Source organism: Acomys minous (genome assembly GCF_964271855.1).
Source record: "Acomys minous genome assembly, chromosome: 8".
Lineage (NCBI taxonomy): Eukaryota > Metazoa > Chordata > Mammalia > Rodentia > Muridae > Acomys > Acomys minous.
In genome coordinates this window covers 59,238,098-59,310,186 of record NC_140489.1, presented here as the reverse complement: position 1 = coordinate 59,310,186, position 72,089 = coordinate 59,238,098, and the positions used below count along the sequence as shown (strand labels likewise).

Below are 72,089 nucleotides of genomic sequence, written 5' to 3'. Positions count from 1 at the left end.
GGGATCTGACACCCTCACACAGACACACATGCAGTCGATTCCAAAGGCTTAGACTGACAACACCAGTTCTTATGACTGCTGGTGAACACACACACACACACACACACACACACACACACACACACACACACAGAGCACTTAAAATTTGGAATTGGAATTAAAACTTAAGTGATTTGTTTTTCTTTTTTCTTTTTACCAAGTTGTGGCATTGGCTTGTCATTTGGGATTTTCCCTAGCTTTACCCAAGGTTAGTCAGGTGATGAAACTACCTTTCTCAGGTGAAACCCAGATGGACGTTGGGCCATTAGCTATCTCCTGCCTCCATGGAGGTGACAGATTTCTGTGGAACTGGACTCCCTGTTGATTCCTTGGCCCTGCAGTGTCCTGTAAGCGCTTGTGGAGCCCTGTGAAGCAGACCTTGCACTTTGGCCATAGCTTCTTGGTGAGCAGGGCAGACGTTATCTTCCTGTGAACATGCAATGAGGCTCCGGGGTCACATTTAAAGTTTTAGTATAAAGTCGTATGTAAAGGAACTTTTATTCTCCTGACTCAGTTGCTGTCTGAGAGGCTGACTGCCTCCTTCTGCTAACCTAGGCCTAGTCCTGGAAGCCTCTGGCCTCTGTAAAAACCTAACTGAGGCTTAGAATGTTTTCAGCCTCTGAGACTGCTTAATGAGCTCACCCTTACTTGTTCTTTCTAAGCTCAGGGCTGGCTGGTTCAACTCAGCTGTTCTGGCTCAAACTCTTCTCCCAGCTGACTTATTTAATCTGGCTTCTCTCTCAACCCGGAATTGCTCTGCTTGACCTCAAACTAACTCAGCAATCTGCTCTAATCTTCTGGCTTCTTCTCATTTTCTAGCTCATTCTGTCTTCACCTGTGTTCTCTCTCTCTGCAACCCGTCTCTCTATTACTGTTCTGGTAAAACTGCCTCCTCTTTCTGTAAAACTGAGAGCTGGGCATATCCTATTCTGTCAAATCTTTTCTTCCACTTAATTAGACGTCACTTTCAAACATGGGTGCTTCCTTCTACAAACCAACTTTACCTTTGTTTGGGATTAAAGGCGTGTATTACCACCCCTGAATCTAAGCTATTCTTTAACCTGATACTTGCTCTAAACCATGTTGGCTTTGAACTCAGATCTTCTTGCCTCTGTCTCCTGGATTAAAAGGCGTGTTTGTATTCTAGCCAGATCATACAGACCAGGACTACAACAAATTGCCCCAGGCAGTTAACTTATAAAACAAAAGGGTTACTGAACCTATTAGTTCTTGAGGTTCCAGTTTTAGAGAGGGTGACCTTGCGGCTTTGGGATTCTAGAGGTGGCAGAAGCAAACCACCTACATCAGACCCAGGAGAGAGAGAGAGAGAGAGAGAGAGAGAGAGAGAGAGAGAGAGAGAGAGGGAGAGGGAGAGGGAGAGGGAGAGGGAGAGGTGTTGAACTCCCACAGTTCCTCTTCTGGGTACCTTCTTGATAACCCAAGGTCCTCTTCCCCCACATCTCATTGACCTGCCACCTTTGAAGGGATGTGCATACTGTGGGTTCTTCTCTCTGGATCCCAGACTAGGCACAGACCACACCCAAACACCACTTTCCAAGCACAAGGAGATCCTTTATAACACAGGGCAAAGAGACAAGGTGGCTGAATCTGAATCGGACAAAAACAGCAGCAGTAGCAAATGGCTCGGCAAGTGTTCATTTTAACAGGGAAAAAGGGGAGGTCTGTGTTAGAATGAGCTAGAAACTGTTGGTAAGTTCTGATTGGGTATTTTAATTAGGTTAGTATAAAACATGAATTTTGATGGCTGGGCTTGGTGCTCAGTCTCAGGAGTGAGTTAGTGAGTAGCCAGATGAGTGAGCAGACCTTGGTGGCCAGCTTTAAGGATGTCATCTAAAGGCTTGGCAAGGGGCAGGGAAGGAGAAAGACCTGCCTGGGTTTGCCGTGCTCCCGGCCTGCTAGAGCCCTTCAACCCTTGCGCGGAGTAAGCCTTCAGCACACTGGCCTTTGAGGGCCATGCTTCCCTGTTGAAGCATAGCACTCACTAGTTGAAAAGACACATTTTAAATATACATGTGGTTAAAAGTGCAGAATATAAAAAGATTTCCCATGCTAATAAGTAAAAGCTGGGGTGGTGACGACAGCCAAGTAGATTTCAGAACAATAATGATTTTTTTTTCAGGGATGAAGAATGACATTTCACAGTGATATAGGAATCAGTTTAATTAGGGGGTGGTCGGGTGACCATCTAAAGCATGCCCTTCATGGTTCAAAACACATGAAACATAAGCTTGCACAACAGCCAGACTAGACAAACCCACAGGTATAACCAGAGATTCGAACACCCTTCTGTAAATGATTGAGAAAACAAGGAAGTGATAGTCCTGTGGCTAAGAGTCTAGCCCCGCCCTTCCAGAGGACTCAGGCGTGAGTTCCAGCACTCACGTGGGGGCTCACAGCCGTCTGTAACTTCTCCAGGGGATCCGATGCTCCCTTTTGGTCTCTGGGTACCACAGACATGCATGGGGGCAAAACACCCATACACAGGAAAAAGAAAAGAGGGATTTATAAGACAATACTATTAACCAACTTGATCTAGTTGACATTTTTATTTTTATTTATTTATTTATTTATTTATTTATTTATTTATTTTCTCCTTTATTAATTTATTCTTGTTACATCTCAATGGTTATCCCATCCCTTGTATCCTCCCATTCTTCCCTCCTTCCCATTTTCCCCTTATTCCCCTCCCCTATGACTGTTCCTGAGGGGGATTACCTCCCCCTGTATATGTTGACATTTTTAGAAAATTTTATCAATTAACAGCAAAATGCACATTTTCCACATTAACATGAAGCATCTGTGAAGATCATCTACATTTGAGAGCATAGAATAAGAATATTATTTCAAAAAGTTTAGTACTCAGGGTTGAGAGGGGTCACTGGATAAGAGCACTGGCTGCTCTTAACTGATTTTCAGAGCTCACCTCATCCCTAAGTCAAGTTCCAGGTGATTCAATGCCTTCTTCCGACCTCCTTGGGCACCACACGCACATTAAAGAGCCATCAGAAAGCACTTTTGAGGGGTCTGCAAGCATATACCTCCGTGATAGACCGCTTACCCAGCAAGAGGAGGGCCTGGATTCACAGGATACAATAAAATAATACAATTGAATCGAAGTGAAAACACAATGCATTAAAGCCCATAGAAGCCTGTTAAGGCAGTCCCTAGTGGGACATTACTAGTGAGAGGTACTCTTATGGTTGGTTTTAATGGCAACTTGCCACAAATTATAACCACCTGAGTAAGAAGCCTCACCTGAGGAAGTGTCCAGAACACCTGTACTGACCTGAGACGATACCCTCGGGTAGCAGTCCAGTTAGAAAGCGGACTTCAGACGGACATTTAGTCTCATCTTTTGCAGTGCTTGGCCCTTCCTCTTGCCTTGGGGCTGATTCGCTCTGTTGCTGCTGTAGCCAATTGACCTCTTCACTGATCTCAGAGCTGCGATTTCCAAGCCTTGATCCTGGAAGAGGGATCTGAGGCTCTCCAGGAATGCTCTGGGCTTCCAGTGCCGGATTGGTACCACTGAGACACCTTGGCTTGTGGACTGGGAAGTGACTTACCAGTTGTCCCCTTTACCTCTCCAGTGAGAGACAGCCATAGTGGGGTTACTCTGACTACAAAGCACTCAGATTCCAGGTCTGAGCAACCACTGTGTCTTCAGCTTTTCAGGTATGATCTGACTTTTGTTACTGTTTTAAAGTTCACTTAGCAAATCCTGATGCACCCACATTCTGATGCGCGCGCGCGCGCGCACACACACACACACACACACACACACACACACGTATAAATATCAGGTACCTGTATTAGGAAAGAAGAGCTGATGTGAGGGCTTTTACTTGTACTTTCAGCTACTCAGGAGGCTGAGGTGGGAAGATCACTGTGGGAGACCCTTTCTCAACAAAACTCCCAAACTAACCAGCCAACCAACTGACAAAAGGAAAAATCTCACATGAATGACCTTTGCTTCCACCTTAGCAAACTAGTAAATGGACAAATGATGCAGGAGAGAGGCCAGTGCTTAGGAGCATTTGCTGCTCTCCAAGAGGACCTGAATTCAGTTGTGTGTCAGGTCGTTACCTGCCCCCCTTACACCCTCCCTACTCCACCCCTCCTTTGCCCCCCAAGTCCCAGCCCCCACTCCCCACCCCAAGCAGGTGGCTCACAGCCTTGTACCTCTGGAGGTCTGATGCCCTCTTCTGGCCTCCACAGGAACTGTAGCCATATCTTGTGCACATACAAAAATCAGGCAGGCAGGCACACACACATGCCCGCATGCGCACACACACATGCCCGCATGCACACACACACATGCCCGCATGCACGCACACATAAATAGCTGGGTGGTGGCAGCGAGCACCTTTAATCCCAGCAGTTGGGAGGCAGAGGCAGTTAGAGCTTTGTGAGTTTAAGGCCAGCCTGGTCTACAAAGGGAGTCCAGGACTGCCAAGGCTACACATAGAAACCCTGTCTCAACAAAACAAAACAAAACACCAAAAAAGAGAGCAAAAACAAACAAACAAACAAACAAAAAACAAACCAAAACCCGAACAACAACCAAACAAACAACGAAACCACCACCACCGCCACCACCACCACCACCACCAAACCCACTCTGGCTTGAGCAATAAAGAAAAAAAAAAAGGAAGCAGTGTATACATTTAATTCCTGCATTCAGAAGGGAAGGAAGGCAGACCAGATCAGGCAGAGATAGATTTACGTTTTATTTTAAACTGTATTTGTGTGTGTGTGTGTGTGTGTGTGTGTGTGTGTGTGTATGTGTGTGTATGTTATATGTATGTGTGAGTGTAGGTGTCAGTGGAGGCAGCTCCTGGAGCTGCCGTCACCAGCAGCTCTGTGCTGCCTCGTGTGGGTGCTGGGAATTGAACTCAGGTCCTCTTAACCATACTCTCTTAACCACAGAGCCATCTCTCTAGCCCCATGGAACCCTGTCTTTAAAAAAAAAAAAAAGAAAAAAAGAAAAGGAAAGAAAGAAAGAGAGAAAGAAAAGGAAAGTTAAAAATTGCTATAATCAGAAATTAGAAAATTGCAATAATCTTTTAGCTATAGGAAGAATTATTTCAAATAATTATATGCCAATAACTTCATAACTTAGGTGATATGGACAAGTTCCTTGAGAGATATGAATTACTAAAGCTAACTCAAGGCAAATAGATTGTCAGGCTTATCTTAGATCTACTAAAGAAATAGAATATGTATTCATTGTGTTCTAAAATCTGCAAAAAGAAAACTCTAGACTCAGGTGGCTTCTTGGAGAAATCTACTAAACACTTAAGGGAAGCTAATATCAATACCACATCTCTCGTCTGTGGTGTTAAGAGGCAGGGATATCTCTCATTTCATACCATGAGACCAGCAGTACCAGAAAGCAAAGTCGCTCTAAGAGAGGACAGCGGCCTGTTCCCTCACAGATGCATTTTCCTTGTGAACGTGATTCACAGTCCTCACAAATGCAAGCAGGATCTCCCCACCTCCCTACCACATACCTTTATATTTTCTCTCTTTGTCTCTCAAAGACCCATAAAGCAAAGAAAAACAAAACAAAACAAAACAAAAAAGGTCAAAACAAACAAAAACCCAATAAGAGAAAAAATAACAAGACAAAACTAAAAGCACACAAACCCCACAAAAATCTGTTTTGAGCTCAACTACTCCTGAGCATGGGGCTTGTCCTGGAGTGCAGCTGACAAACCAGTGTCACTACATTGGAGAAAACGGATTCCCCTTTCCAGGTGAGTATCAGCTGCAAATGACTTACTTCTTTGTTGGGCTGCAACTTTGTGTCCCCTTCCTTTTTTCTATGATGGAATATTGTTGGTTTGACCTTGTGAAGGTCTTGTCTTTGCTGTCATGTCTCCAGGAGTTCGTATCTGCACGGTAGGGTATGGAGTTCTGTTGGTAAATGCCCAGGGGTGAAGTATCAGGGTCATTTTTAGGATGAACGTTGTGGTGTTCTGGATGAGAACAGCCCTCATATGTTTGAATACTTAGTCAGCAGCTGGTGGAACTGTTTGGGATTCGGAAGTGTGGCCTTATTGGAGGAAGTGTGTCCCTGGAGGGGGAGGTTTTGAGGTTTCCAAAGATGTGGGGGCATTCCTAGTCCTCTCTACCTCGTAATTGTGTCTCAGTTACTTCTTTATCATCATATCTGCCTGCCTACAACCATGGTGGTTATAGACTTGACAAACATCTATGAAAAAGTATTTACTATGAGGTATTTCATTGGTATATGTGAGACTCTGGGTTCAAATCCCAGCCCTGGAAAAACATCTACATCTAAACATCACATTTAATGGGAAAAAAATTCAATTTATTCTCACTATAATCTGGGACAAAACAAGCATGTCTTTTCTCAAACTTTCTTTTTTGATGGTGAAGCTATTTATTTATTTATTTCAAGACAAGGTCTAGAGTAGACAGCCCCACTTCTAACTCACTATGTAACTGATGATGGCCTTGAACTCCTAACTTCCTGTGTCCAACTCCCAAGTGTCGGGATTACAGATGTATAACAGCACAGTTGGCTTAGTTTCAGCATTTCTTCATGTGTTCTTCCAACTTACTCCTTGTGGCACTGGAAATACTAGTCAGCAAAATCAGACAAGGGAAAGAAACAAAAGCCCTCCTGATAGGAAGGAAGAACTAATAACATTAGTTCTTGGAACACTGGAGCAGAGGGGGTAGGGACAATGTAAGAGGCAGAGGATGGCGGGGAATGCTGTAGGCGTGGCATGGCTGTTACACACACAGAAACTCACACGAGCAGGGGTCACCTACACAAGGCCTTTGGAAGAGCAAGCCGATTAAAAATTCTAGTGTGGTGGGAATTTCCTGAGACCCCATCCCTAGCTGAGGAGCAGCTGCTGGCTGCTGGAGGCCGAGAAGTCCTTTTTCTTTAGGAGTGTGGCCACTGGAAGGTTGTGTGCCCCCAGAGGATGACACTTGCCCATGTGCATATGGGCAGTTCTAACTGGACACAAATAAAAGAAACAGAAATAAAAGAAAAGTTATAAAACGAGGACATGAAGTTGGTACAGAGGCATGATGGGGAAAGGTAGAGGCAGGAGTAAGGATGAATACGATCAAGACACACTGTGTACATGTATGATATTAAGAAGATAAAGAAAAAAGATGGCATCATTAGCTGATAGTGTAGTTGTTCAATGCAGAAAAGCTGATGGATTCTTTAAAATGATGGTAAATCAGAATTTTACAAAGTTAAAGAGTGGAGGTCTCCAGTTCACATGGTATACTTCATACCATATATTCTATTGTATAATGAATTACAGCTTTACATAGATTAGAAACTGAACTTGGAGACTCTTCTGCCAATCCATCACTTGCTGGGTTCCTCTGGGTAAGCTGAGCAGCGGTGAGGCCTGCCCAGTCCCCTCCGAACGCCATTTCCAAGGCTCCAGCTCTACCTAAGTCTGAGAGACTGGCAGCTATTAATCTGGAGTTTTCTCAATAATTGGGAATAGTTTTACTTCAAGACCCAGCTATACCACTCCTGGGCATATACCCCAAAGATACTCCACCGTACCACAAGGACACCTACTCACTTATGTTCATAGAAGCTCTATTTATAATAGTCAGAAACTGGAAACAACCTAGATGTCCCCCATCCAAAGAATGGATAAAGGAACCATGGCACATTTACACAATGGAATACTACTCAGCTATTAAAAGCAAGGAAACCATGAAATTTGCAGGCAAATGGATGGAACTAGAGAATATTATCCTGAATGAGGTAACTCAGACCCACAAAGACACACATGCTGTGTACTCACTTATAAGTGGATGTTAACCATGTAGTACAGTATAACTATTCTACACGCCACAGACCCAAAGAAGCTAAGTAACAAGGAAGGCCCAAGGGAGGATGCTTGAGTCTCCTTCAGAAGGGGAAATACAATAGACATTGGAAGTGGATGGAGAGTGAACTGGGTGGAAAAGTAGGTGGGAAAGGGAACGAGGGTGAGGATCAGGTGGGGGGCCTGGTGGACGTGGGAGATGACAGGGCCAGGAGAGAGAAGATAAACTATTGGCAGGGGAGGGAGGGGGGCATCTCTGAGACAAGCTGGAGACCTGGGATGGGATAGGCTCCTGGGAGGATGTGAGGGTGACTCTAGCTGAGACTCCTAGTGGTGGGGTTATGTAGATGGAAGTGGCCACTTCCTATACTCAGGCAGGACTTCCCGTGGAGGGAGAGGCATGAGAACCCACCCACAAAACCTTCAACCCCAAACTTACCCTGCCTACAAGATGTGCAGGGATAAAGATGCAGCAGAGATTAAGGGAATGGCCAACCAATGCCTGGCCCAACTTGAGATCTACCCCATGGGAGAGAGCCAACCCCTAACACTATTAAGAACACTCTGCTTGCAGATAGGAGATTAACTGTCCTCTGAGAGGCTCCACCCAGCGGTGTGTAGAAACAGATATGAGACTCAGCCAAACTTTAGGCAGAGTTTGGGAGTCTGGTGAAGAATTAGGGGAAGGATAGAGGGATACGGAGGGGAGAAGAACTTCACAGGAAGATCAACAGAATCAGTTAACTGAGGATCATGAGGGCTCACAGATGCTGTACCACCAACCAAAGAGCATGAAGTGGTCCTGGGCCCTCTACACATATGTAACTGATGGGCAGCTTGATCATCATGTGGGTCCCCTAGCAAGTGGAGAGGATGCTGTCTCTGACCTGGACTCTGTTGTCTGCCTTTGGGTCACTTCTCCCTGGTGGTGCTGCCTTGCTTGCGCTCTGAGGATGAAGATGCATTCAGTCCTGATGGGACTTGATATGCTGGGCTGGCTGGTGGTGGGGTATCTCATTTTCTGAGGAGAAGGAGAGGTAGGAAAGAGGAAGAGGGTGGAGCTGGGAGGAGAAGAGAGAGGGAACTGTGATAAAGATGTAAAGTGAATAAATAAATAAAATTTAAAAAGTAAAACTGAAAAAAAAAGAAACTGAATTCAATAAGATCATTTACACACCAAACTATGAAACTTTTAGAAATAAATTTGGCAAGAGATATGCAAACATTGCTAATAAAAATTAAAGCCCTAAGTGAAAAGGTGCATCAATATTGTTAATGCAGATTCAACATTGTTATAGTATAAAATCTGCCCAAGTGGTGCCTATGTAACTGAAAAAGCATAGCACAATCTTGATAGTGTCACATACCTGTGATCCCAGTACTGGGGAGACAGAGGAAAGCAGGTCATGAGTTTGAAGTTAACCTAATTTATATAGTGAGAGTCTATCTTTAAAATACCCCCAGAACAAAGGTTTATACAAATAGGACAGCTGATTTTTAGGTTCTTATAGAAATGCAAAGGAGATAGAATAGCCCAAACAATTTTGAAGAAACCCCAAAGTTCATAGGTTAATATGACCCTTGATCAAAGATTATTATAAAATTGCAGCCACCAAGACACGTGGACCTTGGGGTAAAGAGAGACAAATAGACCAATAGAGGATGGAGGATATAGTCCCAAAGGAGTCTAAATCAGACATTAGATACACCTTCATGTCCATGATTTTCAAAGCATGTTTCTCTTACCAATGACCCCTCTTCTTGGGACCAGTTTTCTGTGTTAGTTACTTTCTTCACAGCTGTGACAAAACACTTGATAGAACCAAGTACTGAGAAAGAGGTTCATTTTTGCTTCACTGTTTAAGAATACAGGGGGCTAGAGAATAGAGGGCTCAGAGATTAAGAGCACTGCCCTTCTAGAGGTCATGAGTTCAATTCCCAGCACCCATGTGGCAGCTCACAGCCATCTATAACTGTAGCTCCATGGGATCTAAGTTACTTTTCTGGTGTGCATAGATGCAGACAAAACACCCTTATACATAAAATACATAAAGAAGTGATACAGTCATCATGGGTGAAAGGCATGCCCTCAGAAATGTTAGGAGGCTGGTTACAGTCTATCCCAGTCAGGAAGCAATGAGCAAAGAATCTCAATTGAGTTTTATTCAGTCTTAAGGAAGAACAAAATTATGTTATTTTCAAGAAAATGGATAGAACTAAAGATCTATTTTAAGGAAATTTTATCAAAGTATCTTTGTTAGAAAGATAAATGTTACACATTTTCTCTCATGTACAATTTAGATTTCAAAAGGAGATACAAAAGCAGATAAAGGGTGTCTTAGTTTGGTTTCTGTTTTTGTGATAAAACATCAACAGCAAACCAGGTGATGGTGGCACACACCTTTAATCCTTGTACACAGGAGGCGGAGGCAGGCAAATCTCTGAGTTTGAGGCTAGCCTGGTCTACAGAGTAAGTTTCAAGACAGCCAGGGCTACACAGAGAAACCCTGTCTTGAAAAACAAAACAAGCCAATACCCTAACCTGTGTCCTGCCATGAGAGAGAGAGAGAGAGAGAGAGAGAGAGAGAGAGAGAGAGAGAGAGAGAGAGAGAGAGAGAGAGAGAGAGAGAGAGAGAGAGAGAGAGAGAGAGAGAGAAAGACACACAGAGAGAGACAGAGACAGAGAGACAGAGAGAGACAGAGACAGAGAGACAGAGACAGGGAGAGAGAGAGACAGAGAGATCTCAAAAGTCCAATCGCTGTAAAAGAAGTCTCTAACTCTCCCCTACACCTTTGGCCAGCTGAACTGTGTCATTGTGGTGGTGGGCTTAGACAAGTCAGCAAGGGCCAGAACATGTCACGTGCAGCGTGGGGTCACTTAAATGGTGGAGCTGGGTGCAGCTGACTTTTTTATTTTTTGAGACAGGGTTTCTCTGTGTAGCCTTGGCTGACCTGGGCTCACATTGTAGGCCAGGCTGGCCTTGAACTCACAGGGATCCACCTGCCTCTGCCTCCTGAGTGCTGGGATTAAAGGCGTGCACCACCACTGCCCGCCTATCATCCAGCTGACTTTGCCTCGGGTCATAGAGCAAAGACCACAAGGCCTCTCCCAAGCAACTTGCCTTGAAAGGGGCGGAGACTTCCCATTCTCCAGCATTCTTAGCTACAAACTGCATCTCTATAGGACACACCAAATTGCATTGGACATCCATTCACACTTTCTTATTTTGCTAACGGATAGGTTTTCTATGTGCTATAATCATATATCCTGCAATGCTCCATCCCTCTCAGACACCCTTTCAAAGACACCATGATACTTTCCATATCATGATGAGAGACTAGTGGGATTCCATGTCTGTATTCACATGCCCAAACTACAGAACCATGTACCTAGATATTGTTTCAGTTCCTGTGCTATTGCTTTGAAGAGACATCACGACCAAGGCAACTCTTATAAAAGAAAGAATTTAATTGGGGGCGTGTGTACCGTTTCAGAAGGTTAGTCCGTTATCTTTATGGTGGGGAGCATGGTGGTCCAAGGGCAGACCTGCTCCTGGAGACGGAGCTGAAAGTTATCCTGATTGGCAGGAAGCAGGCAGAAAGCGACCCTGGGCCTGGCATGGTCATTTGAAACCTCGCTCCCAGTGACACACCTCCTTTAACAAGAATATACCTATTCCTCTCCAGACAGCTCATCAGCTGGGGACTAAGTATAAAAATATACATACCTCTGGGGACCATTTTTCTTCAAACTATACATATCATCAGTTCATTCTTCAACTAGTAATGGGTAGTGACTGAGATGAGGATCTTAAGACTATTTTTTTAAGTGTAAAATACGAATTTCAGAGTCACAAAAGGTCAAGCCATGTCACTAAGCCATGTTTCTCTCAGCGATTCCCTTCCAATGATATGAGACAGTGTTGCTATGCAATTGTCTTTGGTTATTCTGCAAGAAGTGGCAGTCAAGTGTTCTAGACCAAAAACAGATTTCAAAATCTTTTTTCCTTCCAGTGTTATAAAATAATAGCGACAAACACTTTGCGGTGCTCACTTTGACGGAATGTGTAGACACCCAAAATTGGCTCATTATTCTCTGGCTGGTGTCTTTTCAGATACACAGCAGGCAGCGTGCATGCTGCAGTTCTGACAAGCAAGCGCCTCACGGTGATACCTAAACTCTTTGAGTTTTTGGCAACCCCATGAACTCTGGGGGTGCATGCAAGGGAGAGAGGAGCTCTTGCTGTTGTCGTTTTTGCCTTGTTGCAAGTGACATCACCCACAGCTCCAGTAGGTGTCTGAAGGAGTCACCGGAGCTCTGCGAATTCTGGATTGCAGGGATTGTCAATGAAATCTGTCTTTAAGAGGCATTGAAAATCGGGAATGCTATTTTCCTCCAAGTTTCTACTCCAGAGATTCTGTTCCTACTCCAAAATTGCTCCACAACTTTTTAAATGAAATGTATTTCAATCCTAAAGGAGGGAGATCACCTCTTTGGCAGTGTGCTCAGCATCCACTTTCCTCTGGCTGCACTCCATTGTCAGGAGCCTCTAATTTCAGCTAAACCACATAGTGGCTGACAGAGAATCTAAAATAATTGTATTGGCAGCTTTTGTGACATTTTGAGAATTAAAGGATGCTTCTAAAGGTGCAACAGGGTAGCAGACACAAAGAGGCCAGTGGGCGTTACCCTTTCTTCTTCCTCATCTTATTATGTACATTTATGGCGGGTAATGAGGCAAGTGGCTGACATGTCTACTTAGAGCCAATCCAGGCAGAACGTCGTTCAGAATGGCCGTTGAGTTGCTTCTGCATTTCAACACCACCTGCAGCGCCCCTGGGCTCAGCTGACACCCTTGTATCTGTGTGGTTTTCATTTTTGCAGAATTAGCATAAAAACTATGTAGTTGAAGATCTTGCAAAATGCCTGCTAAACGTCTGTAACCTTGAACACAATTATGCTTAACAAGCTAGCCTGCATGAATGTATGTTATATATTTAAACACTTACTTGGAAAGGAAACTATACAATACAGCATAAACTTCATAAGTAAAGTTATTCTTTATTTTTGAGTAACAAAATGTGTGCATGCGTATCCTATTGATTTTAATATTAAGTAATTCATTTAGCTACAGGACTTACTACATGATAATTTGATATTCACTTTTTAAAAAAAATTTTAGTTTGACTTTGGTTATAATGAGTCTGGGATTTGGTATATTTGTGACCGTTTTCATTTTAAAGTCAAAATATTTCAAGCTAGCTGTGTGTGTTGGCTCATGTCTGTAACCACAGTGTTCAGGAAGCTTGAGTCTGGGCTACATAGTGAGTTCTGGGACAGCCTATTTTATAGCAGGATACTGTGTCTCAAAGAAGTAAATCTACACCAAGCCAGGCCAAAACAAACCATCTAAAATATTTACTTTGGGTATAGAGTTTAATTCTAAAGATACAGAAATGAAGGACCACCATGGTAATTTTCTGGCCACTTTGTAATTAAAATGTTTGTGTGCATTTGTGTGTGCATGCATGAAAACATGTCCGATTCTTTCTAATCTGGGTCCTTTATGGCTCATGTAGAGGGGACCGCTGGGTGGCTTGGTTCCATACCCTCTGGTGACCTTTGTCACCGCGTTGCCTTGAATGTGGGTGGGGCCTATGACTGCACTGTTTAGATGTAGCTAATACCCCCAACCCAACTGGGTTTAAGTCAATCAAAAGAATATCAGGGTGGGCTTGGTTTTATAGGTGAAAGCCTTTAAAAGAGGATCTGCGTTCTCCATGAGGTGAGAGACTGTCCTCTGTTTTGCTGGTTTTGAATAAATAAACCATCATGAAGTGAATGACCGTATTGAAGCAACCCAGATTGCAAAGTATGGTGACTTTTTAGGAGCTAAGGACAGCCTTCGACAAGACGGTTTTCAGCTTGTAGACAGCTGTAGACAAATCCTCTTTTTCTTTCTTCCTTATTTTCTTTCTTTCTTTCTTTCTTTGGTTTGGTTTTTCGAGACAGGGTTTCTCTCTGTGTGATAGCCCTGGATGTCCTGGACTTAACTTTTAGACAAGGCTGGCCTCGAACTCAGAGTGATCAGCCCTGCTTCTGCCTTCCAAGTTCTGGGATTAAAGTCGGGCGCCACCACACCCGGCTCCTCTTTCTTACCTTAGTTTTGTCCCCACCACAGGGAAGCGCTAAAAGTCCAGATCTTAGAGAGCAGGTGTGGAGCAGTCTCCTGAGCCAGCCTACCTAGGGTTTTGAGTAAAACCCTAATTTTACCTCCGTGGTCACAAGGGATCGGAACTGAGCCGCACATAGCGTGTTACGTCCTCTGCTGCATGTGCAGTTAGGTAATCTAGCGACTCGGCTCAAACTCAGAACCTTGTTGGGCGAAGTAAACTCTTGAGCAGCTGTTCTCAACTTGTAGGACGCGGCCCTCGGTGTCGTGGAATGGCGCTTTGACAAGGGGCGCCTAAGGCCGTCGGAAAACACAGACATTTACATTACAATTCGTAACAGTAGCAACATTACAGTTTTGAGGTAGCAAGGAAAATACTTTTATGGTCGAGGGTCACTACAGCATGAAGAACTTTATTAAAAGGTCGCAGCCTTAGGAAGGTTGGGAAGCACTGCTTTAGAGTATCTTGTAGAAGGCGGGGAAGGTCACTGGTAGATACTCAAAGTGCTTGTTGGTGATGGTTACATGCCATCTATGTCCTTAGAAGAGAACTAGCAGCATCGCTATTCGGTAGCCATTTTCTTCCTGGGCTCTTCAGTGTTTGTCTTCTTTAAGTGGTGATCACTGGAGGGAGGAGTGTTCAATATTCCTGACCCAGTGTCTAGAGCATAGGAGAGATTTAATAAACACCTGTGAGTAAATATTTAGCATATACTGGAAACCCCTACATTTTCCTAGTCAGAGTGTAAGAGAAACTCATACTTTTTATTTCCTTACAGCTTTAGATGCCTTCTGTTTGTGACATTGCGTGCATTGTGTGTGTTCTCATCTCTGCGTTATAAAGAATTACTCAAATAATTTTTTGTAGAAAAGGACAGTGCTTTCCACACGGAAACTGCTTATGTAAAATAAGTAAATTATTATTTTTAAATATTGCCATTTCTTAGCTTGGTTGGCCCACATTTTTATTTCCATTTATAAAACTGGGAGCCTAATACTTTCTCCTCATTTCACAGAAATAATGTGCTGATAATTTTTACCACATGCCTTGATTTTTCACACTCCAATTATAGGTTGCACAGAATACTATTGCACATAGTTAACCATTTGAATTCAAAATAAAACCAGATGTTTCTATTGTCATCACATGAAAAATTCACTAATGTCTTTAGCATTCTCAGTATAATAAAACACCACAAAGAAAACTGTGCTTATCCAAAGAGTGGAAAGTACATCTTATTCATCTGTCTTGCCACTATCACAATTACATCATTTCTGCCTCAAAGAACCAAACATTATTTGTATTAAGTCTAGGTATGCCGTCTTTAAAGATTCTTGCATGTTTAAAGGTATCTGCCAAAATACTCTCAGTGCGCAATCTCACTGATTCTGGAAAGCCTGTGCAATTCCTTTCGAATGAAATTGCAACCTAGTTAGCACTAAGTATCCCTTTAGAAACAGAATGGAAGACGGAATAAGATTAAAAACGAAAATGTCCCCAAACGTGACCCATTCTTCTGGTTTAGGTTTTAAAGAGACAGGCAAAGACGAACAGAATAGGAATTTTCATCTCACCTGAGTAAAGTGGGCACTGCTTGCGGGAAATGCTGCAATTTCTTCAGAGATTAATCCAAAAACGTATTTGGATCATTGTTAGCAAAGTTCACACCAAGTTTCTTCAAAACATAGCTCTGGATCTTCTTAAAAAATGACTTCAGGGTAACTAACTGTAATGGCAGAACGAGGACAGTGTTTTGATATCAGAAAGGATTTCTCTGGCACTGTCCTGTGAGGCTGGGTGAACACCGCCCATCACTCCAGCAAAGCTCAAGCTGCTCCAGAGAAGTTTTAGTCTTTTTTAAAAATCTTACGCTGTGAAATTAATGATAATACTCTGAAGCATAAATTGTAGTGAATGAATATTTACACAGTAGGTTTTCTCAAAAGTTGTTTTTGAAGTTAGAAATAGCCTTAAACGGTTGGGGTAGTCTTTTATCTGTTTGACCTTTTTAAAAAATAGGTAAATGTGGACCACTTCACGAATGTTCATGTCATCCTTGCACGGAGGCCATGATAATCTTCTCTGTATTGCTCTAATTTTAGTGCCTGTGCTGCCAAAAGGAGCATATTTGTCTGCTTAAATTAAAAAAAATAAAAATCAACGTAAGTAGTTTTACCCTCTTTCCTGGTGTTCCTTTATCTTACAGAGGGACATTAATGTGAATCACTACTGTCAGAAAGCCTTAAGCTGCATCTTCAAAGCTAGGTGTGGTGTGAAAGCCTGCACTTCACTGCTGCTGACACCAGGCAGGCTGGCTGAGAATTCTAGCTCAGCAGAACCTATGCATGACCCTGTTTCAAATGAACAAAACCAAACAGAAGAGAAAAGCATGTCTGAAAAACATGTTTTGTAAGTTATTTCTGTTTGTGTGGGTCTGGAGATTAAAGTCAAGGCCTTTAGCTCACCAAGCAAGGGTCTTGGCTAACGAGCCATACCTGTAGCTTCTTGTAAATTCTTCACTAAAATTATCCCTTGAAATATTTGATTATTCATATACTGGTTATTTTTATACTAGCAAGGATGAGAAATATTCACATGCAGAACTGGCAAGTATACATTGATTTGAACACAAATCATGGCATGCACATGGAAGAGCTTTACAGTGCTGGGCATGGGGTAAGTACTTAGTGACAATACTAGCACCAAAACTGGCTGTTGCCACTGCCAATAATTTCTGATGTCATAGATATAAATGCTTGTTGCAGGATATTTGATCCCATTGTGAACCCCGAGATTGTGAACTGTAAAAACATGTTTCTTGTTTGGCCTGGATCAGCCCAAACACTACACCTTTAATCCTGGAGTGTTCTGTTTATTGTAAACAGGTGATTAAGATGTGGTTCAGACAGTCCTAGCACACACCTTTAATCCAAGAGCTTTCTGTACACAGGGTTTAATAAAGTTATCCCTAGGTCAAGAGGCGGAGCAAGAAACCAGCTGACAGGGATGAAAGAGTAGGAGGGATTTTGAGTTGAAGAGTATTTAAGACAGCGTGGATAAGAAGAAAGCTTTTTGAGCTTTGAGTGAGCAAGTTTTTTGGCCTCATTTTTTTTTGCCTTTTCCTACTGGGCTGTCAGCTGAGCTAGTGAGCTTTTTGATCTTTTTCCTTCTGAGACGTGAGCTGAATAAGAAGGTCACCTGAGTTCTTTCTATACCTCTCTGAGCTAGCAGGTTTTCACCCCAACATCTGGCTCCTGAGTCTTTATTAGTAAAATCAAACAATTGAGATTTTTTTCATCCCTTTAAAACAACAAATGCTATTTTTCACTTAAAGGTACTATTTTTATTAAGTGTGTACATATATGTGTTGAAGCTATGTCACATGTGTGGAGGACAGAGGAAAACTTGTGTAACTTGTTTCTTTCCTTCCAGCATTGGTGGCAAATACCTTTACTTTCTCACCATATTGCTGTGCCTAAATTATTGTTAAGTGATTATTACTAAACTTGCAAGATCTAAGCACTGGTGAGTTTTTATTTGGTGTGTATGATACTTATTACCCTCACATGAGTGACAAAATATGAATATGAAATAAATTTTGGGGGTATGATATTTTACTTTATACAACTGTAATCCCAGCATTTGGAAGGCTGAGGCAGGAGGATTAGGTGTTCAAGGTTAGCACTGGCTCTGTAGTGAGTTCAAGGGCAGCCTGGTGTTGTTATAATAAACGAGAATCCCAACCTTTTGACTTTTACCAAAAAAAGACACAGGGGCCTGTGTTATGCCCAGATCACTAGATCCCCAAAGACCACCAGAAGTCTGAAGCCATATGCAAAATCGGGGAGCCTTTATTCAAGCTTGAACTCTGACCCCTGCACCTCACCAATGCAGTGGATTGGTAGGCAGGGTTTTTACTGTGGTTACAAGGAGTTCCAGTTTGGCAGTTATAGGATTGGTTGACATTTCGCAAGGTTAGGTTGGCACTAGGGGATTGGTCAAGCCTGACTTTGAAGTGCTTGAGCAATTATCTATAACATCTGGGGACATCAGGTATCTGATTGGTTCAGGCCTAAGGTGGTTCCTTCCTGGGACAGTTGGTAGTTTTTTCCAGCAACAGAGGTGAATTTAGGGACAGACTCAAGATGGTGCTTGCTGAGAAAATGGAGTCACATTTCTAGGGCTCTTCACCAGAGGCTGGAGTGAAAATTCACTAGCTCAAAGAGGCAGAGAAAGCACCCAGCTGACTTTCCTAATCAGCTCAAGGCCCAGAAGGAAAAAGCCCCCAAAGCTTACTAGCTCAGCTGACAGCCCAGGAGGAAAAGCCAAAACCAAAAACAAACAAACAACAACAACAAAAACCCCAAATCCAAAGCTTGCTCACTCAAAGCTCAAAAGCCTAAAAGCCTCTTCTTATCCACACTGTCTTAAATACCCTTCAACACAAAGTCCTTCCTGCCCTTTCATCCCTGTCAGCTGGTTTCTTGCTCCGCCTCTTGACCTAGGGATAACTTTATTAAATCCTGTGTACAGAAAGCTCTTGGGTTAAAGGTGTGTGCTAGGGCTGCCTGAACCACCCAATTATCACCTGTTTGCAATAAACAGAAAGTTCTGGGATTATAAGTGTGTGTTAGGGTTGAACCAGGCCAAACAAGAAACATGTTTTTACAGTTCACAATTTCGATTAAATAACCCATAACAGCCTGGGCTGCATGATATCCTGTCTTCAAAACAAAACAAAATGACAACAATAATGAATAAGTAAATAAAATAGAAATTAAACAGTGTTCCATAAGACAAGCAACTTAGAAAAGGTGCCCCTTTTTGAACAAAACAAGTCATGCTTCAGCTTCCTAATTCATAATAACATGGTATTTGGGACATATTCATTGCCAATCAGAGCTGGACACAGAGCAAAGCTCCATTATTATTGCCAGCCGTTGCTTGTTGTGTTGTGGACAGTATGAACAAGCTTGGAGGCTAGATGACGTCAGTGGTTGTCTGGGCTCTCCCTCCCTTGCTGGGTAGTGAGCCCAGTGACTTAGTGTCTCTGTCTTGAGTTTATCATTTATAAAATGGAGGCAAAAGCTTCTATAGCCCAAGGTTTGCTTTATACAGCTGGGTAATAAATACTTAGTGACAGTACTAGCATCATCACAAAGGTAATGCTTTCTCTTTTACTAAGTACTTCCATGCACAGTCTGTCATTTGCAGTAAGTTCCTGGGTTACTCCACAGCTTTTGTGATAGAAACGTGTACACATACTTAATATGTACGATCGTTACTCAATTTGTTCAGAGCAGAAGAGGGAAGTTATTCTTCCTACTTCTATGGAAGCTCTTGTTTCTTCCATAAAAGTTCTCCTCCTCCTCCTCCTCTTCCTCCTCCTCCCACTTAAATTCAGCATATCAAGTCATTTGCAGCTACAATTTTATTCATTCACCCTTGTCAAGCTCACCTTCCAAAGCTACCTTTTATCCCCACTTTATGGATGGGAAAGAGAAACGTGCAATAAAGTCCCTAAGGCTAGAGGGCACCAAGCCCTCCACCTCCCTTTCAGAAGAACCGTGACACATGCTGGCTCTGCATAGGGTCTGGATGAATTGTGAACATTTCAAATCTTGTTTGTAAGCTTCTGAGTGCAGAGAAATGAAAAGAAGGTGTTGATTCAGTGGCAGTGCGGGGCCTTTGGTGGCAGCCTTGCCATCCAGCCTCAGCAGTTTATGCCTTTAATCTTCTCAGTGACTGGCAAGTGTTAAAACCATTTTTAAAAATACCTTGTAACCTCCAACCTGAAGAAGAAGAAAATGGCTTGGGGAGCAGTTAAAAGCCCCATTATATGTTGAGTCATTTTTTTCCCCCATGGGATTTTTCTGAAAGCACTCACTTTTCACCCAAAGGGTGAGACTTTTTTTTTTCTCTTCCAGTCTGGAAGGAGTTAGATCCTTGCCAGAAGGAAGCAAAGTAACGCTAGTGAGAGCTGCGACGTGACCTCTGAGGACACAATGCTTCGAGGGGCATTTCTAGAAAGCAGATGCCAAGCGCTGTGTTCTCTTGCACCAAAACACGAGGCTCAGGGTGGAGACCAATTTGCATACTCAGCAAAAGCATCTGCCTGTAGTTGAACCCATTGATCAATCTCAGCATCTACCCCCCACCCCAGGGCCCAGAAAGTGTCCCAAAAACTGAAAGGGAGCATACGTAGAGACCTTATTATTCCATTCTGATTTATATACACTGATCTTTATGAATGGCTTCCTTATAATTAGATGTTTAATTTAAAACAGAATCCGTGACTGCAATAACCCCAAGACACAGGCATAAAACGTTAACATTAACCAAACCGAACATTGACTATTCAAAAGGTATAATTGATTGTACAGGAAAGATCTTATGAGATCATTAAGAAAGTATGGAGAGCCTTGCCTTCTGCAAATAAAATCTAATTTCTGATTTATAAAATTAAGCTTTTTTTTTGGTTGTTGTTGTAAAAAGGCTTCTATCTTAAGGAACATACTTCTTTTTAACTTCTAAGTAAGATAAGGTTAAAGGGGTCTTTAATTTGGGTGTTTAACTAGAGCACATATTCTGAGAAGGAAAAATAAAATATCTCTGAATGCTTTGTTGGTGAGCATGTCATATTTAAATCTGCAGGCAGATTGGAGACAAAACCAAATGGAAAGAAACTAATTAATGATCCCAAGAAGGACAGCACACTTAGTGGAGGCGTCAGAATATTCCTGTACCGACAAAGCATGAAAACCCTCAGGGAATCAACAACAAAAACCGCTTGCCCCCTAATGCGTTAAGGGCCTATTTAGCAATCTCTTTCTAGCAGTTAAAGTCTCACTGAGAATTCAAACAAACCCACTGGTTAGAGTCATTCTAAGATAGTCTTAGAAGAATGAATGAACAAAGAACTGGTCTGTTATGCACTTCATGAGAGTAAACACTCAGATGTCCGAATAGCATTCTTCGGCCATTTTTAGTAAGAAAATAAACCCAGGTGTCTTCTGGATCATTCTCTTCTCTGTTCTTGGTGCTGTGTGGGCTGATTTGTTCACAGAGGTTGGCTTTGATGGCCGCTAAGGGAAAAAAAAGCATTACAGATCCTTGTTACTCTCCAAATCTGCTTGCCTGGGTTCAGACTCTGTACATTTATCTATCTTTCCACATGGTGCTCAGACTGTGGCTCTGGGCCTCTCCTGAGCACACTGAAAATCTATTGTGCTGCACTTTTACATCTCTTGCTGTGAATAGGTAGCTGCCCCCCCAGGAGAGCCGTTCTGTTAGGTACAGGTATAGGTATAGGTACAGGTACAGGTACAGGTACAGGTACAGGTACAGGTACAGGTACAGGTATAGGTATAGGTATAAGTATAGGTATAGGTGTGGGTATAGGTATAGATAGGTATAGGTATAGATAGGTATAGGTATAGGTATAGGTATAGGTATAGGCATAGGTATAGGTATAGGTGTAGGTAGGTATAGGTATAGGTATAGGTATAGGTAGGTATAGGTATAGGTGTAGGTGTAGGTGTAGGTGTAGGTATAGGTAAATCAATCAGATAAAACAAGGCATTTAGAAGGCTGCTAGATGAATCTAGCTAAGTTTTAAAAGCAAAAAAAGGCCAGAAAATTTATATGGCAGTTGAGAAAATTCATACAGCTGTTGAGAAAATGACACGTAAGCATGTACGTGGTTTCTTAAATGATTGAAGCATCTGATATTTCTAGTTATTATTGGTGTACTGATTGAGTTATGGTTGTATGCTACCAATCAAATTTGACTAACCCCCACTCTCTGCTTCTAATGACCAGTTAATTAGATGACCTATATTGCCAGCGTTCTCAGAATCACTTCCTATCAAAAGTTTGAAATACAGTAAAACACAAAAGTGTAGCCTTTCCTTTTGTTTGTCAAATCTAGTTGGGAGTGTTTTTGATAGATCCCTTCTCTGTACAAGATGTTCCCTAATTTGAAATATTTCAGCATTAAATAGCAGAAGTATCGTGAACCCTTTGGCTTTTAGAGTATGTTTTAGAAGTTGCATAATTGTGTGTGTTGGAAATAGTTGCATATAGTTAGTTTGGATTAAACTTGGATCTAAAGTTAGGTTGGTTTAAATACAATCAAGGGTAATAATAATAATAATAATAATAATAATAATAATAATAATAATAATAATAAAAAAAATAAACCTCAATGTCCTGTGTTACGTATTCTGTTCTTAGTCATATGGTCATAACTTGTTAGACAACTTGTTAAAGCATAGCCAAAACTGTGTTACAAATACAGCAAGGGTCTATTCAAGGCCACTAAAGGATGCTAAAACAGAATCCTATCCTCCCCATATACCCTGCAACATTGCTGAAGAGCACAGTGTAAATTTGTCCAATGTTTTATGCCCTTGCGCCTCCTTCGACTCACTACTCTTGCATTTGGGGGCCATTACTAAGTGAGGTAAAAGTTCCTGAGACACAAACACGGCCAATCATGACAGTTGATCTAAAACCCAAGACGGCCACTGAACCAACCCACAGGAGGAGCACGGAGGGGCAAGGTGTGAGATGTCACCACACTACTCAGAGTGCTCTCCAATTGAAAACTTACTGTTTACTTCTATCTTTTTTCTGTGTAATATTTAGGACCACGGCTGACCATGGGCGACTGAAGCAACAAAAGCACAAACCATTACAGGAGCACTATCGTACAAGCTATTTAGGACCACACTTTGGAAAAGACCACCCAGTTATGTGCTGGCTCTACTGTTCAGTTTATGCTTTAATAGTTATGGTTTTCTAAGTATATAAAATTTTAATTACATTTTTGCCATGCTGGGGATGAACCCTGGGTTATGCATATGTCAAGGAGTTTTCCCCAGCAAGTTACAGCCTCAGTTGAAAATACATTATTTTACATTAAAATGCTATGTTAGTGTTTCAAAAGCATAATGGCTAAACAAGATTTTCATCCGATATCAAATTAACTAACTATTTAGAAAGTCTACGCATAGAATGATCTGAATTCTTTGTAGGAGAAAATCCAGGATCCAGAATGATGAATAAACACCATTATCGCTATTGCAAACAGCTGCTTAGGGAATTTGCTCCCAATTAACCTTATAGACAAATGAAAAAATCATCCTCTAAAAATGAACACATTTATTTCTCTAAATATGTAAATTCCTCAGCATTTCTACAATGCTGGGATAAACTATTTCAATCTATATTTATAGATCAGAGTTGGGAACAATTTCCCTCTTCTTTACAAGTAGCCTTGACTGCCTACCCTGAGTTCAAAACTGCCTTAAAATGTGTCATATTTTTGGTATACAAAAGGCATTCTAAAATTGTATTATGCAGTTATTGTGCAGAGAGAATGACCCTTGCCACGCTTTGTTTACTGAACGTCGAATTTTCATTCGTATTACAGCTGTGTACCAGGGCAGTTTCGGTTCTGTATGGAGGGCAACTAATGCACAGAACAGTCAAGCCACAGAGCGGTAATTAGTCTGGAAAAGATCAAAGTGCGCTCTTCTGAATCCAGCCTGATTTGCTCTGGGTGTGCGGAACCAATAGTCTTTCTTTGCTAAGGTCTCTTATTAATTTTTGCTTTCGTTTGTTGTGGGAGCAGCTGCTTTGCCGTCAATCCAACATGCTGCTTAAAAAAAAAAATCCATTTTGATGCCACAAATGCAATTTCAATGGGTTTAGGAATAATAACCAGCTCCCCGCCCCCCTCACCCCACTTCTAGGAAATAGAAACTCAGAATGAAACTTTTCAGCGAGTGCAACGTGAAAGAAAACAACGTAAGCGTGGCTTGGGTCCGTATTCTAGAAAAGGCAGGAACGTGGCTTGTGAACGTTTCTGCTGTTTGTGCCTTAGGCCTGCACTGGCCTCACCACTGAGTACTTACCATTTTCTTCTCAGTGGCCTTTCTTTTCTTCTTCCGGTCATGTTGTGGTTTTTCACTGAAAAATTATTTAATGGCTCAAAATTATTAATGAAATTCAACCAGCAGGGGAAAAAAATAAGCTGTAAGCTGATTAATAGTTTATACACCTCAGAATGGAAGGAGTAAGCTAGCCGGTAGCATTTGCTGTTTCCTTGCTGTGAGTACGATTTTTAAGCCGTTGTGAGGGTGGCAGTGGAGGTTGGCAGAGAAGCCTCATCGCCCGAAGTGAGTGGGTGGGCAAGCTGTGAGGGAGGAAAGATGGTCCTCATAGCTTAAAAAGGAGTGCGAGCTGGGAGTCCCCTCCCCACTCGTGTCATCTTCTTTTCCTTTCCTCTGTCTGTCTGTCTGTCTGTCCTTTTCTTTTGAGGGGTGTGCATAAAGGTGTAGAGTGAAGCTGTTTGTTTACCCCTAAGAATGCAGCAGCTTTCTGCACTCATCGCCTCCCTTCTGCCCAGCATCTCATGGTTATATATTCAAATATGCTTACACATAATATGTAAACTTGTAAATAAATGCATTTGTCTAAGCAGTGAGTTTAATATACATTATTTGGGCAAGTGCAGTGTTTTTGGTGTTTAGTATTACAACAACTTTCTTTCTCTCTTTCGTCCTGGTGACAGGGTCTCACTGTGGATTCCAGGACAATTTATGATCTTCTAGCTTCAGACCCTTGAGTGGTGGGGTCACAGGCGTGTGACACCATGCCAGGATGTAATTTGCCTGTCTTCACAGCAAAATATTTAAATGTAATTCAGAGGGATAGCCCATTCCAACCATGTGCCAATTTTTCGTTTGAGTGTCAGCGTCTCTAACAGGGCAGACACTAAAATACAGCCACACAAAACAAAGACTGTGATAGTACGCATAATTAACATAATGAAGAGAGGGCAGGTACAGGTCATTTACCATAACTGACTAGTAAACAAGTGTGTGATGTCCACAGAATGGCCAAGCAGGCTTGCTCTGGAAGTATTTTTAGTTGGTCAGTTAGTGGATGGTTTCAAGAAGTGACACAACGATTGCACGGCAAAGTTAGGATGCCCCTTTTCTCATGTGCCAGGTGCTAACCAGGCACCATCTGTTGACTTGACTTTGAAGGAACCATGACCATATTGCATGAACTGGAGTGTCTGGGTTTCTCGTCCCTGTGTGTTACTTGGCGTCTTACCAGCTCTATTGTTCCGCCTGCAGCTCTGCATTCTTCCCGCCTACGGTACCTGAGAGGTCAATGCTGATGGGAACAAATCCAGATTAGAATTGAAACAAGTGTATTTAGCCTACACACAGCTACTTGGGTTCAAATAAAACTTCATTGATTACCTCCCTCCAGCATTATCTACGGCTTCACCTGAATCTTGCTATAGCACAACTCAAAGCATGCCATTTGCCACTTAAGGTTGCCTCAGGATGGGCACACAAGCTTGTTTAAAATGTTTGGGCTGAGGGTTTAAAAAAAAAAATGATATTTTGGAAAATGAGAGGTTCTAGAAACTCAATAGATATTTTCCCAAAAAAAAGAAAAGAAGCTGATTTAGCAGCTGTAATTTGTGGTTTCATTATCAACTGACACGAAATTGGAGAGAGGACGGCTTGTGGATCCTTGCAGAGGTAACTGTGCTTGACAATCCAATAAGGCAACAAAACGTAAAACACGCGTGGCCCAGGAGGGAGAAGAGAATATTGTTATTATTCTCAGACAGCCATTTCTCTTGCTTTCCTTCCTTCTTCCTCCCTACCTAGCTTGCTTCCTTTTCTTTTTTTCAGAGCTAGGGACAGACTCCTGGAGCAGTGAATGCTAGATAAACCCTCTACCACTAAGCTGCTTGCCTAGTCCCCACTCTTCCATCCACTCACCCTCCCTTTCTTCCTTCCCTCCCTCCTTCCCCTCCCCCTTCCCTCTCCTTTCTTCCCTCCCACCTTCCTTCCCTCCTTCCTCTTCCCTCTCCCTTCCTTCCTTCCTGCCTTCCTTTCTTCTCTCTCCACCTTCATTTACTCTCCCATTTCTCTTTTTCTTCCTCCCTCCCTCCCTTCCTCCCTCCCTCCCTCCCCCTCCCTCTTTTCTTTTGTAGTGTTGAGGATAATCTGACATTTCATTTCCACAGAAAACTTAAGACAACAGGTTAATGAAGTTAACAACAGACATAAGTACACTGTTAAATTGAATCTAATCTAATATAAACAAAACAAGAACAAAAATATCAACACTCTCACCAACTGCACTGGTTAATTTCTTTGTCCAGTCGATACAGGCTAGGTCATTTGAGAAGAGGGGAAGCTCAACTGAGGAACCGCCTTCATCAGACTGCCCGTAGGCAAATGTGGAAGCACTTTCTTGAATTATTGATGCAGGAGGGACCAGCCCACTGCAGGTGGTGCTACTGCATTGTATAGAAAAATAATCTGAGTGAGCTGTGAGGAGCAAGTCAGCAGCACTCTTCCGCAGCCTCGGCGTCGGTCCGTGCCGTGAGTTGCTGGCCTGGGCGCCTGCCCTGGTTTCCCCCAGTACTGGACTGTGATGTGGACATGTAAGCCACACAAACCATTTCCTCCATAAGTTATTTTTGGTAATGGTGTTTGGTTACAGCAATAAAGAACAAACTATGGTACCATGATGACTTTTACTATGGCTATGAAACTTGAAGTATATAGAAAATAATTGAATGAGATGCAGAAAATAATTATAGAAAAATCATTAAAGGTATTAAAGTGTATAAAGAAACATAGTGGGCATTGGAGAAATGTTTATTGAGTGGACAAGAATGTAGGGAGAGAATGGAGTGTTCTCATTTATGGGAAAGTTAACTTTTATGGCCTATGTTGTAGGTAAACTTAACTGTCATTGATGCAGGAGTATCCTATAAGCAAATTACAACATTAGACCAGGGAAAGCACTGTGTGTGATACTCTGACACCAAGAACAGAGATCAAACTATGTCCAGCACTATTAGTCACATTATTATATTGATCATAAAAGTCTAGAGAATAGCTTGAAAAGAGACTCATATGTGTAGTTCTGGTATATTATAGAATGTAAATCCATATTTGCCTTAACAGGAATACAATTGTTATGATGTCTTATGCAAATGGAAGTGATTTAAGTCTCAAGGAAAAATTAAACACACTAGATGAATGAATGAATCTGTTATGGTCCCAAGGTCCAGTCATAAACACAGAATCATCAAAAACTAACTTTTCCCTCAGTGCATAGGACCTTACTTGGCCCCAGCTGGGCAGATGTCGTGACTTCTGATGACATGGTTGATGTCCCCTTTTGCCCTTGAACTGCAGGTTTGCTATCTTTCCGTCTCCTCCGCCATCGTCCTTGATGGCCCAAGGCTGGAGGAGCTGAGGAAGAACCCATCTTGTTTCAGAGGAGCCTCTGAGATGACAGATGCTCATCCCTTGCCCATTTTCTTCTGGAGAAGTAAGAATAGAGCTGGTCAACGCACCAGTTTGTTTGTTGCCTTCTGGAATAAAACCAGGGAGGTTAGAGGGTGCACGAATATGAATCTTTTGCTGGAAATAATCCTACAACATAAGCAGAAACTGAAATGATATCCAAGGGTTTGTGAATTAACCAAAATAGATGAATTAAAACAGCCAGGTTTACCTGTTGGGCTAAAGAAAAAGAAATACTAATAGATCAATGAATATCTGGACCACGAATCCCTCCTCTACCCTCAGATGAACCATCAACAAAACAAGTGTCTGCTGTGGGATGGGAGAAGGTTGGATAATCTGTTTAATCACAAATTCAATTAATATGAGAAAATCCCATAGTTTTGCCATCTGGAATGATTTCCTATCCTTCCATAGTAACCTACAAATGAAGTTTGAAAACCCAGCCAGGCAGTGGTGGCACATGCCTTTAATCCCAGCATTTGAGAGGCAGAGGTAGATAGATCTCTTTGAGTTCAAGGCCGGCTTGGTCTACAGAGTGAGTTCTAGGACAACCAAGGCTAAAAAGAGAGAAACGGTGTCTTGGAAAAAATTTGATAATCCAGAGTTCTGTAACACTCTTAAAAACAGATTGTTAGTTAGGGTTAATATAATACAGCAAGGATCAAACCCTTGCTGACTTGTTGACTTTGCGTCCTCCCCTGATTTACTAATGGAGCAAGAAAAGTAAAGCAAGAGGGTTGTATTTTATGGCCCTGATGGTGTAAATAGATTCATTCCAAAGGCTTATTCTCCTGTGCTATATTGCCTGTGGGAAATGATTTGGTGGGAAAATAACTTTAAAGGCTGTCATGAATCCACAACAATACACAGAGGCCTCTTTTAGTTTGGATTCAAATAGCTATAGTTCTTTTCCTGAGTCTTAAGATAATATACAAGGACTGTCCAATGCTATCTTTACTTCTAGAATTTTAAATAGATTGATTAGTGCATAATTAGGCAAACACTTTGATTTTTCTGAAATTGCACAGAAAATACCAAGCATAGCTCCTGAGGCTGGGGAAGAATTGGCAAACAAATCCCTTTTCCCTGCGTGCCCTAGATTAACAGGGTTATAAACTTAGCATTTTCATCGGCGCTCCTAAATCCTCATCAGGAAGAGGAGGGAATTTAAGATTAGATTTATTATAAAATTTCTCCCCCCCCATGCTTCAGGGTCATTTTCAGGAGATGGAGGCTACATATCTAAAGGAAACTCTGGTAAGGAGGGAGTCATCATCAGTACCAGCATAGTTGTTGGTGCCACTGAAAAGATCTTTCTTTCTCTTTTATCAATTTTAAGTTTTTATCATCCAGCTTATATTCATTCAAGGAATTAGCCATCTTTTCTCAGGCCCTAGGGAGATGGCTCTGTCAGTACAGTGTCAGCCACACAAGCACGAGAACCTCAGTTTGTATCCCCAGCATCCATGCAGAAGCCAGAGATGTTCAGCACTTGTGATCCTAGCATGGGGATGATGAGGACAGGTGTAACCCTGGAGCTTATTGGCCAATTAGCTTAGCTGAATCCATGAGCTCCAGTTCAGGGAGAGACCCTGCCTCAAAAACTAAGATGGAAAGAGGCTGAGGAAGACACCCTCATATATGCTTACATATGTATACAGTAATCTACTCACACTGTACTACACACACACACACACACACACACACACACACACACACACACAGAGAGAGAGAGAGAGAGAGAGAGAGAGAGAGAGAGAGAGAGAGAGAGAGAGAGAGCCCATAACAACCTATTGTAATCATAAAATGTGTAAACAAAATTTGACCATTTATATGTAAAAAGAAAAAAACAAAAGTGTTTTTAAAGATCCTTGTTGTGAGAGCAGCAATCTTTGAGTAATACATATGCTTCTTTTTTGCTTCTGGCAGTGCTGGAACTTGAATCCAGGGCCTCACTCTAGGCAAATGCTGTACCTCTGGGCCCCAGCTGCAACCCTTGAGTAATAAGATTTTTAGGGTAACTTCCTACCTCACTGAAGAGTTTTCTTTGACATAAAGCCAGTGCCACAAATCCCATTCACACACTTCACTGAGCATCTTCATACTAGTCTTACCGATAGCCTATGCCCTGCATTTCAGTATCGTTCTATCCTGAGAGTTTCCTCAGGAATGGATTATGACCTGGAAGTAGAAGGTGAATAAATCCTTTCCAAGTTGCTTTTGGTCAAAGCTATGGTATTGTTTTACTATTAAGCAAAAATCCTGTGAAAGGAATTTCTGGATTTTTATCAAATCTAGTTAAGGTTTGTAACATCGTCACTGCTCACATATAAACACATATGTGAAGCAGTCCTCTTGGTAGCTGCAGTTGTGGCCACTTATTTGACAGATCTCAGTTATTATCACTTTTGCCCAGTAGAGACAGTGCAGCGAACAGTGAAAAGGTCACCATGCCCTCCTCTTAGTTCCCACTGTGTTTACCTTTGAGTTGTAATCAGCTTGGCATCTCTCAGAAGAGATTTGTCCATTTCAGAAAAATGTTTTAAGTAATATAATCCACGTGCCATTTAACTGGGCATTAAAACAACCTGTTGTGATGATAATAATAAACAATGGGGGTGAGGGGAATTGTCTGGCCCTACCATTTTCTGGTGGGGGCTTTGGTTACTGCATATGGCACTTAACAGTTTGACACTCCCATCTTTTGAGGTTGCCAGTAACAATCCAAATGAAACGTTAGTGGAACAGAATAGTTTTCCTGTATAAATTAAAAAGAAATAGAAGAAAAAGTATCAGTTCCAATAGCTTATCCAAATATATTGTACAGCTTTATGGTTTGTACACCTCAGTTTGGAGAGCAGTAGTCACCCACCTTTGTTTTGAACACATTTGGGGATGTTCTTGGCTCCTCCTGTGGACCACTGGCTTCTTAAGAAAATTCCAAATGTCTACTTATCAATAACGACTCCTCACCAAGGCTTCTCTCAGCTGTCCTGTTTGTTTTGCCCTGTGTCATGGAGATCTGTAGCTTCGGTTCTTCATGGACCCCAGCAGTTCTTAGATGGGGCAGATAGATGTTTATTTACTCATTTTTATGTTCTTTTTTGTTGTTTTAATTTTTGTTGTTTTCCTTTGGGGGGGAGGTTATAAGGGCAGAGGGCAGATATGAAGAGGTGGGGGGATGAGTGGGAGTGGGGTGCATGATGTAAAAGTTACAAAGAATCAACAAACACTTAAAAAACCACAAATGTCTACTTTATCATTGCATTTCTAGCATATAGCTCTAATCAGGACGTAACCATGCTGGCTGAATTAATCATGAAAATAACACTACACTGGTCAGTCAGAGAAGAGAATTGTGTTTTGTTTGGGCGATTTTTGAAGAAGAACTTACGGAATTGACATATACGCGGAAAGAGCTCATTCTAAACTTTGTGAAGACAGTCCTTCTAGCCTGGGACTACTGCATACAGTAACCCACGAGGATAACTTGGTGTTAGTGTACTGAAGGATCGCCTAACAATTAGAGCTGGCTGACCATAGATGTGTGGCTTTGGAGTATGGTGTTCTTTTTGTTTTTTTTTAAAAAAGATTTTATTTATTTATTTTATGTATATGAGTGCTCTATCTGCACGTACACCTGCACACCAGAAGAGGGTGTTAAAGGGTATAGATTCTTGTGAACTACCATGTGGTTTCTGGGAATTGAACTCAGGACCTCTAGAAGAGCAGACAGCCATCTCTCCAGCCCAAAAGTGAAACTTTTCTTTTGGTTTGAGACAGGGTTTCTCTGTGTAATCTTGGTTGTCCTGGACTCACTTTGTAGATCAGGCTGGCCTCTAGGACTCATAGCGATCCACCTGCCTCTGCCTCCCAAGTGCTGTGACTAAAGGCATGCACCACCACGCCTGACTATGGTGTTTCTTATTCTTGGAGGTGTTGAAATAGCCTCCTTGGCTAGCCACCTCCAACAGGCTGATGGCAGGCTTAAAGCACTGGGATTGATTACCGTGAGTGGGAAAGAGTTAGATCGTCTTCGGATTGTAAACAACGCGTGAGGTTTGAGTCCATTTGATACATCTAGCGATAGAACTAAACTTTAATCGATGCCGCTTTATGGAAAAGCGGTGGGGGGGTGTCAAGTAAACAGGTTCTCCGTAACCCTGAGTGTGGATCGAGGGGGGACACGTAGCAATGCTGCCCCGTTTACTTGTGAGTGATGTGGCTAAGGCAGGTCTCTAAGCATGTACTGACGCTCTTCCTTCTTCTGTTAGTGTAGCTACCAACATGTACCTTGCCTCCCCTGTTCATCTTAGATGCAGTCTACTGTCAGCCTGTCCAACCAGGGTTTAAAAGCTTATAGTTTGAGCGCTTACATCAAAGTGACAATGTGTTCCTAGTGTCAGAGTTATCTTAAACATCCATTTGTTAATATTGCTTGAGACAGAATTTAAAAACAAATAGTTGAACTTAGGATATAATAATAAACACATGTAGCTTAAATCCTATAGATAACATAAATTAATTATAACATTTATCCCCACTTCTCTCTCTCTGTGTATACTTGTTTTGGGGACAGGGTCTCACTACATAGTCCAGACTAGCCTTGAACTTGTAATCCTTCCAGCCTCGGTCTTCTGAGTGCTAGAATCACAGTTGTGTGCTGTCATTTCCTGCTTACTTATAAAACCTTAAAAAGCACACAAATCTTATAACATAGCAACTAAGGCTTAGTGTGCTAATAATGAGACTTCTCTGAATGCTGCACAACTAATGAGGTTCAGAATCAAGACTACAATCAATTGTGTCCAGCTTCCCTCCCAGAGTTAGTCTGCTCCACCTCACTGCCTGCACACTCGATGCTATCCTTGCTGTGAAGGACTCTGGTGGGCTCATAAAGGCATATGCCTCATCAGAAAGAGAGAGTAATGAAAGTAAAGAGAAGTGGCATCTTTGTGCTGAGTAGCTAAAGAGTGGTTCAGAGGACCAAGAAAGTGAGAAATCACAGCCTACAGGCCATGGAAGGTAACCAAGGCCAGGAAGGTCTGGAAGACTTTCTTTACAGCAACTCTGAATATACTTAGGGAAGATAGTGATCACCACCACCACCATCATCATCTCCCAAGTAACACGTTGGCTTTGTCCACACCACCAGTGCCCCTCCCCCTCCCCCTCTTTTATTTCTGTTTAGTTTCACGACTGCATATCATACTGGCCAATAGGACAGGGCATCCAATTGCAGCAAATTCTTTAACATTCCAAGTTACCCCACACAAACAGGTCACCATGGCAACCAAACAAAAAGAGACTAGAAAACAGAAGCAAAGTATTTACTTATGTCTGGTGGGCTCTGCACAGTTTTCTTAAGTACTATTTCAGGCTTTCTTTTAGGTTTGGGTATTGGTTACTGATTACTTTTAAAGTTGAATACTTTATCAGACCTTTTAATACAGAAAATTGTACTAAGCCATGAAGTTAACTTACTGTTTATTTTTTTTTGAACATATACATTTCAATTAGAAATGTTGATTTGGTATATAGCTCAGAAACTATTCAACTCCTTTCCATGGAACCTGGGGAAACAGGAGGCTCATTTGACATGGTAAGGCGTCCTTAGAAAGACACAGTAAAGGGAGACAAGAATAGATTTGAAGCAATTGTGTTAAGGGGAGTGGTGTTTGTTTCTGCAATGTGCACTAAAAAGCATAGAGATTTTTATTGCTACTTATTGTATGTCGATCACTAATGACCATAATAATGAATACAATGTGCTCTGCCTAATTTTAATCTTTTGGTGATAGATTTTGATGGTAAAACAGAAAACCATTTAGCCTTGTAACATGTGTCTAGCATTTCCTGGATTGGGCAATAGGACCACTCTCTTCGTCCCTATTATTGTCTTGGTACCCCTTTGAAGTGCAAACACATTACAACTTCAAAGGCGGTCCAGGAAGATGGAGACTGCAGCTTAGGGCAAGCTCTGGAGGAACAGGCAAATCTGCAGTGTGTCACCAGGTGATGGGTTTGCTAGTAATCTTGCCACAGTTGGCTTTTCTTTTTTCTTTTATTTATTTATTTTTTTTTAAAAGACAAAGCTCTGTATACAATGGCTTCACCTAATACTTGGCTTAAAAAAAATGATACTGTCTGAATAGCTTGCTAAAAAGTGATCCCCCTATGTAAATGCCATTTGTTGGGGGTGGGGGTGGGGGAAGAAAACAAAACTAGATGCTTGGTTGGAAGCTTAGGAAGCAGGAGGGAAATTATTTCACGGAAGGGCAGATCTCCCATGGAATACTGCTGCTCCGTGAGATCAGCCCTTCCACGGGCAGGTCTGGAATCAGCTACACTGAACTAAAATACTGTCCTTGCGTATTTTCCAGCTAGTTCTTTTTATCCAGCAGCTGAGCGTGGGTACTCAGAGCAAGATTTCCTTTCAATGAAAGGATTTGCTTCTTAAGATTAGAATTAACACAAAGCCAAACTAATTCTGGTCTAGAGCCAAAAGGAAGAAAGGTAAAAAAACAAAACAAAACAATTCTTTCCATGTAAAGAGCACTTGGTTGTAACAACAACAACAACCACAACAACAACATCAACAACGGGATGCATGGGAGAATGCTCACTATGTTTGCCTTAAATGTGATTTGTGTTAGTTTTGTACTTTGGGATGAATATAACTCATTCACTTTCTGAACTGGGTGGCCCTGTGAAGAAAGGTAGCTGAGCCTCCATCAGTGTCATCAAGCGTTTGAGGAAGACTTAGAGACAAGGTCAGAGTTAACTCCCATTTGGGACCTTTCTGCCTTCCTTCCTCCCAGTCTGGTTACTGTTTTGAAAGAAGAGTGTAGAGACCTGGTGGGAGCGAGGAGGGTGTCTTGGTGGGTGGTCTGACGACTGTGCAAGCATGGAGACTGCATTTCCTTTTCCTTGCACCCCAGCAAGTAAAATTGGAGGTCCAGTGTCTGTAATGTGTGTGTGTGTGTGTGTGTGTGTGTGTGTGTGTGTGTGTGTGTACAGGATGAGGAGGCATGGACGGGCTTATCCCTGGAGATGTTTAGCAAAACATGAGAGCTGATTCAGTGAGAGATACTGTCTCCAAAAATAAGGTGGGGATTGATTGAGGAAGACATCCTGATGTCTGCCTCTGGCTTTCACAGGCACCCACATGGACAAGAGCACCTGCACGCATACACACACACACACACACACACACACACACACACACACACACACACACATACACACACACACTTATATATCTCTCCATAATAGCTAAAAAAAAGAAAGGTGGTTATAAATTTGGGTGACATATATATATATATATATATATATATATATATATATATATATATATATATATATATTTGTGTGTGTGTGTGTGTGTGTGTGTGATATATATTTTTGAAAGCTGGAGTTTCACTATGTTGCCTAAGTTGTCCCTGAACTCCTACATCTGCTTCCTGAGGACTGGGATTACAGGCCTGTGCTACTGGCTTGCGTCAATTTTTGAAACAACAGTCATTTAGTTTTAGTCTTAAGGTCAGTGGAACAGAGTTTGCTCTTAAGTGATAGGTTGGTATCCTAGCCTATGTTTTAGGATGTCCTATATTTTAGGATGTCCTCCCATCCTAAAATTCTCTATACGATGAGCTTCACACAAGAAAGACCTGAAAACACCACCATCACCCTGTACAGAATTGCCTGCTGAAATTTAGGGAAATGGAGAGAGTAACTTGTCTGCCATCTGTCTGTAATAAGACATGTAGCCTGATGAGAACAAGGGATTTCTGCTAAGTCCTCTCTGATTTCTTACATAGTGGCATTTACAGACTTAGCTTTCTAACCCAGGCGAAATGACTGATATCGACTTTCCCTCACTTAACTGTAATTCATTCATTGTTCCATTTCTGTCCTGTGAGCAAATGCTAACAGCTTTCCATGGGTGTGGTCTCCATTAATAGTTTCAAGTACCTGAGGAATTTATGTAGAGTCTTTAGTAAGTGTTCTAAGGAAGACTTTAAAATTACCCCCTTCTCTGACCCTTGCCCACAAAAGTCTCGCAAACCTGGTTCCCTTAGCTCATTGATTGCACAAAGGACCTGGTGACTATTTTTGCACCTTGGCCTCTCTCTCTCCCTCCCTCTCTCTCTCTCTCTCTCCCCCCTCCCTTCCTCTCCTCCCTCCTTCTCTCTCTCTCCTCTATCTGTCTCCTCTGTCTCTCTCTGTGCCCCCTCCCCCCAGCACCAGTTTGGTGAGTTTTGTCAATAATTCCTTCAGCATCTAAGGAATCCCACTTTTCTTCTGCTGCCTTCTCTCCCACAGGGCCCTTTATCTCTGTTCACCTGCTTCGGAGAAAGCAGAGATCCATGGCATGGTCTAACTTCTCTGTAGTCAAGTCTGTCTTCAAAAGTGGAGTCTGGGCAGCTCAGGGGGGAATCCAGGAGCAGGAAGTGACAGGGAAGCCAGAAGAACTATAAACAAAGGGGCAGCTAGCTGTAGACCGGCCAGCTCTTCTTGGGAATTTTTAAAGAGTATTTTTAGGGGGCACTGAAGAAAATAATACTCAGAGAATCATTATTTTAAAAAGCCATTTAAAGGAGCTGGAGAGACAGTTCTTGACAGTCTCCTAGGAGACCTGGCTTTGGTTCTTAGCACTCACATGGTCGTCTACAACTGTAACTCTAGCGTCAGGGGATCTGATTCCCTCTTATGACCTTCATGGGCACCAGGCTTCTCTTATTTGTATTATGCTTAGTGTTGCCTCACACAAAAGGTAGCGAAAACATACTGAAATCAGGAGGGGAGGGCCAGGGAAAGAAATGCCTTTTAATGCCTTCAGAGAAGAGGGAAAATAAGTCGGTGTTCTGGGACACTGGCTCCTTGCGCCCAAGCAAGACCTGATACCTTCTGACCTTGGATACTAGCCTCTGTTAGCCTTTGACACTTGTGAGCAGAGCCACTGTAAAGCAGAAGAGCCCAGAGAGGCTCTTGCAGGAGACCTTCCCAATGCCACCAGTGGTCTGGTGACCTGATGCAAGAAGGCTCTAGCAGGCCTTTTAGCAGGGACCAGACAGAGCCCGAGTCCTACCTCTAAATCATCCAATAAAAAGCAGATCAAGGCAAGTTCATGGGGTCTGTAAATTGGTTGCAAGCTCCTCCGTGCCCCAGTGCCAGCATTCTGGAATACTTACAGACGGTTGCATGTGGGTGTTTTCACTGTATGAGCATGCTCACTGTGTACTCTAGACTCTACCTCCCAATAAAACGTCAGCCTTCACAGTGAGCTGAAGCAGAGATGTCCTACTTTCTTTTGCTATCTTTCATTCAGCTGTGGGAAAATGGAGGAACAGGGTTTTGTGTATGTTGACCCCTAGTGAGCATCCCAGCAGAAGTTTCTTATGAACATGGCCCAGCTCTGTGGACTGTCACCTCATCTAATGAGGCAGTAGTATTAGTTTCTTCACTTGCTGTCAAACCTTAAAAAACAGTGTGTGATATGTTTTGTTCATATCCTTCCGAAGTCATGACAACTTAATTCTCAAAGTCATATATTAGTGGGCTTTGGAAATGGGCCCATTGGCACTAGGATTTTGCATAAAGAAGAACTCTTACAGTGCTCCATGGCAAGAAAGCCAGGAACTAGAAAGAGTCAGCTTTGCCCCTTTATCAATTGCTAGAAGAACAAGCTATAGAACGTGAGAAACGGCTTGCTGATAGAATGACAAGGAAGGTTCTTTTATGCAGGCATTCATGGGCTATGTGTGTGTGTGTGTGTGTGTGTGTGTGTGTAATTTATTTTTAATTTATATATTCACTTTACATCCCTATCATAGCCCTCTCTCTCCTTTCCTGTACGGAGAGCCCTACAACCCTCTTCCCCTATGTCCCCTCCCCTTGTCCTCGGAAAAGGGGAGCTCCCTCCCCGGCAACCCATCCCAACACATCAAGTCACTTCAGGACTGAGCTCATCCTCATCCATGGAGGCCAGGCAAGGCAGCCCAGTTAGGGGGAAGTGACCAAAAGGAGGCAACAGAGTCCATGTCATAGACATAGACAGCACATGCTCAACTTGCTAGAACTCATGTGAAGATCAAACTGCCCACTGCCCATCAGTTACATGTGTGTAGGGGGCCTAGGTCCAGTTCATGCGTGTTCTTTGGTTGGTGGTTCCGTCTCTGTAAGCTCCTTAAAAAGTCTGTTCCAGGTAATCCTTGAGTGGTTCTGGAGGCTTTTCCTAAAAGAAAAATTCTCTATTTTATGAATTTATATCTGGGCATTTCCAGGTCTCAGTCAACTTCACAATGGCTTTGCAATAACAAGAGAGGCTAAAGTCAGTGCACTGGCTCTCTTCTCCCATGTGCTGCCTCCTGCAGGAGCCGGTGCGAAGTGCTTACACATCCCAGGCTTTGGAAGTGTGAACTGAACAAGCTTCTCTGTGTTGTATGGATGTGCACGTATGTTTTATGTGGTATGTATCTACTTACGGTTGTTTCATGTAGCCCAGTCTGACCTTGAACTTGCTATGTAGCCAAAGATGACTTTGAGCTCTTGATTTTTCCCGTCTCTACTATTCAAATGCTAGAGATACGGGTCTGTGCCATGACACCCAGCTAGACCCCTATCCTTTATAATTTACTCAGTCTGCACTACTCAACAATGACAACAGAAGACAGACCAAGACAGTGTGACTATAATCTTGGGCCGTTCTTCCAGGTTAATATGTGGCAAGACTTTGTATTTGTGAATTATTCAGACATCCAAGGTCTTACAGGGAATCTAAAGATACTTACGAATATCTTTCTAGAAATATTTATTCAGAAGGGAAAAAAAGACAGCTGTGGTATTCCTTCCCCCTCCCCACTGTTTCCTCTGCTTAGGTGGGGAAAGGAAGGATGGATTTAGTCACATACTTTCATAATTTAGTCGCGATACAAGGCATTTTTCTTTAGGAATTAGCTACAAAGAACCACAGTATGACATTTGTTTTACATGGTCAAAATATTTTTTCCTGAGCTAAAATGCCCTTTTGGGGCTTTAGGGGTGAGTTCCTAGTTCTGTCTGCTTCAGTGCATTGATGAGGAAATAGAAAGACTTTAAGGTATAAATCTAGGAACATTTGGAAACAAATGCAACTAATTCCTCTTCCACCTAGAAAGTCTTCTGCAAGCTAACTTGAAAAAAAAAAAAAGCACGAGGGAAGGAAGAACGAAACAAGGAAGTGATTCTCAACCTGTGGGTCGCCACGCCCTCACAGGGGTCGCATACCAGAAATCCTGATATCAGATGTTTACACGGCGATTCACAACAGCAGAAAAAATTACAGTTATGAAGTAGCAACAAAAATAATTTTATGATTGAGGCTCACCCCAACATGAGGAACTATATTAAAGGGTCTCAGCATTAGGAAGGTTGAGAACCACTGAAACAGGCGTTAACGTGGAGGCTGGAAGCTGAAGCGGGAATTGAACTGCAGTGAACTTTGCACCGTAATTTCACATTGAAGTGGCTGCATCTGTGCCACCTGTTGGGGACATGATTGGCGCATTAGTTCCTGCTCGGCCTCGGCGCCATTGAGAACTGCTTAACGTTGCCACAGAGGAAGCTTTGTTGCAAGCCACAGTCACTTTGCCTCGGCAATGGTGTACATTGGCGCCCCATTCAACCTTTTCTCTGACATTAGCGCATTTGAATGGGCCACCAGTGAAGCCTTTCAGTGCGAACATGCATCCGGGGTTTCTGGGTGGCCCAGAGCTGAGTTGAGAAATCTCGTTAATGGACTGCAAGACCCAGCCTATTGAGGTACATGAACTCAGTGACCAAAGAAAAGTGAGACAAAGATGTCCCTCACAGGACCATGTAGGTCAGAAGTGGACAAAAGCAGACATGGCCCAGTCAGAGGCATTTGATTTCGGAGCTGAAAAGGGAACACCGACCCCAGTCGGGGGCAGCACCACTGATTTGCAGGAAGCTCCGAGGTCTGCTCTGAGAAAAGGTATTTACCAGAATCGCAGGTGGTGTGTGGAGTTATTTTAAAAAACGTTTTCTCCTTCCACTTGTCTTTGTGGTGATTTCTTATTTGGCAGGACTTAGAGAAAGGCCTGGTTAACTAGACTGACAAGAAAGGCTGGGGATGCGGGGCTGGGGAGAGTGCCTGCGTGCAGCAGGGCAAGGCTGCTGAGCGCTCCAGGAACCCTGTGTGCTTACAACCTCCGAGCTGCTGTAAAATGGGCTTAGAGAAGAACAATCTTTGTGTGTTTTCCGGCTACAGCTTTAGCACATCAGCATAATTTCAAAAATCTAATCTAAAGAGTATGATTAACAAATTGCGTATCTGAAAGTTTACCTAAAAAGTTAAAGTAACAGCCTACACGGAAAGCCATCCATGAGACTGCTTAAAAACTGAGATAAGGATGCTGAAGTGCAGCTCTCCAGAGCTGATGGCTTCTGGCAGGGGTGCGGGTGGGAAGGACTCAGTTTTGTTTAAGGTACTCGCCACTGGGAGTTTGACCGTGCTCTGCTGAGTATATAGGCCAAACAAACAAATTAGACTGTCGTCTTCTTCTTCCTTCTTCTTCTTCTTCTTCTTCTTCTCCTTCTTCTTCTTCTTCTTCTTCTTCTTCTTCTTCTTCTTCTTCTTCTTCTTCTTCTTCTTCTTCTTCTTCTTCTTCTTCTTCTTCTTCTTCTTCTCCTCCTCCTCCTCCTCCTCCTCCTCCTCCTCCTCCTCCTCCTCCTCCTCCTCCTCCGCCTCCGCCTCCTCCTCCTCCTCCTTCTTCTTTTTGGAGGAGGAAGGTCCATCCCAAGGGTGGATGGGGAGCAGACCTGGGAGGACTGGGAAGTGAGGGTGCTCGAGGCTTATGATGTGAAACTCCCAAATAATAAAAAAATATTATGAACTCCCCCCACAAAGAATAATTGGCGAGCCACACCTGGGATCTATCACGGCCAAGTGTTCCTTGTCCTGCCAGTGTCTGCAGACCATTCTTGCTGTACATTGAACCATACTGGTTCCTTAGTATTTAAATATGTGATGTAAGCTGGGTGTGGTGGCGCACGCCTTTAATCCCAGCGCTCGGGAGGCAGAGGCAGGTGGATCGCTGTGAGTTCGAGGCGAGCCTGGTCTACAAAATGAGTCCAGGACAGCCAAGGCTACACAGAGAAACCCTGTCTCAAAAAAAACCATAAAAAAAAAACAAAAAACAAAAAAAAAGAAAAAAAAAAGAAAAAAAATAAATATGTGATGTATCCAAATGTGTAGAGAGTGAAACCTCAGACACATATGGGCCTGGAGAGTGTCCTGCAACCTGTATGCTGTGTCTGGTGCCCACGGAGGTCAGCCTAGGGAGCTGGATTCCGGGAGTTAGGGGTGCCTGTGAATCACCATTTGGATGCTGGTGACCAAACCTGAACTTCTGTAAGTACAATAGTGCTCTTGACCACTCAGTCTCTTCTGAGTATGTTAGCACATTTACGCTTCTTAAGTGGTTTTAAGATTTAAACACAATTCAGATCACAGAAAACTTAGGACTGGGCACTGAGCATCCTTTTGCCTACAGCCACCAGTTGCCACTATTTCACATCTTCTTCATCTTGTGCTCTATTTGTCTGCACATGCAAGGCTTCTTATTGTTGCTCTTATTGAAAGGAAGTTACAGACATGGCAGCAGCTCATCCATGAGGACTTTAGTGTACACATTTCTAAGTATAGATAGTTTCCCATAGAGCCACAATACTATCCATATGTAAGAAAATCAGTATTAGTTTGCTATTGTCATCCAAGATGTAGAACCACTTGAAAGAATTCAAAGGTATACTTAATCTATTTAGTGGTTTTTGTTGACCCAAGATCCTATCAAACTAACTGTAATGGAATCAACCAACCAACCAACCAAACTGCTAACTGTAATTAGGGCGATTTTAAACTTTTATTCTAGAAATGTCTCCTATTATGCTTATAACATTAACTCTGTCCTAAGGATCTAAATCAGTTGCCATGCAAAAAAATATGTCCCTTGTGAAGATTTGTCTGTTTTTTTGGCTCAGGTTAAGCATTCTGGCTGGGGTATTGGATAGGAGATGAATCTCTCTCAGCAGATTTGTTTGGAGCAGTACATCAGCTTGTTACACTGTCAGCAATACTGACCTTGGTCAATTCAGTTGTTTGATCTGAGCTGGTGATGCCATGGTCAACATCCTCACTGCAAAGCTAATCTGTGTGGAGGTGTTTTTAAACCCATTGATTCTGAGCTGAGAGTGTAGCTCAGTGGTAGAGCGCTTGCTAGTATGTGTGGAACACTAGGTTCCACGCCCACAGCCCCACAAGAAAATGAAAAACAAAACCAAAAATTACCAGTAAAAATTAATCTTTTACCTAGTGATTGTTGACTCTACTGATGATTCTTTTTAAAAGTAATTTTCATTTTTTTTTTAAAAATTCTGTGTATGTGTATAATATGTCTCCCACACCCCACTCCAACTCCTTTTCCTCCCTAGGACCCACCATATCTCCATCCCGGCTTCTTGTCCTTTATTTATTTATACTAGGTCCAGTTTGTGCTGCCAGTGTGTGTGTGTGTGTGTGTGTGTGTGTTGATCAGGGCTGATGGCTCTTACACTGGGGCTGTGATGGAGTGCATTGGTCTGCTGGGACTGTTGCAATGAAACAGGACAGACTGCGTGCTAAGCTAGAGAAACTGGTGTTCTTGCAGTTCTTCCAGAAAACCAAGAGCAAGGTGCTTCCCAGATTGTTTTCTGGTGAATTCTTTCTGGATACAGTTACTCCATTTTGTCCTTGCAGGTTCCTATCTCTGTGAGGGAGGATTGAGGGGGTTAAGGGGGAGGGAAAAAGGAAGGGGAAGAGAGAAGGGAAGGGGAAAAAAGAGGGAGAGGGTAAGAGAAAGAGGAGAGGGAGGGAAGAGAAGGCTCTGATGCCTTTGCCTCTTCTAAGAACATTGGTCCTGGGCTGGAGAGATGGCTCAGAGGTTAAAAGCACTGGTTGTTCTTCCAAAGGTCAATTCCCAGCAACCACATTGTGCCTCACAATCATTTATAGTGAGATCTGGTGCCCTCTATTGGTGTGCAGGCATACATGCAGGCAGAACATGGTATACATAATAAATAACTAAATCTTAAAAAATAAAAATAAAAAGAGGTTAGTCTTACCAAATTAAATTCCAACCTAGTGACTTCGTTTGACTGTAGTTACCTTCCTAAAGGCTCCATCTCTAAATATAGTCACAGTTGGGGGGTTAGGAACTCAATATGCCAATTTTGGTGGGCACAGACTTCAGCTCATAATATTTGGTATCTTATTAAAAAAGAATTTCTACCCTGATTTCCTCTTTTCTCTCTCTCTTCCTTTCCTTTTGAACATCACTGTGGACTCATGCCTTTATTTATTTATATATGTATGTGAGAGTTTGTGTGTATAGTATGTGTGTGTGTAAGGTGCACATATGTGTACTGGTGCATGTGCATGAGGCAGAAGGTGTTAAATGTTATCTGTTCCTCTCTGCCTAATTTTGTTTGAGGTAAGAGGTCTCACTGAGCTTGGAGCTTAGATCCAGTGCCCACCTCCAGCTGGAGTTACAGCTATGAGCAGGAGCAGAGCTGGCTTGAGGATGTTGGGATTTGAACCCCAAACCTTATATTTGCCCAGAAAAGGCCCTTACTGTGGCCACCTCTGTCCTGGCCCTTTAAATTTTTATTTTATTTATTTTGTTTTATATGTGTGGATGTTTTGTTTTCACATATGTTTATGCATCATGTATGTGCCTGATGTCTTTTGAGGTCAGAAGAGAGGGCTGGTCCCTTGGGACTAGAGTTATGGATGGTTGTGAGCCACCATGTGGATGTTGGGAATGGAATCCTGAGTCCTCTGCAAGAGCAGCACGTGCTTTGAATGGTTGAGCCATTTCTCTACCTCCTGCCTTCTGCCTCCATTTTTAAATAAGGTCTCACATGGTTGCCCAGCCTGGCTTAGAATTCACTATATAGCAACTCATAGCAATCCTCTTGCCTCAGCTTCCTGAGTGTTGGTATTTCTCTTTCCTATTTTCTTTCTCTCTTTCTTTTTTGTTTTTGTTTTTTGAGGCAGGGTTTCTCTGTGTAGCATTGACTATCCTGGAGTCGCTTTGTAGACCAGGCTGGCCTCGAACTCCCAGTGATTCGCCTGCCTCTGCTTCCCAAGTGCTGGGATTAAGGCATGTGCCACCACCGCCTGGCTGAGTGTTGGTATTTCATGTATTTATTTTTTTTACTTAATGTTATAACTTGTTTATGCCATCATGCATTTTAATAATGAAGCTGTCCAAGATGTAGCTGATGAGAACACACTTGCTAAGAAATTTTGCTGCTTCTTAGTGGGCAGTTGTTAATACAATACTTACTAATAGCTGTGAGAATCTTTGGAATTAGTTTTTTGTTTTTGTTGTTGTTATTTTGGTTTTTTTGTAACTAGTTTTTAATAGCATCCTCTGTGCTACTGCTATGGAAGATGTGTTCGTGAAGTCTTTTCAAAGCAGAGCCTATCCCTTTAAGAGTACAATCAGCCTGATGGTGGTGGCATCACTTTTAATCCCAGTGCCTTTAATCCCAGCACTCAGGAGGCAGAGGCAGGTGTATCTCTGTGAGTTCAAGGCCAGCTTGATCTACAAACAGATTTCCAGGACAGCCTAAACTACACAGAGAAATCCGGTCTTGGAAACCCTTCCCCCACCCAAAACCAGCACAATCATTGAGCTTAGCAAGCATTTGAGTGGCTTGTAATATAACACATACTTAGTAAATATTGATGAATGAATGAATGAATGAATGAATGGCCTTGAATTGTGATGTTTGCTTAGTTTGTTAGAAATATCTCCTTAACTGAGTGCATTTGGTCTGGCCCTAGCAGGTGGAGTGACTTGAATCAGTCCTTACATTTTATCTACATTTTTAGTCAGCAGCTCCTATTGTTTAGGAAATCCAGATTTCCACTCCTGACCCAGCCATAAGCACTTATGGTTGGTTTTTTAAGAATACAATTCTGTGGTCCCCCCAACTTTTCATCCTATCTTGGTGATCACCTTAGACTTCTGGGGGGCTGAGACAACTTATTTCAAAAGGAATGCTTGAAAATGCATTCTTTTCCCTGTGGTTACAGCTAAGGAATTCTTTTCCTTACAGAGGAAGAGAGAATCCAGTTTAAATGAGTCGAGGAATACAGATTTCAGAGCTCTTGAGAATCTCGTTCGTTTAATATCTATTCTGAGGAACAAGGATTCAGACACAACCACTCATTGAGGATCTATTTACTGTCAGAGTGTAATTGGATTTTTATATAGCAGTTCATTTTGGTTGGGGGTGGGGACGGGAAGGTGATTACAAAGTAACAAACAAAATGTAGGTGATGGGACCTTTGATTTTTGTTTCATTTTCTCGCTTCTAGATTCTTAGGGACACTGGCAGCAACCCTTTATTTGCCACACTGGTTTTAGAAAACAAGGTATACAGTTCAACTACTTTTGCTGTGAATAATCCATTGAAGCCAGGCAGTACCACACCAGATTCATCAGCATTCACACAGAGGTTGCATCCTTACAGCTCTCTTTGAATTTGTGGGATGCATATATGGTCTGCCTCTTCTATAGAAGAAATATTTTCATTTTAGAATTCAACTTTTATAACCTTTGGCAACGTGTAGTATCAATGGCTCTTTGTTGTTGTTGTTTTTTTAAAAAAGTGAAACTGCAAGCTATCCCCAAGGATATGCAGGGCGTTGCTATGGCAACAGAAACTGCCTCCCAGCACCAGAAGAGAAGCCATGAATAAAAGATGGTGCTCTACGGACAACAGAATAGAAGAGGTTGTTTCGATCCTTCTAATACCTGAAATTTGCTGTTATTTTGTTAAATGCAAAATAAAAATCTTGGGGGGAAAGGCGCAGTTCACTAAAAGGATGAATTTCTGTATTGTACTTCAGATGTCACAAGGGGAAATCACATGCTTTCTGAATTGAGTTAGCACATGTGAGCAAGTCCAGAGACAGTCCACAATATTTTATTTATATATTTTCTGTTTAATTTTATACTCTGAATGAGTGGACTAAAGACTAATCTGTGAATCTGGAATACAAAGGATAGAAGTTTTATTCTGATCCAAAATAGACTTATCATTCCGTATTCAGGTACAAGTACACACTATGCAAACGACTGGACAAAACAAAGTGTCCTGATTTCATCTGGCTTTGTCTATCTAGTTATTTCATGCACAACCAGTTTGGTTCTGAGTTCTCATCCTGCTGGCTTCATGTTAAACTGCCTTTTTTGGAAATGATTAGAATAAGAATAAGAATAAGAATGAGGAGGAGGAGGAGGAGGAGGAGGAAGAAGAAATCACCTCTTTTTAAATGTTTATTTCCTAAATATTCAGAGCTAAATTAAATTACTGCCAGCTGCGTTGACTGTCTGAGCAAAGAGATTGTTATGGACTGAACTGTGTTTGGTCAGGATTTTTTTGTTTGCTTTAAAAATTTATTTTTAATTTATACATTCATTTTACATCCCAATCATAGCCCCCTCCCCTCCCCTCCTCTCAGTCCCTCCCTCCCACCCTCTTCCCCCATCCCTCCTCCCCTTGTCCTTAGAAAAGGGGAGCCTCCCCCACAAATCCATCCCAGTACATCAAATCACATCAGGGCCGAGCTCCTCCTCATCCACTGGGGCCAGGCAAGGCAGCCCCATTAGGAGGAAGTGATAGAAAGCATGCAACAGAGCCCATGTCATAGACAGAACCTGCTCAACTTACTAGGGGACCCATATGAATATCAAACCGCCCATCGGTTGCATATGTGTAGAAGGCCTAGGTCCAGTCCATGCATGCTCTTTGGCTGGTGCTTCCATCTTTGTAAGCTCCCTGGGTCTAGGTTAGCTGATTCTGTTGGTCTTCTTGCAGTGTTCTTGTCCCCTCTGGGTCCTTCTATCCTTCCCCCTACTCTTCCGCAGGACTCCCTGCGCTCTGCCTAACGCTTGGCTGTGAGTCTCAGTATATGATTCAATCAGCTGCTGGGTAGGACCTCTCAGAGGATGAGTAAGTTAGGCCCCTGTCTGTAAACATAGCAGAGTATCATTAATGGCGTCAGGGGTTGGCTCTCTCCCATGGGGTGGGTTTCAGGTTGGGCCAGGCATTGGTTGGTCATTCCCTCAGTCTCTACTGTATCTTTATCTCTGCACATCTTGTAGGCAGGGTAAATTTTGGTTTGAAGGTTTTTAGGTAGATTGGTGTTCCCTTTCCACCACTATAGGTCATGCCAGGCCAGAAGGTGGCCTCCCCAGTCTCTTGTCTCCCACTGCTAGGAGGCTTACTTAGAGTTATCCCCACATCCTCCTGTAGTCTAACTTGTTGCAGGTCTTCAACTTGTCTTAGTGATACCCTGCCCTAAATATCCCTTTGCCCTTTAAGCCCTCTAACCTTCCCTTCCCCCTCTCCCCACATCTGATCTCCCCTGGCTTGTTTCACTCCCCACATCCTCTCTTATCCTGTTCTTTCTCTACTTCCACTCCCACTGTCTATTCTATTTTTCCATGTGAATGACACTCAAGGAGGGCCTCCCTTGGGCCCTCTTAGTTGCTTAGCTTCTCTGGGTCTGTGAATTGTAATATATGGCTAATATCCTCTTATAAGTGAGTACATACTGTGCATGTCTTTCTGGTTATGGTTTACTTCACTCAGAATGATCATTTCTTGTTCCATCCATTTGCCTGCAAATTTCATGATTTCCTTGTTTTTAATAGCTGAGTAGTATTCCATTGTGTAAATGTACCACAGTTTGTTTATCCATTTTCGAATGAGGGACATCTGGGTTGTTTCCAGTTTCTGGCTATTATGAATAAAGCTGCTATGAAGTTAGTTGAACAAATGTCCTTGTTGTATAGTGGAGCATCTTTTGGGTATATGTCCAGAAGTGGTATAGCTGGGTCTTGAGGTAGTTACTATTTCCAATTTTCTGAGAAAGCACCAGATGGATTTCCAAAGTGGTTGTACAAGTTTGCACTCCCACCAGCAATGGAAGAGTGTTCCCCTTGACCCACATGTGCTATTGCTTAAGTTTTTGATCTTAGCCATTCTGACAGGTGTAAGATGGAATCTCATAATCATTTTGATTTGCATTTCCCTGATGACTAATGACATTGAGCTTTTCTTTAAGTGATTCTTGGCCATTCATGATTCCTCTGTTGAGAATTCTCTGCTTAGCTCTGTACTCCATTTTTAAGAATTGGATTATTTGGTTTGTTGGTGTTTAATTTCTTGAGTTCTTTATGTATTTTGGATATTAGCCCTTTGTTGGACACAGAGTTGGTGAAGATCTTTTCCCAATCTGTAGCCATTTTGTTCTGTGAAAAGTGTCCTTTGCCTAACAGAAGCTTTTTAATTTTATGAGGTCCCATTAATAATTATTGATCTTAGAGCCTGAGCTATTGGTGTTCTGCTCAGGAAATTGTCTCCTATGCCAATGAGTTCAAGGTTGGTTCCCACTTTCTCTTCTAATAGGTTTAGTGGTATTGGTTTTATGTTGAGGTCTTTGATTCACTTGGACTTGAGTTTTGCTCAGGGTGATAAATATGTATCTATTTGCATTTTTCTACATGTAGACATCCAGTTGGACCAATGTGCTGAGGATGCTTTCTTTTTTCCATTGTGTGGCTATGGCTTCTTTGTCAAAAATCAAGTGTCCATAGGTGTGTGGGTTTATTTCTGGGTCTTTGATTCAACTCCATTGAGCAACCAGTCAATTTCTATGCCAATACTATGCAGTTTTAAAAAATTACTATTATTCTGTAGTACAGGTTGAAGTCAGGGATGGAGATACCCCCCAGAGGTTCTTTAATTGTGTAGCTATGTTTTAGGTAATCTAAGTTTTTATTTTTCCACATGAAGTTAAGAATTGTTCTCCCAAAGGTTTTTGAAGAATTGTGTTGGTTTTTTATGGGAATTGCATTGATCTATAGATAGCTTTTGGTAAGATTTTTACTATGTTAATCTTACTGATCCATGAGTATGGAAAACCTTTCCATCTTCTGATATCTTCTTCAATTTCTTTTTCAGAGACTTGAAGTTCTTGTCATATAGGTCTTGCACTTGTTTGGTTAGAGTTACACTAAGATGCTTTATATCATTTGTGGCTATTGTGAAGGATGTTCTTTTCCTAATTTCTAAGATCTGTTTGTATTCAGGAGAGCTACTGATTTTTTTTGAATTAATTTTGTATCCAGCCACTTTGCTGAAGGTGTTTATCAGCTGTAGGAGTTCTCTGGTAGAATTTTGGGGATCACATATATATTATCTTATCATCTGTGAATAGGGATACTTTGACTTCTTCCTTTCCAATTTGTATCCCCTTGATCTCCTTTAGTTGTCTTATTGCTCTAGCTAGAACCTCAAGTGCTATATTGAAGAGATATGGAGAAACAGGGCAGCCTTGTCTTGTGGAATTTAGTGGAATTGCTTTGAGTTTCTCTCCATTGAATTTGATATTACCTATCAGCTTGCTGTATATAGACTTTATTATGTTTACCTATGGGCCTTGTATCCCTGATCTTTCTAAGACTTTTATCATGAAAGGGTGTTGTATTTTGTCAAAGACTTTTTATGTATCTAATGAGATGATCATGTGATTTTTTTCTTTCAGTTTGTTTATATGGTGGATTACATTGATGGATTTTCATATGTTGAACTATCTCTGTATCCCTGGGATACTACCTGATCATGGTGGATGATTTGCTATGTTCTTGGATTTGGTTTGTGAGTATTTTATTGATTAGTTTTGCATCAATGTTCATGAAGTAAACTGGTCTGAAATTCTCTTTCTTTGTTCAGTCTTTGTGTGGTTTAGGTATCAGGGTGACTGTGGCCTCATAGAATGAGTTTGGCAATGTTCCTTCTGTTTCTATTTTGTGGAATAGTTTGAGGAGTATTGTTATTAGTGCTTCTTTGGAAGTTTGGTAGAATTTTGTGCTAAACCATCTGGCCCTGGGCCTCTATTTCCTTAGTGGTTACAGGACTGTTTAAACTTTTTACTTGATCTTGTTTAACTTTGGTAAGTTAAATCTATCAAGACAATTGCTAATTTCGTTTAGTTATACAGGCTTCGGATTTCCTCAGGGTTTGTGTTATATTTTCCCTTTCATTTTTAATTTTGTTAACTTACATATTGTCTGTCTGCTGTTTAGTTTGTTTGGCTCAGGGTTTGCCTATCTTGTTGATTTTCTTAAGGAATCAGCTCTTGGTTTAGTTGATTCTTCGTACTATTCTTTTTGTTTCTAAGTTATTCATTTCACACCTGAGTTTGATTATTTCCTGCTATCTACTCCTCTTGAGTGTGTTTGCTTCCTTTTGTTCTAGAGCTTTTAGGTGTGCTTTTAAATTGCTAGTATTAGAACTCTCCATTTTTTTCTAAAGGCACTTAGTGCTGTGAACTTTTCCCTTAGTACTGCTTTCATTGTGTCCCATAAGTTTTAGTATGTTGTGCTGGTAGACTAAAGTAACTCCATTTTGCTTAAAATTTTCATTTCTTTATTTGGATGACCTACTCTTGAACTCTGGATCTAGAAAAGCCCACAAAAGATACATTTGGCACAGAGATATAGAATAATCAATCAGCTGTAAAACAGAAAAGTTTTAAAATGCCGGATGTTCCCCCACATCTCCTAAAAAGTTATTCCTTAGAAGTTAATTGCCTGTGGTTTGATACTGGACTTGTATGGGACAGATACAAATTAGTTCAAAGGACAATCAGCAGGATGCTTTCCAAGCTAGAAACCCACTTACCTGCTTTCTTGCTTACTGCAATCTATAAAAGTTCTTTCTTACTTATACTCAGCTCACACATGATCCACTGTGGTGGTAATATTATGGGCCTAGCTTAAGCTGAAAATAAAAGACCCTTGTGGGTCGCATCCATATCAGCTCCTAGTGTTCATTGGGGTTTCATTAAAACTCGGCACAATAGTGCCTTCATTTTCATTGAATTATAAAAGGTCTTTAATCTCTTCCCTGAACCAGTGGTCATTGAGTAGAGAGTTGTTCATTTTCCATGAGTTTGTAGATTTTCTTTTGTTTCTGTTGTTATTAAAATATAGCTTTAGTCCATGGTGGTCTGACAAGATACAAGGCGTTAGCTCAATTTCCTTGTATCTGTTGAGGCTTGCTTTGTGACCAGATATATGGTCAATTTTGGAGAAGGTTCTGTGAAGTGCTGAGAAGAATGTATATTCTTTTGTGTGGGTGAAATGTTCTATAGATATCTGTAGGTCCATTTGATTCATGGCTTCTGTTAGCTTCATTATTTCTCTGTTAAGTTTCTGTCTTGATGACCTGTCCTCTGGTGACAGTGGGATGTTGAAGTCTTCCACTGTTAATATGTGGGCATCAATGTATAATTTAAGGTTTAATAATGTGAGTACCCTTGTATTTGGGGCACAAATATTCAGAATTGAGATGTCATTAGTGGATTTTTTCCTTTGATGAATATGAAGTATTCTTCCTCATCTCTTTTGATTAATTTTGGTTGAAAGTCTTTTCTATTAGATATTAGAATGGCTACTTCAGCTTATTTCTTGCGTCTGTTTGCTTGGAAAACCTTTTTCCAGCCCTTTACTCTGAGGTAATGTTTATATTTGTTGCTGAGGTGTGTTTCTTGTATGCAGCAGAATGATGGTTCCTGTTTAGTATGTTAACCTATGTCTTTTTATTGTGGAACTGAGTCTGTTGATATTAAGAGATATTAATGAAGAATGATTGCTAACTTCTGTTATTTTGATGGTGGTGGTTCTGGTGTGTTTGTGTGTTTCTCTTCTTTTGATTTTGATGTAGTGGGCTTATTAATTTTCTGTGTTTTCTTGGATGTAGTTTATCTACTTTGGTTGGTGCTTTCCTTCTAGTATCTTTGTAGTGCTGGGTTTATGTGTAGATACTATTTAAATTTGGTTTTGTCATGGAATATTTTGTTTTCTCCATCTATGGTGATTGAAATTTTTACTGAGTATGGTAGTCTGGTCTGACATATGTGGTTTCTTAGGGTCTGCAGTACATCTGTCCAGTCCTTTCTGGCATTTAGAATCTCTGTTGAAAAGTCTGGTGTGAATCTGATAGGTTTGCTATTATATGTTACTTGACCTTTTCCTCTTGGAACGTTTAATATTTTTTCTTTGCTTTGTACATTTAGTGTTTTGATTATTATGTGATGAGAGGATCTTCTTTTCTGCTCATATCTATCTGGTGTTCTTTAGATCTTTTGTATGTTTATAGGTATCTTTTTTGGTTTTTTGTTTGGGGAAATTTTTTTCTATGATTTTGTTGGAAATATTTTCTGGGCCTTGGAGCTGGGAATAGTCTCCCTCTATTTCAATTATTCTTAGGTTTCATCTTTTCATAGTGTCTTTGATGTTTTGTGTCAGTAATATTTTAGATTTAACATGTTTTTGGGCTGTTGTATCAGTGTCTTTGATTTCTACATTTGAGATTCTTTCCTCTATTTCTTGTACTCTGTAGTTCCTGTTTTCTTCCCTAAGTTTTCCATCTCCAGGATTTCCTCAATTTGTGTTTTCTTTGTTGTTTTTATTTCCATTTTCAGGTCTTGGATTATTTTATTTATTCCCTGTTCCTGTTTGTTTGTATTTTCATGTATTTCTTTAAGTGATTTATTCATTTTCTCTTTAACGGGCTCTATCTGTTTGATTGTATTTACCTGTATTTCTTTAATAACTTTATTTGTTTCCTCTTAAAAGGCCCCTATTATCTTCATAAGCACAGATTTAAGGTCATTTTCTTGTGTTTCAGTTGTGTTAGGGTATCCAGGGCTGCTTGCTATGAGATAATTGGGTTAGGAGGTGCCATATTACTCTGGCTTTTGTTGATTGTGTTCTTACCCTTGCCTTTAGCCATCTGGTTGTCTCTGGCATTGGATGGTTGATGCTGGTGCCCACTGGATTTCTAAAGGGTGCTGGAAGAGCCCAGGGCAGGAGGCTGGATATTCTTGGAGTAGCCCTACTTGGGATGGTAGGTATGGTTGTGGCCTGGCTGCTGGATCTTAGGGAATAGCCTGCCTTTCTCCTCAGGTGGTTGTGTCTCAATTAGACCCAAGGAAGGGGATTGGAGTAGGGGGTATCTAGTCTTGAGGACTGGCACTGGGAGTGCTCGTTTTATCAGAGGAGCTGTGGGAGTAGGAAGTACCCCCCACTCTCTTGCTTAGTGGTCTCTGAGATCAAAGTGTCCATATGCCATTGGCATTGCTCCAACATCTTTGAGATCCCATATGCTCTTGGGGTCTGGATGGTCTCCTCAGGGAGATGGGTAGAGCTGTGTACTAGAGGCTGAGACTGGTTCCCTGAATCCTGAGAGTTGGGTAGCCAGAGGCTGGAACCCTGTGCCCCTGGAACTCAGGAGCTTTCCTTCAGTGGTGGGAATGGCTAGGTAACCAGAGGCTGGAACCACTTGTTCCTGGCACCCATGAGCTCTCTTCTCATCTGGTAAACAGAGACTCTGGTGTTTTTGAGTTTATATCATGGTCCCTTGCTTGCTCTGCAGTCACTGTGGCCCTGCTAACTGGACACATACTTGCTTTGCTTGGAATTATCCTGTCAAAGCTCTAACCTCTGGTGTCACTGTACTTGGATATGTACATGGCCTACATGAAATACTAAGGTTAAATATCGTGATCCAATAAAACTTGTGTCCATAGAAGAGGAGTGTTTCAGTTGGTGTGCTACCTGGTGGAGATGCCAAGATACCAGAGGTGAGAAACACATAGAAAGGTTAAAAATAGGATGTCAGCATAGTTTAGAACTGGGGCTGAGTGCCAAGCCCTACATTGCTTCATGAACATCACCAAACGCTGAAAGAATTGTTCCTGAACCTGTGGTGCCTCTCACCCTACACTGTTTGATGTGTACTTCTTTGTTTATTATGGTGAGTTCCAGTGCAATGAGAATACACAACCATTTGCCCACCAGAGAGTAGACCCTTGCTAGAGACTGACCAAGCTGATTCCTTTTCTTAGACTTCCTGAACTGTGAGGAAATATATTTCCATTGTTTTTATGGCAGTCTGAGCTGAGTAATGTAGGAATGAAAATTCTTAGTATGACTTTTTTTTTTTTAACTCAAAATGCAGCTCTCACGACCCTTCAGTCTTTTCTATGACTTTTACTATTGTCAACTTGGCAGAATCAAGGCTCTAAAGGTTATTTATTCACCCACCAAATGTGTGCTTATAAAAGGTATCGGCTATGTAAGAGCTTAACAAAATGTAGTAGCTTGTTTCTGAGCTTCAGTTGAATAGACAACATTTTGGAAGGATGTTTAGTAGTAATATAAAAATGCATTTTGGGAATGGAGGGATGGCTCAGCACTTCAGAGTCTTTCCTGCTGCACCAGATAATTTGAGTTTAATTTCCAGCCTCCACATAATGGCTCACAACCACTTGTAACTCCAGTTCTAAGGGACCTAAAAACCTTTTTATGGCTCCTGAGGGCATACATATGGGGCACATATGGACAAGCAGGAAAACCCCCTTATACATACAATTAATTAGTTAAAATATTTTTACTTTATTTTACACGTACTCCTTGGGTGTTTTGCCTGCATGTCTATCTGTGCTCCTTGTGCAGAGGTCAGAGGAGTGAGTGAGTCAGATCTTTGGAACTGGAGTTACAGGCAGTTGAGAAACACTATATGCTTTCTGGAAATCAAATTCACATCCGTTGGAAGAGCAATACCTTCTCTTAACCACTGAGCCATCTCTCCAGCCCAATAAGTGTTTAAAAAAATAAATTTTGGATAATAATTGTCAATACTTCAAGGAAATATTTTGTTCTTTTTGTTGTTCCTATTGGTGATTGAACTCAAGACTTAATGCATGCTGGTCAAGTGTTTTGCCACTGAACTACATCTCTTAGAGTTAAATGCCTCTTATTCTTTTTAAAAAATATATTTTATTAATTTATTCATATTACATCTCAATTGTTATCCCATCCCTTATATCCTTCCAGTCCTCCCTCCCTCCCATTTTCCCCTTACTCCCCTCCTCTATGACTGTGACTAGGTGGACTTCCTCCCCTGTATATGCTCATAGGGTATTAAGTCTCTTCTTGGTAGCCTGCTATCCTTCCTCTGAGTGCCACCAGGCCTCCCCATCCAGGGGACATGGTCAAATATGGGGCACCAGAGTTCATGTGAAAGTCAGACCCCACTCTCCACTCAACTGTGGGGAATGTCCTGTCCATTGGCTAGATCTGGGTAGAGTTTCTAAATTTATTGCATGAGTTGTCCTTGGTTGGTGCCATAGTTTGAGCAGGACCCCTGGGCCCAGATCTGCCCATTATAGTGTTCTTCTTGTAGGTTTCTAGGACCCACTAGATTCTTCTATTGCCTCATTCTCCCATGCTTCTCTCACTTAGAGTCCTAATAAGATGTCATCCCCTCTGTCCCAGTTTCCTGGTAAATGAAGACTTTCATGGGACATGGCCCTTGGGCTAGTGTCCAGATATGAGTGAGTATATACCATTTGACTCTTTCTGCTTCTGGGTTAATTCACTCATTATGATCATTTCTAGTTCAATCCATTTGTCCACAAATTTTGGGAATTCCTTGTTTTTAATAGCTGAGTAGTATTCCATAGTGTAAATGTACCACAGATGCCTCTTATTCTTGTTAAGAGTTTTATTCTTGTTGAGTGGTGGTGACCCACACTTTTAATCCTAGCACTTGGGAGGCAGAGGCAGGCATATATCTGTGAGTTCAAGGCCAGCCTGGTCTACAAAGAGAGTTCCAGGATATCCAGGGATACACAGAAAAACTCTGCCTTGAAAAACCAAAAAAAAAAAAAAAAAAAAAAAAAAAAAAAAAAAAAAGAAAGAAAGAAAGAAAGAAAGAAAGAAAAAGAGTTTTATTACCCTTGAGCTGCTTCCACAGAATTTTTTTTTTTGTAAAAAGCCTCTAGAAATTTTTTTGTAAGACATATATTCAGTCTAGCTTGTTATATGACTTGCCTCTTCTCTTTCTAAAAAAAAATTAATTGAACACGAGCACCATGGAGGTGTTGATGATGATGATGACCACTATTATTATTGGGTGCCTATGTGTCTGTGTAGGTCAGAGGACAATTTTGCTGGGTTAGTTCTTTCCTTCTACTTTTACATGGGGTCCAGGGCTTGAATTCATTTCATCCGGCTAGCACAGCAAGTGCTCTTATCTGCTGAGCCATTTTGTGACAAAATGGAGGCTCTCTGCCTACTTTTAAAACTATGTTGATAATGACTGGTGAAGACACTGGTGAGGGACATGGGTAATTTATCTCTTCTAAATTTTATATAATAAGCACTTATTACTTTAATAATGAAAAATAATAAAGTTAAGAAATACAAGGTATTAGAGGAACTTATCAAAATTCTGTCTTTCAAGGAGAACTTGATGTGGTTTGAATAAAATATATTTGTACCATAAAGCTGGGCAAGCCAGGAATTAGAACTGTAAAAGTATCAAAAGAAGGAGGAATTAGATGCCCTAATGATGAGACCTAATATAGTTGGGTAACTGAACAGTAAATTTAGTCCTGAGCTTCCGGACAGTCAAGAAAGGGAGCCATGGATTAGAGAATTCTCATTATCTGATCAAAAGAAAGGACAGCAGTGCTCTTTGAGAGAAAGGTTTTTCCTTGACAGATGCCTGAGACTAATGTGCCACTGTACATTTCACTTGTGTAACACATAAAAGAGTATTTTATATGCTTCTAATATAGAGATAATGTCTGGGACTCGGGGCCTGTTGACATTGGTAAATGCCGTCGGTCACTTTTCTGGTGTAGCTAGTTTCCCTTCTTTTGTTGACCACCTGCTTCCCTCAATGGAACTGCTTATCTTCCAGCTTAGTACTTAGTTTATGGGACCCACAGTTATAGTGCATCGTTAACCAAAGCCAAGCCAATGAAAAAACAGGCCTGAAAATTTTCTAAGGTGAAAAGTCCATTTTTTCTATCAGACAAAAGTAACATAAAAATATAATTATCTCAGCCAAATGGAATTTTTTTTCTCTTTGGTACTTGAGAAAAATAAGGAGAAGCCCAAATGTGTGTGTAGAAATAGTGAATAGACAGGAAGTTCATACCTCTTGGGTTGGTGGGAACTTCTATGGCAGTGGTTCTCAACCTGTGGGTCATGACCCTCTTGGGTAACTGAATGACCCCATCACAGGGGTCGCCTAAGACCATGGGAAACCACAGAGATTTACATTATGATTTATAACAGTAGCAAAATGATAGTTATGAGGTATCAATGAAAATCATTTTATGGTTGGGGGTCACCATGACATAAGGGCCTGTACTAAAGGGTCCCAGCATTAGGCAGGTTGGGAAGCACTGTGCTATGGTTTCTGCAATGGACTTGCCCTTCCCTCATGGCACAGACCAACCTGATCTAGATCATCCTGCATTGAGGCTTTATCCCTAGGTGATTCTAGATTGTGTCACACTGACAATTAAAACTACCTGTCAAAAATGCCCAAGGGAATTTACTTTAAGAAATTTGTTTTCAGGAAGGCAAGATCACCAGAAAAGATGAGCACCAGCACAGCAGGCTGTTACTCCCCTATATACTGGGCGTTGCTAAGGTTTGAGACTAATGCTGAAAGAGCACTTGGGAAGTAAGCTCGTGTGGCACTCTACGCTTATGCAGGAATAGACGGTAAAATACTGAGTTGACAGAACAAATCTCAGGCATAAGCTTTTGGACTTCAGGGCCTTCGGCCGAACTGATGGGCAAACACTCACAGTTGAGCTTTTCTGATGGGCGATAATGCGAGTATATTACTGAAGGCACGAATGCTCTGGACTGTAGTTGAACAGACAATAAAGGTGACATTATTATCATTTTTAAGGAATTTAAACTTATTTTAAAAATTGCAACATATAATTCACATAGCACAATTGTGAAATTATGTAGTTTTATTAATACATTCATAGTGTGCAACCATCACCACTAATCCCATCATGTCTTTCATAATTCACATTTTAATATTTATTTATCTTTTAGGCTAGCATACAAAAAGTTTTATTATGGCATTGTCTAAATATGTGTCATTAGATTTGCTCTCATTTGTTCTGTTTCCTACTCCCTTCTCCTATGTCCCCTGCCCTCCTCTGGCTAGGACGCTAACTCCTTCCTGCCCTCATGTCACATGCTTTCCATCCCCCGATCCTTCCCAACGCCGTGTGTTCACCTCCCCTTCTCTCTTGACTTCCTTTTCTAGTTTAATGTCCCCCTCCACACACATACAATGCTGCACATACAGTCTTGGCTCACCTGAGAGGATGTACATCGTACCTGCCTTTTTTCTCAATGGCTTTCAGTTGTCTCCAGGTCCTTGCAAATGACATAGTTTTATTATTCTTTAGAGCTGATTTAAGTTCCATTCTTCACAGATACCACAGTTTCTTTATCCATTTATCTAGGCTGGTTTCATTTCCTTGCTATGATGAACAGGCAGCAATAAATGTGGATATACGAGCATCTCTGTAGTGTGTTCACTTAGTCTCTTTTGGGTATATACCCAAGAGTAGCACAGTGGAGTCACAGGGTACTTCTATTTTCAGTTTTGTGAAAAACTTCCATGTTCATTTCTGTCATGATTGCACATATTTACACAACCACCAGCATTGAATAAGCATTTTCTTCTTCCTACATATCTGCCAGCATTTATTGCCTGTTGTTTTCTTGATGATAGCCATTCTGACTGAGGTGAGATGAAGTCATAAAACATTTTAAATTTGCATGCCCCTGATGTCTAAGGATGCTGAGTACTTTTTGGGTGCTCTCTCTCTCTCTCTCTCTCTCTCTCTGTGCGTGTATGTGTGTTCATGTGTATGTGTTTGTGTGTGCCTGTGCGTTCATGCAGACATCAAAGGAAGACACTGGGTGCCCTCCTTGATCTGTCTGTTTTATCACTGGGGTGAAAGGCACATGTACAACAACAATTGGCTTTTTAAATGAAGGCTCTGAGGATTTGAACTCAGGACCTTGTGATGCACGCTCTCTTACAGAGCCATGTCCCTAGCCCTTGAGTACCTCCCCTCAACTATTTGCTGGCCATTTCTTCTTCTGAGAACTGTCTACTACTTCATGAACTCATTGGTTGATTAGATGATTTGGCTTTTTTGGTGTTAAGTTTTGCAGGTGCTTTTTGGTTATACTGTGATGTGATGTGGTGTGTGTGTGTGTGTGTGTGTGTGTGTGTGTGTGTGTGTGTGTGTGCATATGTGTGTGCACATGTGCATGTGTGTGAGAGCACACATGACATTGCTGATATTGGATGTCTTCCTCTATTTCTCTCCACTTTATTTTTGAGGCAGTGCCTCTCACTGACCTTGGCGAGTACCATTTCAGCTAGACTGGCTGGCTTAGGGTCCTCTTGGGATGTGTCTATCTCTGCCTCTCAGGGCTGGGATTGCAGGTGAGCATCATTGTGTCTAGTCCTCTTGGGATGTGTTTATCTCTTCCTCTCAGAGCTGGGGTTTTATATGAACATCATTGTGCCTAGTCTTCTTGGGATGTGTCTATCTCTGCCTCTCAGGGCTGGGGTTCAGGTGAGAATCATTGTGTCTGGTCCTCCTGGGATGTGTCTATCTCTGCCTCTCAGGGCTGGGGTTGCAGGCGAGCATCATTGTGTCTGCCTTTTACATCGGTGCTGGGAATCTGAGATCCAGTCCTCAGACTGGACAGTGAGTACTGAGCCATCTATCCAGCCCTAAATGTTGATTATGTATACATACCCCAGATAATAATATATCCTAGCTATTACTTATCCTATCTTAGATCCATTATCTATCTATCTATCTATCTATCTATCTATCTATCTATCTATCTATCTATCTATCCATATCTGTCTGATGTAAAATGGCAAAGTGGCTAAGATTTTTTCCCATTCTGTAGACTGTCTCTTCATTCTGATGATCATCTCAATGTTGTGCAGAAGGTTTTTCTTTTCTTCTTCTTTTGTTTTTTAGTCATGTAATCCCATTTATGAAACTTTGAATTTTTCCCCTATGTTATTGGAGCCCTTTTCAGAAATATCTTGTCTGTGCCTAGATTTTGTGGTATTAACCTATGTTTCTCTCTAGCAGTTTCAAAGACATAAGTCTTATGTAAAGTCTTCAATCCAGTTTGAGTAGATTTTTGTGTAGTGTGAAGTATTAAGGATCTTATTTCACTCTCTACATGTGACGATTTTCTTAGCATCATTTGTTATTGAGTCTGTCTCTTCTTCATTGTATATTTCTGATGCATTTATCAAAAATCAGGTGACTTTTAAGTGCATAGGCTTGTTCCTGGGGTCTTTGTTCTCGTCCATGTGCCTATAGGTCTATCAGTGCCATGTGTTTGTTACTATGGCTCTATAATATAGTTTGAGGTTAGGCATTGCAATATCATGATGTCATCAGTACTGCTCATCCGCTAAGGGCTGCTTTGAATATTAGTTATTTTTTAAATGCATTTGGGCTTTAATATTAATTTCAGATATTTTTTTCTAGTTCTGTGAGGAATGTCCATGGGATTTTGATAGCAGTTGCATTAACTTTGTAGAGGTTAAATGTAGCCTGTTTTCATAATATTAATTTGTCAGTTATGATTATGAAAGGTCTTTCTGTCTCTTGGTGTTCTTTGATTTCTTTCTCCAATGTCATCAAGTTTCATAGTGCAAATCTTTCACCTCTTGGAACCTCACACTGGTAACACTTGCTACCATTTTCTTTCTTCCCATCCTTTGGCAACAATGATTCTGTCTATGTTAATCTGTATATGAATGCAATAAATATATGTGATTTTTGGGTCTGACTCTATTCACTTAGCATGTTTTCAAGATTGAGCCATGTGATGGCAGGGGTTGGTACTTATGTTTTGATATGTATAGACCGATATTAAGTTGTAATTAAAAATAACTTTTAAGTCAGCATACAAGGTATGGGTTTTATTATGCCATTATATATATGTGTGTGTGCATCATTATGCTTCATCCTACTTCAACACGATATGATTTCATGTGAGTAGGTGTACTTGATTGTGCTTATTCCTGAATAAGGATTGCCTGGCTTGTAAATGGAGGTGGGTCACTGAGTTCCCTACAAGTGGGGCTCAAGTTTTACTCAAGAGGCTTCTTCAGATCTGCTCAAGTCTTCTAAAGTATTTTTCTGAGACCCTAGGGTAGCTTAAGATGGATACAGCACATCGTCGGAGAAAAAGACTTGAACTCTACATTTTTCTGTGTGATGTTCTGATACCTGTAACCTCCGTGACTTCCCAGTGAATTATATATCCACAGAGCGAGCTGCTTTTTGGACAAGTTTCTTTAGAAGAGTCTCAAAGTCAATGTGTCTGAAATGGAGTTCATTATGTATTCCCGGAATCATCTGTAGCTCTTCATTTCCTCTCTGGTTGTAGGTTGTTTTTACCCATCTAGTCTCCCAGTTCAGGAACCTGGGAGTCATCTTGGATTTATCCCTTTCCTTTATTTCTAATATACAGTTGCTTCCTTGTTTAAACACATGTGTGCTTTGTCTTCTCCATCTCTGCAACCTCTGCTTTTGGTTATTTCTCAGAAGATTAGGTGATTAATGAATTATCAAATATTTGTTGAGTGTCTGTTATATGCCAAATACCGTGCTAGGTTCTGAGGACTCCGTAGCAAGAAGGATCAACTCTCCCAGATCTCAGGAAGCTCAGAATCTAGGGGCTGTTGCCACACATCTTAGCTGATCTCGCTGCCTCTAGAACATGTGTGTGGTTCACCTTGTATGGTACTTTGAGTTCTTTCTTAGTTCTTAAAGTTGAATTTATTTATTCTCCTTTAATCCTTTATACCACTGTTTGCTTAGACCTTGAAAGCCCTCATTCCCTCTCAGAGCTCCTCACGAATCTCCTAATCTCTATGGGTATTCCTAATGAAACATACACACCTAAAAGTTCAAAGCTAACATCTCCAAATAAGAGAAAACATTTTTTGTTTGTCTTGCTGAGTCTGAGTTATCTCACTCAGAATGAGTTTTGTCTATCTATATCTGTTTACTTCTGAATTTTATAATTTTTTATCAATGGATGAATAACATTCCATTGTGTAAATATTTATCACATTTTTATTATCTGTTCATAGATTGATGGGCATGTAGCTTATTTCCTGGCTATCATGAATAGAGCAGCAATGAACATGGATGAGTAGGTATCTCTATAGCAGGAACAGGAAGAGTTAAATTGGTGTGGGAATGGGTGGACATGGAAGAATATAGAATACCAGGAGAAATAAAAAACACTAAAGACCCTTTGAACAAATCATATGGAAATGTATTACTGTCTGTTGATGCTTTCTAAAGTACATATTATAGCTACAAATATATAGATATATACACACATGTGCATACACACATATATAAAGATATTCAAAATGGACTTACCATTTTGAATGCATCAATACCCTTATTAGACACCACAGCTAACAAATAGAAAGGCTGGTAACAGGAATAGGTTACTTCTTTTAGAGTTATTGGCTAGTGAGTTCCCATAGACCTCTAAGGATGGCAGTTATAGCCAATGCTCTTGGTTACTTTCTAGAAGCTGATGGTAAGACCATATTCCAGAAAACATAGCATAGCTGAGTCATAGAATGTGGAAATATCAACTGGTACTGGCCAGGGAACTTTCGTAGTGATGAAAGATCCTGTGCATACTACTGAAGAAAAGTATTACCAATCCTGCCCAGCTGTGAGTCTTGTGACCAAGACTTATGACTGGTCTGGCAAAAACACACCCTGGTACAACGGTGGCACAAACATCATAAAAGGAACCAATCAGTTTCTGATTGGATTTAAGGCATGCTCCACAAGCTGTAACCCATACCTGGCCGTATGATGGTTAGCTAGACACATCATAGGCCCTAGGAGAGAATCCACTATTATTATTCTCCTAACTGGCAGTAATAGTTAAATCAGCTCCTAAGGAGTTACCCACTATTCCTTTAGATGAGTGTGTCTCTCAACCCTCATCAGAGAAGATTCTATTCACAGTGGATGGTGATTAACTCAGGGACTCACAACTGGTCAAGGGGCAGAGAATAAAGGATTTTGGAATTTCCAGCCCTAGTTAGACATCTACATCTTATCCCCTCTTCACTGCACTCAGGGATCATTGCGGAAGAGGGGGAGGAAAGAGCGTGAGAGCCAGAGGTGGTGGATGCACACAGGAAATCAGCGTGGTTTTGGACACAGCAGGTCAACCACACACATGTACTCACATGACAACATTCATAAGACCCACGCAGACCCAAGCCAGACCAACTCCTAACATGAAGAGGGGAGGTGAGAGCGAAGCCCCACTCCTAGCTGAGGGGCTCTTGGTCATTGGTAGCTGCTGCGTACGGAAGAGTCAGTTTTCTGGAAGAGTATGGCCACTGGTATGTTGAGCACATTTCAGTGGAAGGACACACATCCAAGAATATGTGGGTAGTACTCATTGGACTTGGAGGGTATGAAAAAGAGGATGACATGAAGTTGGGGGGTCTTGGAGGAGCACGTGGACGGGGTGAATATAATCAAAACATGCTGTACAAAATTCTAAAAGAATTAATACAATTACTTAAAAATTAAAAAAAGATGCAGCAACACATTGTATTATGGTCTTATTATGTCTTGCCCTGGAGATTTGCAAGTAAAATATCATGAAGACCAAACAGTTGATTTGTGCGTCAGTTCCACCCGACAAACTGGGGGGGGGGGAGGGCTTACAATTACATGAGGCACAACATTCAGTGGCTCAATAAATACTTTACAGCATATGTATACGTGTATACATATAAAAATATAAATATGTATTTTAGGATTGGCATATAAAACATTGTCCTTCATTATATTATTTTCAAATGAAATTTACTTCTGCTGCCTCTCTCTCTGCTTTTAGGGTAGTGCAAGAGGAAGATGACTAGTGATCTTCTCAATATCAGCGCGTGGAAGCTAGCTAGATTACATCTCAGTGTTTTGCTGTCATTGGCCCATGTGCTTAAGGAAACCATGGTTGTGGGTTTGGTACGGTGGCATATGCCTTTAATCCTGCATTAAAAGAGGCAGAGGCAGGTGAATTTCTGTGAGTTTGAGGAGAGACTGGTTTACATGGTGAGCTCCAGGCTAGCCAGGGCTACATAGTAAGACCCTATCTCAAAACAAACAGCCAAAGCCAACAAAAGCTCAGTTTGTAAATTCTAGACGTAAAATGATCACAAATCTAGACAATAGCCATTACTTATGAAGCAACTGATTGCTAAAATTCATAGCAATATCAAAATAAAATTTCTTTGTAGTAAAACTAACCATTTGCATGGAAATGTCGGTATCTTTTGCGTTTAGTATTTTCTATTTCCATCTGTTAGCTTCTCAGAGGAGTAGGATGGCCACATACATGGATACCTAATCATGAGAGCCTGTTCTGGTCTAGTTTAATTGTTCTATTGAAAAGCTGTAGATGTGGGAAATACTCTTTGTCTGAAGTGCTAACTGTGTTATGGAATACTCTGTAATCTTGTTAGAGATTTCTGCAGTTCCTGGTAGACGAGCTTCCCCTAGCTCCAGCCCCTGTCCAGGGCCCCACCCAGGAACAGAAACATCTCAGGGACATCTAACGATTGTCGTGTGGTTCTTTTACAACAGTTCCTAACTGTATTTTGGAAAAGAGAATGTATGACTAGAACATCTGCCTATTGTTTGTACACAATACTATTTAAAAAGATGTTAAAGGAGTTGATTGTAAAACTTTACTGAAGGTGTATAGTAAATTTATAGATGTGAAGTCTATAAATGACTTGTTAATGTCATTCTTCCCAAATTAATACATACACTTGATTTATCCAATATTTCTTTTTTCTTTTTTTTAAATTTTAAATTTTATTTTATTAATCTATTCTTATTACATCTCAGTGGTTGTCCCATCCCTTCTCCCTCCCTCCCATTTTCCCCTTACTCCCCTCCCCTATGACTGTGCCTGAGGGGGACCTCCTCTCCCTGTATATGCTCATAGGGTATCAAGTCTCTTCTTGGTAGTTATCCAATATTTCTAATAGTTTTTTCCTTGAGACTTGACAGGCTGGAACCAAAATCCATGGGAAATAATAAAGCACTAAGAAAAACCAAATAATCAAATAATAATTTGTGTGAGTCTGTACTATCGTATGGTAGCATTTCATATGAACTGATAATAAGGAAGTGGTACAGGCTGGGATGTATCTAGTGCTTGGGCAGGATTGTGAAACCTTGGTTTCAGTTGTTAGCGTGCATGTACACACAAGAAAAAAGTGCAATGTTAGTTCAAGGAAAGACAATTACACTAGCTATACTTGAGCTATTGATACATAACATATGTATTAACATACATCGATAAAAATTATAGGCCATTTAATAAACTGTAACGTCAAAATTATCTACCTATAAAGAAAAGATTTGGATATCTATTTGACCCCCAAACCCTAAATCCTAGAAGAATTAAAGAGGAGAAAACTGGATTTGTTTCTTTGGATATTTTTTGGAACTTTGTGATAAGGTCTTGGTATGTAGCTGTAGCTGGCCTAAAACTCTCTCTGTAAAGGCTGGCCTCTAACTTTTGGCAATCCTCCTGCCTCTATCCACGGAGTGCTGGAATGACAGGTGTGCAATACCCATATCTGGCTTAGAGGACACTAGCCCTCAACTGTAACCAGGATCAAGCTCCTTTCCAGAAAACCTGCATAGTTTTGTTTCTTTCTGCTCCACTTTCTGCTCTCCCTCACTATGAACCTGGTAGAGATGACAAACCTGCCAGGGCCTGTGTGCTATGCTTTTTTATTTTTTTTTAGCCAAATAAAATGTCTCCCATAGTTCCCTTTATTTAGTACTGTTCAGACTTGATTTAATGATATTGTTTTATTAGGTTAATGCAATAAAATTTTGTTAAAAGTTGTGTAAAAACTTAAAACTAGTTGCAAATAATTAAATGACTTTTCATTATTTGTGTACCCATGCACACGAGCACACAAATTCATAGACATTGCTTTCTGAATTATAGGATTTGGATATTCAAAGGAATACTTATTTTTTGTTTATGTTTGACCTGCCATAGGTTGAAGGAAATGATTAAAAATTTCTTACAACTATGTTTTTTGTTGTTGTTGTTTGTTTATTTGACTTTGCAATTTACTGTGTTTTATAATACATTTGGAAGCAAGGCCATTTGCTGAGTGAGAAGACACTAAATTGAGTGGGTCATTGTGGTGTATGTATATATGTCTATATCTATAGTATATACACTATATGTATATGTATATATGTGTGTGTGGTGTGTGTGTGTGTGTCTGTGTGTGTTTGATCTTTCAAGACAGGGTTTCTCTGTGTAGCCCTGGCTGTCTTTGCAGTTCCTCCACCAGGGGCTGGCGAGCAGACTCAGTGGGAAAGGGTGCTGGGCAGCAAGCCTGATGACCTGAGTTTAGTACTTGGAACCTATGTGGTAGAAGGAGAGAGAACGGGCTCCTGAAAGTCGCTCTCTAACGTCCGCATGTGACAGCTGCGCGTGTGTGTTCCTCTGTGTTTCCTGCAAAGAAATAACAAATGTAAAAAGAAAAAAAAAAAACAGAAAAATCTCCTCCACAAAGTAACCTGTCTATTACTTTTGGATTCAGCTTCGCTCAAACTTTGAGGACCTGGACAGAATTCTGGGATGTTCCTTGCCAGAGTAAAACACTAAGAGGCTCTAGCTAAGTGTCTGATGGAGTCTTTGCTCCTCCCAGAAGCCCCATGAGCTGCGCCTCCATCACCTGACTTGGAGGGTTATGTCATGTCTACACATGTCAAAGCATCATACAGATTCTATCGATATGTACCTTATAAGTAACAGAGAAATTAATTGAAATAAAACATTTTTAAATCCGTATGTTATGAAAGTATTTTATGCCTAAGAGGCATAAGCCATTAAGGAAAATAAGCATGCTAGTTGCATTAAAACTTCTAAGGAGCATCACAGAGTTAAAACCCAGTCATTTTGAAAAGATAGTTGTGATATAGTGTCTAAAACTGAATTTATTAACTCTTAGTGAAAAATATCTTCAAACATCTTTGTTCTCTCTATGGGTGAAGAATCCTATTATCTAGCCTAGGTCAGTGGCTAATAGATGGAATAAAGTGAAGGCAAAATCAATGTGAAAAAGGAAAGCATTTCGCAAAATGGGCAAATGTTATAAATAGTCAGGCGATAGAAGAAACCCCAATAGTTAATGTGCAAAAAATACCTTCAAGAGATAAGGTATACATAAGCCAAGGCATTCCTTCAGGGTGAACTGGCCAGTGTTTTAAACATTTGGTCATGCACAGCATTACAGGAAAGTGTGAGAGGAGTGTTCATGGGCGAGGAAGCACTGGGCAGAGCCGACAGAGTGCTATTCACTTTATTTCCAAGTGTCTTAAAAACCTATAATATCTTATTATCATTGCTTTATGGTGTCAGTGGTCATTTGACTGTGTCAGGACTACACATTTACTTCATGTAACTAGTAGCATGCTTTTCACTATGTCATGTACTTCTGGACATAGACCTGGAATCATTTCATTTGGCCAAAGCCTTTTAAATAGTTAAAAAATATATGAAGAGATGAAGGCTTGCTGTACTCCCCAGCCCGGCCCCGAGCACCTGGGTTTGAGCTCCCCAGGAGCACGACTGTAGTACACATTGCTGTGCCCAGCTGAACACTTACTTTAGATTGGGTCTTTGGTAGGAAAGTCTCCTGGATTCTATTTTCCTGAATATGCCTTTGTTTTTCTTTGTGGAAGATATTTTTGCTAAGTGTATGTCAAGTTGGAAGTGATTTTCCTTCTGTGCTTAGAGAAATCAATCCGTTTTGTTTGGTTTCATTGTTTTCTATTGACAAAGCTAATAACTGCCTTATTGTTGTTTCCTTAAAGCCAATTCGTCTTTTCTCTCTGCTTTTCAGTTGTCTTTGTTAGTTTTAAGCAGTCTTGCACAATGCATTTAAGTGTGGCTTTCTTGGTATTTAATCTGCTCGCGTTCAAAGAGCTTCTTAAATCCGTAGTTTGAGATCTTCTGCCAGCGTTTGCAGCCTCTCATCCAGGTCTGCCGCATTCTTGTCAGAACCTCTTCTCAGAAGCCCCAGTTGTTCACATGGTGACGCGCTCTACACGTTTCTTGAGCTCTTTTCATTTCTTCCCATGAAATTGATATCAGTTGTCACCTTGGTCAGATCTGGAATCACTTGGGTGGGACCTGTGGGCTTGCCTGTGGAAGATCACAGTAATTGATATGGGAAGACTGGGTGGCATTATTTTCTGGGCTGGGACCTTGCATTATATAAAAGGAGAAAGTGAGCTCGCTGAGCACAGATACTTAGTCTTTGTTTCTTGGCTGTGGATACAACATGACTAGTCTGCCATTGTGACTTCTCCACAGGCTGCACTGGACTGCAACACTGAACTGAGGCAAAGTAATTAACCCTCCATTCCTTAAGCTGCCTTTTTTGGGGGGGGCAGGTATTTATCACAGAAACAGGAAAAGTTGCTAATGCTAGCTCTTGCTCTCACTCTTGCTCTTTCTGATAGGATCTAGGCTGGTCTCAAACTCATGGTGTGCCGGAGGATGGCCTCGAACTCCTGTTCTGCTTTCTTCCACCTTCCAAGTGCTGGGATTATAGATAGGTATGCACTACCACACAACTTCTTTGTGTGTATTTGTGGTGTATATATGTGATGTATGCACATGTGTGTGATGTATGCACGTGTGTGTGTGTGTGTATGTGTGTGTGTGTGTGTGTGTGTGTGTGTGTGTGTGTGTGTGTATGTTAGTACAAATGCAGAGGCCAGAGGAGGTCACTGAGTACTCTCTTTTATCACACTCTGCCTCAATCTGTTGAGGCAGGTTGTGCCCTTGAACCTAGAGCTTAATGTTTTTTGTCTATGTTAGCATCCAGAATCACCCAATGATTCTGTTTCTGCTCCCCACAGTGTCGGGGTGGCTTGCTGTGTGGGCGCTGAGGTCGGAACCCTAAATTCATAAACACTGTACCTTTTCCTTCTTCCTCTTTTTCTTAAAACTTTGTTTTGCTTTAGGTTTTTTTTTGTTGTTGTTCTTTTGACATAGGGTTTAGCTGTATAGTCCTCACCTAGAACTTACTGTGCAGCCTAGACTGTCCTCCAGCTTTCGGCCCTCCTGTTGCCTGTCTGCTGATGCTGGGATTAGAGTCATGCGCCATCACATCTAGCCTGTGCTGGTCACGTCCTTTTACTCCCTGTGTCTGGTTAGCTGGGTGGGAATGGAGCAGAGGTACATACTGGCCTCCCACCCTCTACGGTTCACCGGCAGCGCCTTCCTTTCCTTTCTAAAATGTGTACTATGACTCTACCTGCTTCTTGACCTCATGTAAACTTTGAAAGTTCTGATCAAAACAGTTAACTGAGTTTCAGAACCTAACAAACACCTTCCATTCAAACCTCGTCCTATTTGAAATTATGCTATGAGCTCAAAATGGACCACAGACCAAAATACAAAGCCTGAATCTGTAATGGGAATGATCAAAACAAAACAAAAGCAAGATTTAGATACAACACTGTACCAAATTTGATGCTGATCTTAATCAAAATTTTAAACTTCTGTTTTTCAAAAGAAACTGTGACCAGGCATATTAAAAGGATTTGGCTGTTCCAACTGCTGTTGAGGAGGTGGAGCAACTGGAACTGTCCTGTATGCTGGTGGGGGATGATGTGTGTGTGTGTGTGTGTGTGTGCGTGCGTGTGTGTGTGTGTGTGTGTGTGTGTGTGTGTGTAATAGTATGAACACTAAAAAAATCAAATATATTTAGCCTATAACACAAGAATTTTAATTCTAGGTATTTACTCAAGAAAACAATGAAAAAACGATCCATACAAAGACTTGTATACCAATATTAATAGCAGATTTGTTTAGTTAAAGTCTTCTAGACTTATTTTATAGGACGCTCATGTGGTTTTGTTTGCATATATATATGTGCACCCTGTGTGTGCATGATGCTTTTGGCAGCTCAGAAGAGGGCATCAGTCCCCCTGGAACTGGAGCCATGGATGGTTGTGAGCCACTGTGTGAGTTTGAAAACTGAACCCAGGCCCTTTGCAAGACCAATAAGTGCTCTCAGCTGCTGCACTGTCTCCCCAGCCTCAGCAGCTTTGTTGATGATAACAAAAAGCATTTATAATTCAAATGTCCATCAGCCACTGAATGAGAAATTCAGTTGCTGTATAACCGCACAATGGGAGAGTAATAAGCACCAAGCAGCTATCAGCTATCGACAACTGAGTAACATGAATGACTTGGAAAATAATTATGCTGAGAGAAGAACCAGACTAAAAAGAGTATAGATTATGTAAGCCAATCCATATAGAACTCTAGGAAATGTAAAGTAACCTACAGTGATTGTAAGTACATTAGTAGTTGCCCAGGGATGAACTGGACCCAGAATGGGAAGGAAGGATTATAATGGTGGAAGGAGAGACTGGTAGGAGCGATGGCTGTGGTCTTTTTAACTACAGGCATTATTTTATCCTTGTGTACATGCATTAGCAGTTACCACTCTAAGAAAGTGAAATCATTCAGTCTCAGTTAAGCATCAATGAAACTAAAAGAGAAAATCAATTAACTTAGACATTTATATGTTAAATAATAGGCTAGTGATTTTAAGGAAAATAACCAAATAAACCCAAAGTTAAATGAAAAGTCTATCTCTAAAGAGTTAAAGTTGTCACCAGAGAATGCTCCACTAGTTTGAAATGTTTCTTGTGTCTTTTCATTTGGAAATATATAAACGACTAGAAAAAAATACTCAATACGCATGCCAAGTTGAAGGTGATTAACCTCTGACCTCTTTACATCATTTAATTTGTTTCATTCCCAGTCCACCTGATTTGACTCTTGTGTTCACACAAGGCAGAGGGCTTTGTATGAATCCCAATCAGTCAGAGTTGTTGGGATAAGCAGCCTGGGTCTGAGTTTTCATGTATGAAAAATGTATGCGATCAACAGAAAATAAAAAATTCCTTTCGTCTCTGTTCAGGACAACTTAGTAATTATTACGACATTTGGAGGAGGTGCTGTGTGCCGAGCTTGTTTAGATTACTTTTATTTTCACTAGCTAGGAAGCAAGAGTGACTTCAGGCATAGGTGGTGCATCACAGCAAGCTGGCTGCATTTTCTGCCGAGGGTACAGAGACTGAAAACAAATTGCCCACAGATTGAAATAATTTCCATGGGGTCACAGATGCCAACAGCATCTTTCAGAATTGGTTTATCTCTTTCATGATGTTGTCTAGCTATGAAAGCGAGCCTCACACAAAGCACGTTTGAAGCTGTTCGAGGGCCACTGGGAGCTGTTAGCTGCGTGTTATTCTTTTATATTATTCCTCTTTTCCATCAGTGTGATCACAATCATCACTGTCATCATTAAACACTTACTGACTGTAGAATATTCAAAGGTTAAAAAGAAAGACACCAACTTCACTTTATAACAGCTTGAATTTAAAGGTCTTCTATACAGTTTTGTTTAATCACGTGCCATGGTTAGACGAGGTGAAAATCAGTAATTCTCACGTAAGCAATAGAAACATATTAAAATTTTGCTTTGCGAAGCAATTTCAGTGCCACAGTTATTGGTTGATGTCCTTGGCTGTGGAGGAAGTCCTTCTACAATCTTCCCACCTTTGTTATAGAAAGCCAATACAAAGTTTCTTCAAAGGGAGACGATACTTGAGGCTTTATTTTCATAGAAACTGATTATTATGGGGAAACACCGTGACAAGTGGTTTTCTGATTCCTGTAGGAGACCTCGAAAGAACACACAAACTCTTAGGGGAACAGAACTAGTCTGTCACCTCTTTCCCACCTAACACAAGTACACACATTCATTCAACTATGGGGATGTAGAAGCTACTGTCTAGGTGTATGCAAATGCATGTGTGATGATCACTTTCTTTGGTGGGAATAGGACAGAGTGGAGGTATGATATGGATAGTAAAGGGGGTGTGGGGGCTCCCAGCTTGATGCCGGGAGAGAGAGGTGAGGTCTGAAGGGCTTTCTGGAGGAGGCGGTCCTTCGGCTGAGATCCGAAAAATAAGAAGACTTTAAGAACACACAATGGGTAAAGCAGTGAAGGGAGGCTGAGAGAGAGAGAGAGAGAGAGAGAGAGAGAGAGAGAGAGAGAGAGAGGGAGAGAGAGAGGAGAATAGCTTTACATACCTGCAGAAGTGAATGTTCTCGTTTAGCCGGGATACAGACCGTATGGAGGAGTGGTGAGAAAAGCAGCTGAGGTAGAGACGAGGGCCAGAGAAAGGCTGTGTACAAGGTCCCCAGGGAGACACTAAGTAGTCCCAGCAGAGGATTCACCTTTTAGGATTTCACTAAAGGACTACTGCCCAGTGAGAAGAAAACTAATCAGATTTGGAAGATTATTTATGAAATATTGTAACGAAAAATTGCCAAATATATGAATGTTAGCCAACACTGTGGTTTATTTAGGCCATTTAAGACGTATGTTTTGGGTGGTATTAATTCTGTTTCATTGCTTCATGGCCTTTGAAATAGACTCACATATATGTCTG

At 41.3% G+C, this 72,089-nt stretch overlaps 1 long non-coding RNA gene across 1 annotated transcript; it reads left to right on the top strand.

The window, feature by feature from the left end:
- Window positions 1-32,933: 32,933 nt before the first annotated feature.
- On the top strand, window positions 32,934-63,744 carry LOC311603330. The gene is made up of 3 exons (XR_014781050.1): window positions 32,934-33,035; window positions 61,607-61,668; window positions 63,403-63,744. It is a non-coding gene; the product is annotated as an uncharacterized lncRNA (long non-coding RNA).
- Window positions 63,745-72,089: the final 8,345 nt, after the last annotated feature.